At 44.6% G+C, this 72089-nt stretch overlaps 1 protein-coding gene across 1 annotated transcript; it reads left to right on the top strand.

The window, feature by feature from the left end:
* Window positions 1–25873: 25873 nt before the first annotated feature.
* Window positions 25874–70414, top strand: LOC136627092 (coiled-coil domain-containing protein 17-like). Its single transcript, XM_066602037.1, has 13 exons — window positions 25874–26219; window positions 29099–29206; window positions 29735–29867; window positions 32382–32535; window positions 34435–34554; window positions 35686–35825; window positions 44487–44627; window positions 52092–52273; window positions 52384–52469; window positions 64783–64992; window positions 67093–67315; window positions 68761–68871; window positions 70222–70414. Exons 1-13 carry the CDS (start codon window positions 26085–26087, stop codon window positions 70360–70362), a joined length of 1884 nt encoding a protein of 627 aa, XP_066458134.1. The 5' UTR covers window positions 25874–26084; the 3' UTR covers window positions 70363–70414.
* Window positions 70415–72089: the final 1675 nt, after the last annotated feature.

Raw genomic sequence — 72089 nt, 5'->3', positions numbered from 1 at the left:
GGCATAGCTGTCTTGGTAGAACCACTGCCGGCAGCCGAAGGAGGTGTTGATCCGCTAGTAGCCCGTTCCTTAGCAATAGTTCGCAATGGGAGAGTACCACTCCGATGTGTAAACACCCGGGACCAGAGTGTAGATCTGACACCAGGAAGGATGCTGGCTAACATCTATGTAACTTCGGAAGAAGTAAAGGGGGTAACGCCGATGCATCTGAAGCCAGCTGAAAGAGATGAGTGGACCATAACCATGTCTATGGGAGAAGATGAGGGTCCCTCCTCTGAATGGAATGGCTGTGCAATTCGAGAACAGATGAAGATGGAGACTTATTCGTGTTCTCCAAAACAGGTCCAGAAGATAGATGAGCTGTTGTGGGAAAACAGAGCCACTTTCACGTGTTACGCTTAAGATTTTGGATGTACAACTGGGGTCTGCCATGAGATTCCCACAGGAGACACCCCTCCAATTAGAGAGCGCTACCGACAAATTCCTCCACGGTTGTATCAGGAAGTGAAAGAACTGTTGACTAAGATGCTGCAAGGTGGGATCATCCGAGAAAGCCAAAGTCCCTGGGCAGCTCCAGTGGTGTTAGTAAAAAAAAAAGATGGGTCTCTTCGGTTTTGTGTAGACTATCGGAAGTTAAATGCCTGCACCGTAAGAGATTCCTACCCCTTACCCCGAATTGAGGAGTCCCTCTCAGCGCTAGGGAGAGCTCGGTACTTCTCCTCACTAGATCTGGCTAGTGGGTATTGACAGGTGCCGATGGCTGAGAAAGACAAGGAGAAGACAGCTTTCATCTTGCCCATCGGACTATATGAATTTAACCAGATGCCCTTCGGGCTGACAAATGCACCGGAACGTTCCAGAGATTGATGGAGAAATGTCTCGGTGACTTCAACTTTGAGTTCACTCTCATCTACTTGGATGACATTATAGTGTATTCTCCAACCTTTGAAGACCATCTCTACCAACTGGGTCAAGTATTTCGACGATTGCGGGAACATGGGCTCAAATTAAAACCCAGCAAATGTCGGTTGTTCCAATCTGAAATTGATTACTTGGGTCATCGCGTATCAGGAGAAGGGGTGAGACCGTCGAGGGACAAGATAGCGGCTATTCAGGATTGGCCGACACCAACTACCCTGCGAGAAGTAAGGGCGTTTCTTGGAGTAGCCGGTTACTATCGACGGTTTATTAAGGATTTTGCCAAGGTAGCAGCACCACTAAATGCCCTCCTACGGGGCACATCCGGTGGTCCGAAGAACCGGCCTGTGAAATGGGGAACTGAACAGGAAAAAGCCTTCCGGGAATTGAAGGATGCTCTGGCAACGACCCCAATCTTGGCGTACGCTGATTACCACTTACTGTTCCAGCTATATACGGATGCGAGCCTGTATGGTCTTGGAGCAGTGCTTTCCCAGGTTCAGGATGGCCAGGAGCGGGTTATAGCATACGCCAGCCGGTCTTTGCGGGATTCTGAAAGAAATCCTGAGAATTATAGTTCATTTAAGTTGGAGCTGTTGGCACTAGTATGGGCCATGACTGAGAAATTCTCTGAATACTTGACTGGGGCTGAAGTTTTAGTACTGACTGACAACAACCCATTAGCTCATCTGGAAAATGCCAAGCTTGGGGCTTTAGAGCAGAGGTGGATAGCCCGAATGTCTAAGTTCAATTATCACATTAAGTATCGGTCCAAGACAGAGAACCAGAATGCTGATGAACTTTCTAGGGTAACTACCCAGACCCCCACAGGAGATGTGGATCACGAGTTAGAGCATGTGGAGGTGCCTGACTTCAGCAGATTTTCACAGGCCTTGGCCACCACTAATCAGTGTGAAATAGAAGGGACTGAAGTGGCTCCTTTCTTTGGTCCCTCAAGAGAGGAATGGGCATAGATGCAGCAGGCCCATGAGGGGCTGGCACGGATGATCAAGTTTGTTGAGGAAGGCAAGAAGCCCTGTAGAGAGGAAAGAGAACGACTGACACGGGAGATATTATCGGTTCTGAGTCAGTGGGAGAAGTTGGAGATGAAAAATGGAGTTCTATGCCGAAAGGTTTATCTACCTTCTGAAATCGACGTTCGATACCAAATTGTGGTGCCTAGTGAACTGGCTCGCTCATTGGCGATGGAGGCTCATAACAAGAATGGTCACTTTGGTCACGAGAAGACCTTTAGTTGGTTACAGCGTCTGATTTACTGCCATGGTCTCCGTCAAATGGTTGAGGAAGTATGCCACAGCTGTCGAACTTGTGAGATCCATAAGGCAATAGAACAGAGGGCTCCCCTGCAAACCATAGTGACCCAGGAACCTTTGGAAATCGTCATGATAGACTATCTAATGGTGGGCCCATCCAACAGCGGGCATCAGTATTGCCTCGTAATGGTGGACAACTTCACCAAATTTGCAGTGGTAACCGCCACCAAGGACCAGACAGCTGAGTCAGCAGCTCGGGCTCTGTGTCAAGATTTCATTCGAGTGTATGGGTGTCCTCAATGCATCCACTCCGATCAGGGAGCCTGCTTTGAGGGCCATGTAATGAAGGAAGTTCAACGTATCTATGGAATAGAGAAGTCACACACAACTTCATACCATCCGCAAGGGAACGGGGCCTGTGAAAGATTCAACAGAACTCTGCTACAGATGCTGCAAACGCTGGTGGAAGACAAGAAGTTACAATGGCCTCAGTTCTTGTCTGAGATGGTCTGGGCCTATAATAATCAGGTCCATTCTACAACGGGGTACTCCCCTTATACTCTCTTCTTTGGGCGTTCTGGGCGAAGTATGGGAGAATTACAGCTGACTGATGTGGATGGGTTCCCTCCAAGGGATCCAAACTCCTGGGTACGAGCACATCGGCAGAGACTTGAGACGATCCATCGATTGGTACGGCAGCGTCTACGAGAACATTCTCATTGTGATAAGACCCCAGTGCAAGAAGCACCATTGCAGCCAGGCGACCTGGTCCTGGTGCGTGTCAAGAAGCCCCAAGGGAAGCTGGAAAGCAGATGGGAGGCTGTGCCATATCGTGTTGTTTGCCGCAAGTATGCCAATGGGCCAGTGTACCAAGTCCAGAAGGAAGGAGCTGATTATGTTCGAGTACTTCACAGAAATATGCTGCGCCTATGTCATTCTGAAGAAACAAATTGTACCAGAACTGCCAACGTCAACGAGCTCCCACAGTCAGAGACTGGTGGTGTGGAATGGGCCTATGACGATGAGGATGATTGCTGGCCGATCCTTGCTCCTGAGGATGTTCCACCGGTGACTACTGAGCCTCCAGCCTGTGCCCCCACTGGTGCGGAGTCTGCTAGTACTTCTCAGCCCATGGCTGAAGTGCCCCAGAGTATTTCACAGGTCCTCAGACGGACCACTAGGACAAATACTGGCACCCCACCTGTTCGTTATTTGCAGGATGAGTTTGTTTGGCCTGCCATACAACGGTACACTACCACTTTGCGCATAAAAGTACAACCCTCTGGATATTCAGTCGTTGGCAGGGACTGCCAATCTTAAAGTGGGGGGGGGGGGGGGAATATGTAATATACAGACTGTGTCCCAGCTGTATGGCAATAGGAGTGCTGCTTCTGTGCATATACTTGTCCTAATATACAGCCCAATGATGTGCCCAGTTTCATTTGTTTAAACTGTGTTAAAGTTGAGTGTATATGTGTTTCTGTGATTCTGGTCAGCAGCCCCTGCAATGGGAATGTGATGCTGGAGGGACACACCCCTATGAGGTCAGCCTGCCTGTCTGCAGACCCAGTATGAGAAGGAAGCAGGATGTGACAACACACAGAGAGCAGCAGCCATCTTTGCAGAGAGAGAACCAAGTGTCTGTGCTGCATGGAGAGTGTGTGGAGATCTTAGAGGACTGTCCTGTGCAGCTAACCTGTCTGTAATTCAGTCCAGAGGCAGACAGAGGGTAAAGAGACAGAATGTTCAGTGGAGCCATGCTGAAAGGACTGTGCCCAGTGGCTAACCAGTAATACTGACATTGTGGCTGTGGACATTGCCACCAAAGCTAAAGACTAGCAGTGCTGTTGAGTACCGGACGGTAACTGCACAACCCCTGGCTTATATCACACCGCGGTGTATGGATTCTGCAGGACTGTCAGTGTGCTGAGCTACTGGCTGTTGGATTTCATTGCCTCCATTTTGTTTTCCTACCTGCTGAGAAAAATCTTATTGCCTCGGATCTTGTGATAACCGTGAGGAGAGGACACTTCGCTATACAAGGAAAGAACGACATTGGGCCCCAACGCGCGCTTCTACACACTGTAAGCAGTCCACCCGGACCACTGGTAAGAGGGGTGCGCACCCAAATGTGAAGTTAGGGTCAGTTAGAGATAGTTTTGGGACTATTGTTCTTTCAGTGTCCGTGCTGTGGAGGTGGACATAGTAAACGTGGAATATATTGTGGAATCTAACTTGAATTGTTCCAACTATTCTGTGTATTGTGCTTGTCCTTATTCCTGTTCTTTTACCATTAACTTGCCTTTATTAACCTGTAGTAAATACATTTTTCTTAACTTGACCACCCCGTGTGCGTCCTTTCTGGTTGCGGAGACCAAACCACCTGCCTTGCTCTCAGTTCACATGTTAACACTTTAAATACCTCTCTGACAGCAGTATTTAAAGTGTTAACGCTGGACGTTCAGGGGGCCCGTGCAGTGTCCTGCCATAGATCACGGGATGCTGTGCGGTTGCTAGGCAGCCGGGAGCCTTCTGAAAGGCCCCAGGGCTGCCTATATAGCGTGCCTATCAAGCGCACGGCTTGACAGGCCCTTTGCTTAGGCAGCCCTAGGACCTTTCAGAAGGCCCCCGGCTGCCTAGCAACCGCACTCTGACTGGACAGGCTGGATAGAAGCCTATCCGGTCCCTGACTGGACAGATTGTTCGCTTCTTGCGAAGTTCGTAACTCGAACGTTCACAAGTTGGGGGCTATCTGTATATAGACACTGAGGTCTTAAGGCTCAGTGGGAGATCTGGCTTTGTTTCCCTCTGCTCTCTCCTTTCCTGCACCTTCTTATCAGCTAATTTATGACCATAAAACATTAGTTTCTGGGCTGGGCAGAATTGCTGCGGACTTTCCCTGCGGACTTTCCACATACATTCTTAACCCCTTAGTGATGGAGCTTTTTTGCTTTTCTCCATTTTTGTTTTTTCCTACTTCCTTTTAAAAAATCGTAGCTCCTTAATTTATCCATCGACGTCGCTGTAGGAGGGCTTGTTTTTTGCTGGACGAGTTGTATTTTTCAATGGCACTATTTATTGTACCATATAATGTACTAAAAAACTTTTAAAAAATTCTTAGCAGAGAGAAATGGGAAAAAAACGACATTCCACCATCTTTCGGTGCGTCATGTTTCTACAGCGCACAAACTGCAACAAAAACGACCTGATATTTTTATTCTATGAGTCAGTACGATTAATACGATACCAAACTTATATAGTTGTTTTTTTTTTTGCTATAGTACTTGTATTTTTTTTAATAGATATTTAATTTTTTTCAATTATTTTCTGCTGTCATTTTGTGCGCGCAATAACTTTTTTATTTTTCTGTCGACGTAGTTGTGCAAGGGCTCAATTTTTGCGGGATGTCCTGTAGTTTTTTATAGTAATTTGGAATACATACAACTTTTTGATCGCTTTTTATTGCATTTTTTCTAGAAGACAGGGTAACTAAAAAAGTGTATTTCTGGCATTCTTTTTTTTTTTTTCGGACAACGTTCACCGTGCAGGAAAAATAATGCGCTACTTTGATAGATCGGACTTTTATGGACGCGGCGATACCAAATACATATTTTTATTTTATGATTTAGATTTTTTAGTAATTGATATGGCAAAAGGGGGGTGATTTAAACTTTTATAACTTTTTTTTTTTTACAATTTAAAAAACTTTATTGATCTTTTTTCTTACTTTACTTTGAAGTCCCCCTGGGGGACTTTAACATGCGATGCTTTGATCGCTCCTGCAGTGTGACGTAATGCTATAGCATTACGTCATACTGCTTTTTTACAGGCAGTCTATCAAGCCACCCTGTGTGGATGGCTTGATAGGCAGTTTGCTAAGGCAGCCCTGGGGCCATTCATTAGGCCCCCGGCTGCCATGACACCTGCATCTCATCACGGGGGGGCCGTGTGGGACCCCCAAACAGCGTTCGGGGGATTTAAATGCCGCTGTCAGAATTGACAGCGGCATTTAAAGGGTTAATAGCCGCGTTCGGCCGAACGGCCGAGCGCGGCTATTGCCCGCGGGTGTCAGCTGTAATAAACAGCTGACGCCCGCGCTGTATGGAGGGAGATAGCGGCGCTACCTCCCTCCATACACGTCCTGCAACAGCAGGACGTAGTTTTACGATAGCGCCGTCACTAAGGGGTTAAACCTAAGACTGAACAGCAAAATGGACGAGATTTGCAAAAATCTCATTCACACGAAGCCACAGGGAAACTGACTTTTGGAGCGGAATTCAAATCCGCGTCATGTTAGTTTTGGCGCAGTTTCCACTGCGGGCTCTTTTCTCTTTATGGGGAGAGATTTCTGCAGCAGCATGCAGGCTGAAAGATCACTTTATATCTGCGCCAAATGACGCAGGGTTTGAAGCAGCCTTTATGCTGCGGAAATCTTGCAGAATGTCCATGTGGTTCCACTGCAGACGTTCCACGAGACTTCCATCCCGGTGGAACCCAGCCATGAGGTGTAATAGAGAGCAGAGGGAATCTAAGGGTTCTTTTACACGGGACGATATGTTGGGCAACAGATGCCCAGCAGGGTGTCCCAGCGCTGATGCCAGGGCATTGTTGGCTAAATGGAGGTGGAGCTGGTGATTGTTCATGCCCACCCACTTCCATTCACATGGAACGATATGTCGTTCAGTCCCTGCATACATTTACACTGAATGATAATTGTTCAGATTCTCGCTGGATTGCAGGAATCTCAATGATAATCATTTCCGTGTAAAGACATCTTAAGCTGTCAGTCCAGCCTAACGGACAGATCTCCTACTGAGACTTAAGGCCCATTTACATGGGATAATTGTAGGGCAAACGATGCCCAACACTCGTTCCCGCAAGTACCCACTTTGCACGGGAGCTAGTATTGTTGCTTCACAGCGGGGCGGCTGGAGGAGATTTCTCGCCTCCCGCTCCCCCCCACCCCTCTCCATTCACTTAACATAGCAGCGGTTCAGTACTGAACATTCACTATTTACACTGAACGATGAGCAAACAGGATTTTAAGCTTCATAAATGATGGACGTTGAGCGATGAATGTAAATAGCAGCCGTTCAGTACTGAACGGCAGCTGTGTTAAGTGAATGGAGAGGGGCAGGGGATAGCAAGGAGAGAAATCTCATGCAGCCGCTCTGCTGTGAAGCAACACTACTCCCTTCTGTGTAAAAGCATGCGGGGACGAGTGTTGGGCATCGTTTGCCCGACATTCGTCCTGTCTAAATGGGCCTTAAGTCTTAGTAGGAGGCACACACTGGCATACAGTGATAAGTAGAGGCTACAGAAGACAAACTGCAGCTTTTTTAATGAAACTTGGTTGCAAAAAATGGCTGTCAGCCCAAAATACATGCAGTTAAGTGAAAAAAAAGCCTTTAACCCCTTAATGATGTAACCTATTTTGGGTGTTGCCGTATGAGGGCTTGTTTTATGCGTGGCAAACTGTAGTTTTTTGATAGAAGGGAGAGCAAAACATCAATTCTGTGGGCTATGGTCATGACAGCTCCATGCTGTCGATGCCCGCAGGTAGCCGACAGCCTGGACCAGTCATCCTGGGCTGCAGGGAGTCCTCCCCGGCAATGCAATCGGCGCTATCCAGTGGACCAAAATGACGGACACATGCGCAGGAGACAGGGAGCCCAGGAAACTTAAAACCTCCTTGCTCCCGTCAACCAACGGTCGCCAAGAGCCTGGAGCAGTGACCTCGTTGAGTGGTCCCCGGTCCGGTCACGTGATAAAAAGGTAGCGATCTACCTTAGGCCGGTCTCACATGACCGGATAGGAATTACGGATCCCGTATGCGTCTGATCCGCGGTAATAGGCAGATCAATCGCATTGGATTACACAATTCCGCTCACATTAGCGGGTCAGAATTACGTAATCCACTCGCAGAAAAGAGAACGCAGAAGGTTCTATTTTACCGTGGATATCTGTAACATAGATCCCATTGTGCTCCATGGTCGCGGATATACCCGCAGCTTATATGTAACTTCATTGTATACGGGCTGCAGGTACCTGCGTCATCGCTAAGAGACGGTGTGGGAAATACAAATAAAAAAAAAGGTGTACTGCGCATGACCGCCTGTGTGAGTACACAGTTATGCGCAGCACATTACTCGGCCGTACGAAGCGCCATGGCCGGCTCACAGCTGGGCTCCGCTGCGGGCCTCCGCAAGTGGATTCCACATCCAGCCTTGTGACCCCCGCGTTATTCAGACCACTACCTGTAATACGTAATTTACAAGAAGCCCCGTGAATGCCTGCTTCCTGCAGTTTAAGTAGCAGCTTGTTAAGCACCTTCTCTGTGAGACCGCCACACCTCAGCAAGATTACGAAGCCTCACAGTGCGCCACTTTACACCCCATTACTGGCACTGAGGTCAAAAAATACCCCCCAAAAAGTATAAGAGGAGGGGGGAGACCCGACTTTATTGCCCTATGTACCCATCCCAACCAGCCCCCGTAATTATCCCTGTCTTCAGAAATACCACACAGTTCACATTATTACTTTTATCTAAGATTTGGGAAACGCCAAAAAGGGCGCGCGGGGGCAAAGGAGGGGGGGGGGGTATTTTTAGGGAGTCAATTTTTATTCTGTACAAGTGAGCAATGGGACCTGGAATTTATTCAGTTGTGCCCTGCAATCCAACGGATGCTCCCTCCATTATAGACCTTGCCATGTGTCCTGTAAGTAGATTAGTGCCACAACAGGAGTGTTTATGAACACAGGACAAACAGGGGGATCCATTTTGGGGTGACCGTCTTCATTCCTATGTACAAAAAAACAGTTTTTAAATTGACACAATTACCAAAAAAATAAAAATTGTAATTTTTTTCCTACTGCTTTGCTTAGATTTATTCAAAAATTGTAGGGTTAAAATACACGGTACATGCCTAGATGAATTTGTTAAGGGGTCTAGTTTTCAAAATGGGGTCATTTGTGGGGGTTCTCAATGGTTTTGGGCGCTCAAGAGCTCTACAAGTGGGCAATGGGGCCTGGAATTTATTCAGTTGTGCCCTGTAATCCAACGGGTGTTCCCTCCATTAGAGGCCTAGCCATGTGTCCTGTAAGTAGATTAGGGCCACAATGGGTATATTTCTGAACACGGGACAAACGGGGGGATCCATTTTGGGTGAAAGTCTTCATTTATATGTGTGCTGTACATAAAAAACTGTTTTTAAATTTAAACAATTGCCAAATAAATGAAAATCATAATTTTTCCTACTGCTTTGCTTAAATTTATTCAAAAATTGTAGGGTTAAAATACACCGTACACCCCTAGACAAATTCGTTAAGGGGTCTAGTTTTCAAAATGTGATCATTTGTTGGGGCTCTGTATGGTTTTGGGCGCTCAAGAACTCTACAAGTGGGCAATGGGGCCTAAAATGCCTTCAAGCAAAATTTCTGTTCTGAAAGCCACCAGCTGCTCCTTTCATTTTGGGCCCCATTGTGCATACAGACATAAGATTAGGGCCACAACGGGTATGATTCTGAACACGGGACAAACAGGGGGATCCATTTTGGGGTGTCAATACTCATTTTCATTTGCACTATAGGAAAAAAATTATGGCTTTAAAATGACATATTTGCCAAAAATGTTAAATTTTACTTTCTCTCCTCTAAATTGAATTAATTCCTGTAAAAAACTGTGGGGGATCATTTGGGGGGGGGGGGGTATCTATCATCCTGACACCCACAACCCTTTGCAATCTTGGCAAAGATGCTGAAAAGTAATGTTAAATTTGTACGTCTCCTAAATGGTTAAAAAACACAAATGTTTTTCAAATGTGCATTCAGAATGAAGCAAACAGATGGATATATATATATTAGCAAAAATGTGTACAGTATGTTTGCACATATTTGATATATTACAATTGAAAATTTGAAAAAAAATGACAATCTTTTCAAAATTTTCCCAATATTGGCACTTTTAATAAATATACACAAATTCTAACGGACTATTTCCCCACCTAAATGAAGTACAATATGTGGCGAAAAACCTGTGTCAGAATCACTTGGATATACAAAACCTTTACGGAGCTATTCTATGTTAAAGTGACATGTCAGATTTCCAAAATTTGCCTCAGTCACTAAGGCGCAAACGGGCTTGGTCACATGCAACAAAACATGCCTGGAACACTCTCCCATAGTAGTCATGAGTCATCTGTTGTCTATAGGTTCCCATGTCCATGAGAATGCTGTGAAGCATCTCTAGATGCTGTTAACTGCTGCTCCAGCGAGATAGCAGCCCCCATAGTTATGTCCAGGCAATGGAATAAAAATACTACAGTCAGAAAATAAAAGCAGCTTAGAGAAATGGAAACTGTTTCACTGGCTAGTAAAACAAATGTAGGTGATACGTTCCTTGTAAGAACTGAGAGCAGCGGGTTTAAGGAATATCAATAGATCTGATTAATAGAGGATCTGCAGGAAGCTCAGGGAGACACATATGTTCTACTCCTTTCAGGGTTAAAATTCTAAGTACAGCACCAATCGGGCCCACCCCACTTGCCCCGTTGCCGGCGGTAAGAAGAGACACCACACAGGGATCTGGTATCATTCCTCACACGGGACATGGCTCTCGGCTGTGCCAACGTGCTTTATTACAGATTACATGAGATCTTATACCCTTTGTCCCCTCACCAACAAGGGATGATGGGCTCATAACCATATATGGGAAGTCCGGATTTCCGCCTTAGACAGTGAGGCGCCTCTGGCTTGTACAGAAAATCACGTATTCAATTAACTCCAGTACAAAGAATCACCCACTCATTTCTAAGAAAACGGCCAAACATGCATTCTCCATATATGGGAAGTCCGGATTTCTGGCCTAAGACAGTGAAAGTTATGTACATTTGAACATCTTGATATCTTGTTCCAGTGCTTCTGGGAAAACAGCCAAGTACATGCGTCCTTGTGTCTGGTTCCGTATCTTCTCTGAATTTCTAGAACATCTCTCTCAGCCTTCTAAAGCCTTGGAATATCTGATGTAAGGCGACATATAAGTTTTTTTCATTTGGAATTGAATAAAACTTGCATATAGGTATAAAAGTATAAAGAACATATGGCAATATATATATATATACCCTCACAAACCCCCCTAAAAAACTTAATATGGAGATCAAGCATCAGACTTTGCACTCTTCCTCGGTCGTCTCTCCCTTGCGTCAGGGTTTCTCCACTGCCCGTAAGTCCCTACTCCTAAAAGGGAGGGATCCCTACCTCACCTCAGAAGGAGGCCATGGATTCCCTGGGCTTATTTCCGGGCATCCATACCCTCTATCTGTACGAGTTAACACCCCACAGGGTGTGCCCTCGCCGGAACCTAAGGTCTTCTGCACTTTCCCTAGGCAAATGGGAATTCCACTGACAGTCCATCTTATGAGACTGAGGCAGACACAGTACTAGTCCATCTCTCCATTCTTCTGGTAACATACGTGGTTGCCATTATCGGAACTGGCTCTTCATCTTTTTTCAAACAAGGGAAATTTTGGTGTCATTAAAGGGATAATACACAAACAGGAAATTACATACCCCACCTCTTTCTGCTAAAATCATATCCAGGGCCACTCTATTTTGGACCGCCATGGATGCAGTGGGCCCTAACTGGTCAGCTAACCCTTGCAAAGCATCCCTGGTGTAGTTTACAAACCTCTGCTGATTGTAAAAGATATAATTCATCCAATCTACATTATTATTAACAGTGATAATAGCAAATAAGGACTCAAAACCTGCTTTACCCTGATCTCTAGAATTAAATTAATCTGGCACCCCCCTTGGCACTCCTATTGCATCTACGTGTACATGTGGATTAAAGTTACCACCTGGAGCGTCAACTTCTCTCTTAGCACGATGCGGTGTTGGATTCTCACCCTCAGTGTACTCTTGTTGATTGTATTAATTTGTTCTGAAACAGGGGCTAGTGTACAATAGTCAAAGGTGTGTGTTAGAGGAATTGTACCACATTATAGCATTTAAAGGATATGCAGGATCATTAGTTTTTTCAGTGCGAAGTGTGGATCCAAGTGGGCTTTCCTTCGAGCTTGACTGCAGTTGGGGTGGTGAACAACATCTGGTAAGGACATTCAAACCGGGTTTCTCTCTCAAACTTTTTCACATAGACCCTGTCACCTGATTTCATATTGTGACACTCATCTGTAGGACCTGGGAGAAAAGCAGAGACTGCAGAATGCATTACTAACAATTCCTTGGAGGGACCTATGACAAAATTAACAAGAAAATCATTCCCCAAATTCAGCTACTGTGGCCTGTATCCTCCTAAGAAAAAGAAAAACTAATGGGAGACACTCAATTCAAAATTTTCCCATTTCCTCCATTGTCTTTTGTATCTACTTTCCCCCTACTCCGCGGGCGGTAGGGTGTGTGAAAAGCCTGGAATATACCCAAAGCAGACATGATGTGTTGCATTATTTCACCTGTGAAGTGTGTACCTTTGTTTGACTCAATCACTTCCGGTACCCCGTATCCGCAGATTACCTCATTCATGAATTTCTGTGCGGTTACCTGCTTATTTACTTTGGTAACAGAGTAGGTCTCCAACCTGAAAAACATCAACAACAACAAGCACATATTCATACTTCCCAACAAGTGGGAGCTGAGTGTAGCCAATTTGCAATCCCTGAAATGGGTAGAGTGGCCTAGGCAAGTGTGATGTGGCAAATTTACTTCTGCCCTGTTGCTTACGGCAAAGATCATGCAAAATTGGACAAATGATGATGCAGCAGCTACAGAAAACCCAGGAGCCACCCGTCCTCGTTCAAGAAAGACTTCATGGAATTTTTCTATTGACTCCCAACTAGTGCACTTTAAAATACTACTTCTTCTGCAAAAAACAAAGCCTCATAGGACGGTCGACTGCAAAAACAATAATGGACGGCAAAATTGAGAAAGCAATTGCTGTGATATAAACGCTAAAACTGGCAGTGATGGTAAGAGGTTAGGTTTAGAATTAGATAGCTTATGTTTTAATCAGCTTGATAGTGAGCAAATATAACAAGTGCCCTCTAAGGGCTCGGTCAGATGAGCATGGTTTACACACTGCTACAGCAGCATGTAAACCACGCTGCTATAGGAAACAATAGGTTGCCATGGAAGCGCTCACATGGACCCTTTTTAGAAGTGCAGGATCTGCGCTTCTAAAAAAGGACAGACCGTGAGTGCCGATTCACCTGTCAGCTCCATGGTGTGCGCTGTCCAGGGTGCTTACCATAGGCTCCTAAGAGAGCCGTGGAAGCAGGCTGCTTGCACCATGGATGTGTGACCAGGCTGCTTCACGAAACTAGAAGCCGCCCGGTCACACTATCTTTTCTAGGATGACAGCGGCGCAGTTTACATGTTGCTTAGTAGCGTGTAAACCACACTCGTCTGACCTCGGCCTTAGGAGCAGGTAATCTGCGGTAACAACTGCTGATTGATAACATAGCATGCCATGCTGGATTTTATATGAGCTAAATATGTAGTCACTCTTAAAGGAATCGTCTTCATGGATAGGACATTGCCTGTGAAAATGATCTATTTAGGACATTTTGACCTTATTTTGGGAAGTTACCCACTCTAGATGATCCTATATATACCCTTTGTAAAAGAAAAAGTGTGTGTGAGGGCACACAAGGTGAGAGGATCGTCTGATCATCTGACAAGCATAAAGTTTCATTGCCCACCATCAAGGGACAGGTGGCGCCACCGTTGTAGTCTCCTGTATCTGTCAGAACCATTTCCAGGCACTTTGCTGAAGGATATTTGGTCTCACAGTGTCCATTACTTCTATTGCCTTTGACAGTCACTCACCATCACCTCTGCTTGCAGTGGTTTTGTTAATGACAATACTGGACGCTACAGAGTGGAACCGGGTTGTCTTCATTCACAAATCCAGGTTTAGTTTGGGCACTAATGACATCCGTGTTTCTGTGTGTAAACCTAGGGGTGAGCGCCGCAGTCCTGCCTTTGCTGTGGAGCGTCAGAATTAGCACTAATAGAACATGTATGGGATCATCTGGGACACGAACTTCAATAGTCTGTGACTTGGCACAATCCAGAGGTTCAGTTACAGCAAATCTGGAGCGATATGCTGCAGGATACCATACAGAAGTGTTTGCCTCCTAGAAGACATTTATCCCCTGTTGTGTACATTCTATAAGCTGAATGCACATAACCACCGGAACTAAAAAACGACAGGAACAAATACAACCTTAGTGTTCATATCAACTCCTGCACTGCCTAAGAACAAGACGTGAAAGAAGGACAACGGTATTCCCTTTGACTCTTTGTATCCTAAATCTAGCAATTGAGCATGTGGCCAAAAAGGGCAAGAGACGGAGTGACAGCTCTATATGTGCACGTTTTATGCCAATAGTGGTATAGCTCAACCATCAGCTCTAAGTTGTCATATCATAGTTGTCATAGTTTTTATGATACATAGGAGTGTGAGGGTATATATATATATTGCCATATGTTCTTTATACTTTTATACCTATATGCAAGTATTATTCAATTCCAAATGAAAAAAACTTATATGTCGCCTTACATCAGATATTCCAAGGCTTTAGAAGGCTGAGAGAGATGTTCTAGAAATTCAGAGAAGATACGGAACCAGACACAAGGACGCATGTACTTGGCTGTTTTCCCAGAAGCACTGGAACAAGATATCAAGATGTTCAAATGTACATAACGTTCACTGTCTTAGGGCTCATGTCCACGGGGAAAATAAGAATTAAAATCCGCAGCGGATTTTAACTCTTCTCCCGCGCGCGGATCCGCACCCCATAGGGATGCATTGACCACCCGCGGGTAGATAAATACCCGCGGATCGTCAATAAAAGTGATTTAAAAAAAAATGGAGCATGAAAAAATCCGGACCATGCTCCATTTTCATGCGAGTCTCCCGCGGGGACGGCTCCCGCGGGCTTCTATTGAAGCCTATGGAAGCCGTCCGGATCCGCGGGAGACCTAAAATAGGAATTTAAAGCATTTACTCACCCGCAGCGGGCCGGGAAGCTCTTCTCTTCCTCACGGCCGCATCTCCCTTGCTTCGGCTCGGCGGATGTGCCCGGCGCATGCGCGCGGCACGTCGACGACGTGCCGGCGACGTGCCGCCGGCGTCAGGAATTCATCCGCCGGCCGAAAAAGAAGATCCGGCCGTGAGGAAGAGCAGAGCTTCGCCGCCCGCTACGGATAGGTAAATTCTTATTTATTCGTATTTTCAGCGCTCATGTCCGCGGGGCAGGAGGGACCCGCTGCAGATTCTACATGTAGAATCCGTAGCGGGCCCGATTTTCCCCGTGGACATGAGGCCTTAGGCCAGAAATCCGGACTTCCCATATATGGAGAATGCATGTTTGGCCGTTTTCTTAGAAATGAGTGGGTGATTCTTTGTACTGGAGTTAATTGAATACGTGATTTTCTGTACAAGCCAGAGGCGCCTCACTGTCTAAGGCGGAAATCCGGACTTCCCATATATGGTTATGAGCCCATCACCCCTTGTTTGTGAGGGGACAAAGGGTATAAGATCTCATGTAATCTGTAATAAAGCACGTTGGCACAGCCGAGAGCCATGTCTTGTGTGAGGAATGATACCAGATCCCTGTGTGGTGTCTCTTCTTACCGCCGGCAACGGGGCAAGTGGGGTGGGCCCGATTGGTGCTGTACTTAGAATTTTAACCCTGAAAAATGGCGCTCAACTGTGGGGCGGTAAAACCAGGAGCTTACAGCGCAATTCACCCGGATCCACGCTACTGAGAAGCCGTCCTGCTGCAAACCGAGCCTGATCAACTCACTTAGAACTCCAGGTAAGGCCAGCATATATTTATGTTGTGTTTTACTGCGAGTCTTGCAGCAGGAGGGACTATCTGTGGTTTGTGACCGGACGGGTTGGGTTAAGAGTTCTACACGGTAACTCGTGTGGGCTCCGGGTTTGCCGTCATGGACCACTGACCGTGATATGCGCACCAATCGGTCACCCAGAAACTAGTCTGTAGTCTATTTGTTGTTGAAGTCCGTAGTGTTTTAATAATAGTGGAGATTGTTGTATCTGCAGAAGTGTTTTTTTCTCTTACTTTTTATTTTGTCTCATAGAAGAAGGGACCCTCGGGTTTAGTTTAGTTAAGAGTTAATAGTTTAGCTGAGGAGGAGACGCACTCTATGAGATTGGTTCCATGGAAGCACCATAGTGAGGCTTAGACATATACAGTATATACACCAAGGAAGCTCATAAAGGTGATATTAGGGCTACAGCCCACGTCTAGCACCATAGTGAGGCATAGACATATACAGTATATATACCAAGGAAGCTCATAAAGGTGATATTAGGGCTACAGCCCATGTCTAGCACCATAGTGGGGCTTAGACATCTCCCATTAGTACTGCTATGACGTTATAACATACCAAGCTGAACCAGTACAATTTCTGCTTATACTTACTGGTACAGGGATGTGTGGTGGTCGCATCTGCAGGCCTTGCACCATGTCCCAATTGATATGCTGGAAAAACCTCTGGGCTCTGATGTCACCGTGTACCCCTAAGCGCGTCGTAGGATCTTCCCGGAGGAGCTAAAATTGAAAAAAATGTAATCTAGTGCTTTGAACTATTATTAATGTCCTGGTCTAGTATAACATGTATTACATAGAGAATATATTCACCTTCTTGATGATGTTCTTCGCCTCGATGTTGGAGGCATTAAATCGTCCTCGATGGTACTTGGACCTGCTGGTAACCATGATATTTAGAATGATACCTAAGGCATACCAGTCGATGGCAGCATTGTACTCCTCCCCGCTCAGCATCTCAGGAGCCATGAAGCCCGGTGTTCCAGCATATCCAGAGGCTGTGCGGTCTCCATAGATGTCCTCGAGGGCCAACCCAAAGTCGGCGATCTTTAGATGGCCCGCTGAAGTCACCAGGATGTTATCCGGCTTGAGATCTCTGTGAAGTAGAGGAAACAATGGTTTATTCCCATTCATACTGCTAAGAGAGAATCTGTCCCATTAGCTGATTTACTTTATAAATATATGAAGATGTTACCTAATGTGCGCACAAACATTCAGAATTAATATACCTAAGTATGTTTTATATCAGATTCCAAACCATCTACTATAATATAATCTGGGATTACAGACCCGGCCTGAGTCCATTACACCTAAAAAAGACAAGAATATATTTACCGGTGGACGATGCCCTTCGCATGCAGGTGTTGGATACCGCATACAAGTTCTGCTGTGTAGAAACTGGCACGAAGGGAAGAGAAGAGAATTAGTATCCGGAGGCTGACAGAAAGCTCTGAAGAACACATAGTACAGAAGAGCAGAAGATCCACCATGTGAGGTTATTACTATAGACTGCAGGGATCACACATCTCATTCTTCATGCTACATGTTCCCTAATCCTATCTTATTCTGCATACTAGAAACATGGGGATAAGGACTCCTGCACAGGGCAGCGCCATATGTGTTTGTGTTATAGATCAGTGGGCTCTCTGTGCGACACCCTATAGAGCCTCGAGAAGATATATCATCCACTGGAGCAATGCAATATAATGTTACATGCGGTGGAGCATGGAACTATTTTTTTTCTTTTTGCAGATTTATGGCCGCCAAACAGTGCCGCTATACAAGAACAGCCATTTCCCTGCTTTAGGTGCAGTCCTATGCAAGCACTGTGTGACTTAGAGTTATGTATAAGAGATGCTGCTATTACTATGTGAGATCCATGATCTACAGGTTCAGACCATATAGAGAGTAATAAGCCTAGAATTGGATAAAAGTCTTTTAACAAAGTGTTTCAGTACTAACATCCACTGGCGTAACTATAGGGAATGCGGTTGCACCCCAGCCTAGGAGCCTTAGGGGCCTATAAGGCTTCTCTTATATACTCTATAGGGAGTCCAGTACTATGAATAAAGCATTATATTTGTGGGCCCTGTTACAGGTTTTACATTGGGGCCCAGAAGCTTTAAGTTACACCTCTGCGTTAAGGAGTTAAGAGAAGTTGGGTGGCCCAAGATAAACCTTTTGTACCCGGGCCCACGAGCCTTTAGCTACGCCCCTGCTAACATCCTATAAATGGAGAGTATAGTTGCAGCTTCTGAGTATAACACTCTATTCTATGTACAGTCCCTTAATGAATGGAGTCCATCATTGGAGCTTGTATGTGGGCAGTAAGGCTAACAATCTAAAGGTTCCTTTACACAGGACTACTATAGGTTACATAAGCGCCCAACAGCCATTCCATGAAGAGCCGCCCAACTATCGCCCCTGTGCTTTACAAGGAGTGATAGTCGTTCTGTGAATGGAGGCTGAGTGGTTGAAGATCATGCTGACCCGCCGCCTCCATTCATAGTAAACAGGCAGTCATGCATTGTTGAATGATTGCCGGTTTACACGGCCGATAGTCGCTGGGTTTTTAGTTCTGACTTCACGAATGCACTGTGAAAACAAAACGAATATATTAGTGAGTTAAAATCCATAAAAGATGGCGCATTTGTGAAGTCCTCATTATTTCCATGTAAATTACCAAATTGATTCGACTAGATAAGTCAATCGGTACTAGTTAATTGTAATAATCTTGTGGTACTCTTTTCTACATATGATTAATTATATTGATGTATTGTGAAATATGGATTGGAGTAGTGACAAATATTTACAAACACATGATAATCATGGACAAAAACGCTGGGATATATATAGTATAAGTAGATTATAATATACAATATTCACCAGAATAATAATATACACAATGTGCCAGAGGTAAATCCTCTATTGGGTGGTAGACGCTATGACATCATGCCCGTATTTAGTGGTCAGCAAGAGGGCAGGTCCGCTCCGGACGATGGCAACTCCCCTTGTGGAGGAGCCAACATGAGTTTTAATGTTTTACCAGTTAGTCCTTCATGCCCTGGATGACACGGTACGTCATCCCGTCATGCGTTCTTACGCAGTGTTGCCCTGGACGATATGGCACGCCCATTACAAATGACCACATCCAGCCGGGACGCCGTTGATGACGGTCGGGACGCTTGGCTATGATGCTCTTGATGACGCGGCGCGTCCAGCACATGTGACCATGTCCTACCAGCGCAACGTCATGATGTCACTATGGATTACAGAGGCGCGTTTACCCTGTGACCTTCAAGGACCAATAGGAGGTCTTTAAACCACAATACCACGACAACGCAGTCAGCATAGGAGGAAGTGGAAGGCTGGTAACACAGTATCCGGCTATGTTTGTAATTGAACACCCTTAGGGTGTGTGCCATGATGACATCAACGAATGCAGGTGAATTTTATGTGTTATGTTGGGATTGGTTAATGTGATATTAGACACACTATATATTAGTATGTTTTTCACTTGTTGTCCATACTTGACAAAGACTCATGAAGTCGAAACGTCGTGTTTACATGTCTTGGGAGGATTAAAGAAATCTTTATTGCTTTGCACCACAACTGTTGCCTTCACAGTTTTTTCAAGTCTATGTAGTAACAGTATAGGCAGACCCCCGTAACATTTCTGTAGCAGCAGTATAAGCATACCCCTGTAACATTTATGTAGCAGAAGCATAGGCAGACCCCAGTACCATGTCTGTAGAAGAAGTATAGGCAGACCCCAGTAACATTTCTGTATCAGCAGTATAAGCAGACCCCTGAAACATTTATGTAGCAGAAGCATAGGCAGACCCCTGTACCCTTTTTGTAGCAGCAGTATAGGCAGACCCCAGTACCATTTCTGTAGAAGTAAAGGCAGACCCCAGTAACATGTCTGTTGCCGCAGTATAAGCAGACTCCTGTAACATTTATGTAGCAGAAGCAAAGGCAGACCCCAGTACCATTTTTGTGGCAGAAGTATACGCAGACCCCTGTAACATTTACGTGGCAGAAGTATAGGCAGACCTGAGTAACATTCTTGTAGCAGAAGTATAGGCAGACTCCTGTAACATTTAAGTGGCAGCAGTATAGGCAGACCCCAGTAACAGTTATGTAACAGCAGTATAGGCAGACCCCTGTAACATGTAAGTGGCAGCAGTATAGGCAGACCCCTGTAACGTTCTTGTAGCAGAAGTATAGGCAGGCAAACCCCAGTAAAATTTCTGTAGTAATAGTATAGGCCAACCTCTGAAACATTGGGATACCATGAGCATTGGCGATGGCCGGAAAAATTAGTTGGATAAGAGTGTAGGCGTGGGCCCCAAAAATTAGTGTACCAAGAGTACAAGTGTACCTATGAAAAATTTATCAACCGAGAGGGCAGGTGAAACCCATAAACATTTTTTTTTTTTAAAGATACAGCTCACTGTTGCTTAATTTGTAACAGAGCCTGTAGGCAGCCCTGTTGAAAAAATTGGTTCATGTTACAGTCTTAATACTTTTGAAACTTTGAAAAATTGTGAAAACATTGGTAGATGTAGATGAGCCTTTTGGGCCGCAGAAAAATTGGCCATTCAACACGATGACATGTTGTTTCTGGAGGAGGAGTAGCAGGAGGAGGACTAATGTCAGAGACAGATTGACAAAGATAAATGGCCCGTTTTCCCGGTGATAGAGAAGAGTGCTTTTATCTGCGGTTGCAGATAAAAGAATCTTTAGGTTCCGCTGCTCTCTGGCGGTGGAGAAGAGAAGTCTGGGGAAATCCAGGCTTTGTTCATCTTTATGAGTGTAAGCATGTCAGCACTAGGAGTTGACAGGCGGGTACGCTTGTCCATGATGATTCCCCCAGCTGCACTAAACACCCTCTCTGACAAGACGCTAGCGGCAGGGCAAGCCAGGACCTCCAGGGCATACAGCGCAAGTTCGTGCCACATGTCCAGCTTTGATACCCAATAGTTGTATGGCGCTGAGGCATCACGGAGGATGGTGGTACGATCAGCTATGTACTCCCTCACCATCTTTTTACAGTGCTCCCTCCGACTCAGCCTCGACTGGGGAGTGGTGACGCAGTCTTGCTGGGGAGCTATAAAGCTGGCAAAGGCCTTGGAGAGTGTTCCCCTGCCTGCACTGAACATGCTGCCTGATCTCCACGCCTCCCCTGCTACTTGGCCCTCAGAACTGCGCCTTCTGCCGCTAGCGCTGTCAGATGGGAAGTTTACCATCAGTTTGTCCACCAGGGCCCTGTCGTATTGCATCACTCTCGAACCCCTTTCCTTTTCGGGAATGAGAGTGGAAAGTTTCTCCTTATACCGTGGGTCGAGAAGGGTGTACACCCAGTAATCCGTAGTGCCCAAAATGCGTCTGACGCGAGGGTCACGAGAAAGGCAGCCTAACATGAAGTCAGCCATGTGTGCCAGGGTACCAGTATGCAACACATCGCTGTCCTCACTAGGAAGATCCCTTTCAGGATCCTCCTCCTCCTCCTCATCCACAGGCCATACACGCTGAACAGATGGTAGGCAAACAGCATGGGTACCCTCTGCAGTGCGCCCAGCTGTCTCTTCCCCCTCCTCCTCCTGCTCCTCCCCCTCCTCCTCCAAAACGAGCTGAGATATAGACATGAGGGTGTTCTGACTATCAAGCAACATACTCTCTTCCCCCGTCTCCTGTTCCGACCGCAAAGCGTCAGCCTTTATGCTTTGCAGCAAACTTCTCAGCAGGCATAGCAGAGGAATGGTGACGCTAGTGATTGCAGCATCACCGCTCACCATCAGACTCCTCAAAGTTTCCGAGGACCTGGCAGATGTCTGCCATCCAGGCCCACTCCTCGGTAAAGAATTGGGGAGGCTGACTACCACTACGCCGCCCATGTTGGAGTTGGTATTCCACTATAGCTCTACGCTGCTCATACAGCCTGGCCAACATGTGGAGCATAGAGTTCCACCGTGTGAGCACATCGCACAGCAGCCGGTGCTCTGGCAGATGAAACCGATGTTGCAGGGTCCGCAGGGTGGCAGCGTCCATGGTGGACTTGCTGAAATGTGCGCAGACGCTGCGCACCTTGCCGAGCAGGTCTGACAAGTGCGGGTAGTTTTTCAGAAACCACTGAACCACCAGATTGAAGACGTGGGCCAGGCATGGCACGTGTGTGAGGCTGCCGAGCTGCAGAGCTGCCACCAGGTTACGGCCGTTGTCACACACGACCATGCCCGGTTGGAGGCTCAGCGGCAAAAGCCAGAGGTCGGTCTGCTCAGTCAGACCCTGCAACAGCTCGGGGGCCGTGTGCCTCTTGTCACCTAGGCTGAGTAGTTTCAGCACGGCCTGCTGACGCTTGCCCACCGCTGTGCTGCCGCGCCGCGCCACACCGACTGCTGGCGACGTGCTGCTCACATTTTTTAATTTAGAGGTAGAGATTGCGTAGGAGGTGGAGGGGGGAGAGGGTTTAGAGGAGGTGGCATAGACCGCCACAGATACCAGAAATGAGGAAGGACTCACTATTCTGGGTGTGGGTAGGACAATATACTGGTTAATATACGCTGGCAGGTCCTATATACTCCTATGGGTGCAGGGAGGGGGAGGCATTTTTGTTGGAAAAGCTTACAGGTGCCTCTATATAGGCATTGGAAGACATCCCGAGGATTTTGGCAAAAGGGAGGGTTTTCCGGGGTGCCGCGTATTTTTTTGCTAGAAACGACGCTCTGGGCCGTGTGAATGGATGGGAAAATGCTGGCTGTGATCGTGGAAAAACGCCTATTCAGGTGCTTATATGAAGCGTGAAAGCGTAAAACACCATCGCCGTTTAAGCGCTTGTGTGAAAGAGCCCTAAGGGTCCTTTTATCCGAGCCAGTTTATCATTTGAATGAGCGAATGACGTCACAGTTAGCCTGTTCACTTATACATACCTGTCTAGACAGGTAGATACATCATTTACTCATTCAAATGAGAAATCCTTCAGAATCGCTCAGTCTTTCACCTTCGCTGTATAAATGGATAAGAAGGACTGAATGAGCGCTGGTTAAACGAATGATAAGAGAACGAGCCAACAATGATTTTTATGCTGTGAAACAGTGACCGGCAAAGTGCTGGAGGGCCGTTACATTTAGCCTAGGATGCTCTCCTATGAGGCGTTGGGGAGCGCTTGGGCAGATATGTGCCACCGAGCAGCCTGGGCTCGGTGGAGGAAGCCGGCAGTTTAGTGTTAGTAGCATTAAGCCACTAACACGTTGTAGTGAGTAAGTGGCTCCAAGCCGCATAATCCGGGCTGGTTTTTCCTGGAGTGACCAAAGTGAAGGGTGGGATGGTCACTCCCACGTACCAGGTGGGGCTGGTACCAGGCATTATAAAGCCTGGGCCTACAGGGCCAGGAGGAGAGCTGAGACCTTTGCAGGTCTGAGAATCCTGGCTGGCTGTGTGCAGGAGCTATTTGGTTACCAGTGTGTAGACAGGGACGCTACATGTATAGTAAGTGCTCAGACGAGCAGGATTTACGTTATGTTTGCCTGATGTTAAGGCCTGTATTTTGCTTTTGTTTGCTTGGAAATAAACCCAGGCAAAGCCTGGACTAAAGACTTTATCCTATGTGTCACTGTCTCTGACTGCTTATGCCCAGGTTGCTACCGATCCTAAACGCTAGTCCCTCACAATGCCTACATAAAATGAACGATGTATGAAAAGTGAACAATTATCATTCATCCTTCGGCCGTTGGCTCGCATTTAGACTGAACGATTAACGCTCACTTTCGCTTGTTTAAAATAATGTTATATACTGTTATATACGGTGTGCACTATAGCAAGTATTTGAGAAAACAGAAGGACTGTTTTCACTGCCACTTTGCCTTAAACGACTGAGTGAGCTTATAGGTGGGGTTACTCTTGAGCCACTGTGACTTTTGAAAAAGCAATAAAAAAGGGCGGAACTGACTGGAACAAATTGTTACTCTATTGCATCTGCACATCGCCAGCAGACTGGTGTGAAATGGCACAAAACTAAACCAAAGGCACCACACCTTCTCCAATATAAAATGCTACAAATATCATTCAGTCCTCGGAATGAAACACATTTGCTGCAAAATAAGCTAAAAAAAATGCTACAAAAAATTATACAAATGACACAGAATAAGCAAATATTGATACATGTGGGCCACTGTCTCTTCACCTGTTAAAGGGGTTTTCCCGCTAATGACATTCATTCCCTATCTACTGGATAGGGAATACATGTTTGATTGTTGGGACCCCCAGCGATCCAGTACTAGTGCATTATGTCTCCACCAGATGTATGGGTGGAGACTGTCGGTGAGAGGGAACTCCTAGGGCAGCGGGTTGGTCAATGTTACTGAAAGGGAACATGCAGGGCACGCTCCCCTCAGCTCCAGCATCCCCCGTGACATGGCCCTGGACAGTTTACACATGTCCCCGGCGGACTGCCATATGAGCTTGCGTCCCCCCACCGCCCCGGCGACGTGCTCAGAACTTTCCTCTGTTTCCGTTCCCATAGCCCGCCCCACTGTCACTCTTCTGATTCCCCCTGTGGCCGGATATCCAGCAATCAGACATTTATTCCCTATCTAGTGGGTAGGCAATAAATACTACAGTGGGCAAACCCCTTGGAGGTCATAGAAGTTCAGGGTTTGTATGGAGGAGGATCCGCAGCCAATCCCATTCCATTCAATGTGGATGCTGTCTGTTTTTTACAGTTGACACCTGCCGGCAACAGCTGTGATCAGCATTCCCGCTAATCGTGGGTGTAAATCTTTAAATGCCATCATCAATTCTAACAGCAGCATTTAAATGGCCTGATCGGAGTTTGGGGATCTCAAACAGCCCCCCACGATGAGCTCTATCGGGGTACTGTTCAGTTGCCATGGCAGCCAGGGATCTTCTGAAAGCCTCCAGGGCTGCCATTGCAGATTGCCTATCAAGTCACGCCTCTGCCGATCAGTCGCGGTATAGTTGTATTACATCATGCTGCAGGAGCGAGTTCATGTCCCCTATGGGAACTAAAAAAAAAATGTAAAAATCAGTTTTAAAAAAGTTTTATTTAATTCTTATGAAAAATAAGTCATAATACAAGTAAAAAAAAAAACTTTTTGCCGTATTTCTAATAAAAAAAAGCTAAATTAAAAAAAAAAAACACAAAACATATTTGGTATTGCTATGTCCATAAAAGTCCGATCTATCAAAGTTTTGCATTATTTATCCCTCACAGTGAACATCCTCAGAAAAAAAAACACGTCAGAATTGCAATTTTTTTGGTCACCCTGTCTCCCAGAACAAATGTAATAAAAGTGATCAAAATAGAAACTATAGGAACCATGTCCTGCAAAAAATGAGCTCTCACACAACCATGTTGACAGACAAATAAAAAAAAGTTATGTCCGTCAGGAGATGGCGGCAGAAAATAATAGAATTTTTTTTCCAAAGATACTTGATTTTTTTTTTTAAGTAGTACAGCAAAAAAAAATTTGTATGGTTGCAATCGTACTGACCCACAGAATAAAGTTATCATGGTATTTTTTCTGCAGCGCATATGTGTATAAACAAGACCATAGCCACAAAAAGGAAAAAAAGATTGTGGAATTGCGCTTTTAAAAAAAAAAAAAAAAGCCGCGTCCTTAAGGGGTTACATTTCTGCTCCTCACAAGGTGATACACTTGTGCAGTTTTCAATCTTGCCTGTAGATGCCGCTGTGGAGCCTTACAAATGTGTAGATGTGAGAAGCTGTACACAAACATAGGTTGCCATCCAGCTGTCATTGTTACAACGGCAGGGAGGGGTCAGCTAAGCTCAGGAGCCGGGCAACTGCAGCAAGCAAAGGAGATGATCTAATTGACTACTAAGAAAAAAATTCTTTATGGATCCATTTCAAATGGACATTATTATTTAACGGAAACATGCAATAATTCAACATCTGAGACCCGAAGGAGAAGACAGATCAATGAAATATTTCACTTTTAAAACTTTAGCATCAATCCCTCATTGAAGTGCCAAGATGACAGACCGGCTGCGGTGCCCGAGCTGCAAAATGACTTTCAAGTCTTCATTATTACTGCAAAAGCACAGAGAGAAGTTCTGTATCGGTGGAGACATTGGAAGAGCGAGGGAGGCGCAGACGCCACAGGACATGGTACGTTGTCATCTGCTAGCTTGCTTTCTTCGTTTTCCCCTTGGTGACATGGCTGGGAGCTGTTAATAATCTCTAGAATATGTACCACAGCAAATCTCCTAAAAGTGGGGCCGTTTTATGTCGGGTTTGACGTACATGTTCACCAGAGAAATCAAGACTACTTTTTAGGGACCTTCCACGCGGGACGCCATTACGCCGCAGGACGCAGCCAAATCCGCAGCTGTTAAATTCCATACCACAATCTGTAGGTCTAACTGCGAAATCGCAGGCAGGTTTTGGAATACGTTCACATGGGGCAGAAATGCTGCGGAGCATTTCCGCCTTGTGTGTACGCGACAGAAGTAGTCCGCACAGCCATCTCTGCGTCTTATCCCTATGGGGCTTGAATTCTGCACCTGGAATTAAGGACGATTAGCGGAATTGTTGTTGCAGATTTCTAACTCACAGGAGATGTCATTCCACAAAGTCTGCCGGAAAAGAAGCGCAATTGATTCCATCAGATGTTCCGCAGAACCCATTACACAGGCAAACAAAAACACTTCCAATATTGTGACTTTTTGCGCTTTAGTGCATTTTACTGAACTTTGTGCGCTACCGGGGACCGTTCACATCAATGCGTAATTTAAAAGGCTGTGCAGCCTAATTATTCCACAATGTTTTCGATTTTCCAGTAAAATTGCGCAATTCATTATGGATCGGGTACACATGTGCACCCCCCCATAGACTCCAATGGTGCCGCAGGTGTGCAAATGCACACAAAAATAGAGCATGTCCCTTTTTTGTGTTTGTGTTTTTTTTTAAGTTTGAATGACCCCACTGAAAACAGTAGGTTCTGTTCTCTGTGCGTTTTTCACTTTGAACTGAGAAAACATTTATCTACGTGTATATATTACGGTAATCGCACTTACCTGCCCCTTACAGGGGTTGTACCAAGATTATAAGTTACCCCCCTGGTTGTGTCGGAAGTCTCATTAAAAGTGAATGCAAGCACATCAGCACTCCATTCAATCCCCTCCTCATTGCAGAGGGCACAGTAACCCTGCAGTGAGGAGGACAGGTGACACAGACACATTGGTAAGACCCCCACCAATCAGCTCGTTATCCCCTATCCTGTGGATATCCTATCGATAGGGGATAACTTGCTTTTGTGGTACAACCCCTTTAAGAATGAGGGAATCCCACTGTTGGTGGAGAGATGACCACTTCACCCCAGTGATCTGCTCTGTCGCACATGACAGACTGACATGATATACAGGTTAAAGCGAACCTGTCAGCATTATCTACCCTACTACACTAACTACAGGAGTAAACCAGGGAATTACCGCATTTTCCAGAAAGAAATTTGTTATGTTTCCTTTTGGAAGTATACCTTTACAAAACATCTTTTAAAATCTCCAGCGCTGTATTCTAATGCCGGCGGTCGGGTGGGCAGGCCCGGACCGTCCACTCTGACCAGGGGTTTTTGAATAAATCCTCCTACCTTGGCAGCTGAGTACCCGCGTCATCCTCAGAGGACTTTGATTTCTCACACATGTGCCAAAAGTTTGCAGACTTTGAATCTGCCCACAAAAGGGAACTGCGAAGCGCCAGTCCACAAACGTCTAGCGCCTGGATGAGAGTAAAGCGCTCTAAGGTGGGAGGGCTTATTCAAAGAACTCTGGCCAGAAGAAACGGTCCAGGTTCTCCCACCAGACCGGACCGCGGGTATGAGCATACAGCCCTGGAGATTTTAAAAGATGTTTTACAAAAGGTAATTGCTGTAATTACTTGGTCTGCTCCTGTCTTTAGTTTAGTAGGGTTCCAAATCTTGGCAGATTCCCTTTAATACGGGAAGAAGCCATTTAAGCCTTAACCCTTTCCAATTCACTGTCTGACTTCTGAAGACATTATGATTTAAGGCTGTAAAGCTCTGATGTTGGAAGATGCCCATTGGGGTTCTCTTACTGTATATTGCCAGCCTCTCTGCTGTCAGAGCCTATCCAGTGTCACCTCATGCAGTACTGGCTTTAGCCAGCAGATAGCGCCGTTGTGTAACGGCAGAAAAAGAGTAAGCCCACTAGGAAAACCAGGATACAAATTGGATTGGAAAGGGTTAACCCTGGAATACAACTCAATCAAATGTTTAACCTGGCACCACCGGAGCGCTATTCATTTAATTTCTTTTATTACATTAAATCTGTATTGATCTCTTATACATATGATGGTAGACTTGGCAATTGGGCAATTAGTTTTGAAGAAGAAAATTATTTTCATATATTTGTTATTGTTTTTATGTCAAAAAACAGACTGGGTGAAAATTAACGATGATCTATCCTCAGGATAGGTCTTCAGTATCTAATCGGTGGGGGTCTACTGCTCAGGATTAGTTGTTTGAAGTGGCCACAGCACTCAGCTGAGCGCTGTTCTCACTGCAAACCCGGGACAGCACTTGAATGGAACTGAGCTGCTCTTCAATCAGCTGACATGATGGGCCTCTTCAATCAGCTGATCTGTGGGGGTCCTGAGTGGCAGACCCACGCCAACCTGATATTGATGACCTATCCTAAAAATAGGTCATTAGTCCTGGAAAACCACTTTAATGGTTGACTCAATGTAAGTAATGGTTATCTACAAAGTAAACTACCTGCTTAGATCTCCTGCTTGGCACTGCTGATTCCTGACATTGGATCTATCTCTTGTTCATACCAGTTTGTGAAGCAGTGAGAATTTATTGTGGAGGTTTATTAGCAGTAGCCGGGCATACGCTGCCATACTCTACTGAAATCTCTGAATAGGATTTACTTGAACTTTGAGTCCTGAGCTGATCACATTTTTAATAATATGTCTAAATGCTGGTAAAACGTTAGGTATATTTTAACTTCTTTATGTTTCTCTATCAGGTTAACCGGCTGAAAAACTCCAGGAGAAATAAAGATGACCAATTGCCGCATCACCAAGCTAAGAACATAGATAACCATAATCACATGTTGGACTCCAGCGAGGAGAAGGTACAGATTAGATCATTACTAAACCCCAAAATGATTTCAAACTAATTTACACTCTCATGTATCATGTACCAAAATCAGTTTACAGAATCAGATGCTGTATTTTGCTATATGGTCCTGCCCTAATTGAGAAAAACTGGATGTCCTGGAAATGTCCACATATTACCGTAGTTCATAAAGTAATGCTATAATGTAGTCTGAGGCTGATATTAGCTGATACTAGTACAAAGAGTAATCATCTGTTACTTCAAGGGTCCACTTAAGTGTGATAGACTCTGCAGACCTACTTCGACCCCTGTAGTGTGGCTGGCGTTGGTACTCACAGACACAGCTCCCATTAAAATCAATGAGAGCTGTGCCTGCAGTTACCAGCGGCAGCCACTACACAGGGGTCGGAGCTATCTGCTTCAGCTCCACACCCTGTGTTGTTGAATTGGCAGTGGTCACCTGAACAGCCGATCATCCTAAGCGGCACTTTAAATTTTCAAACTGTCAAATAATGATATAAAATAATAACTTTTGTATTTTTAGATGAATGGCGTTGGCACACCAGTACTGAGGACCACAGATAATGATACACAACTTCGCTATCTGGCTGAGGCTCACAGCAAACAAATCAATGAAATAATGTCTCAGAACAGACTGTTGGAAAAACAGAGAGATGGTACGTCAGCATGGTACAGGCTGCTGGTCAAGTGGGGTTCACTGGAAGTTTGGTTTCAGATTACGTATTTTAGGGCACATTTATAATGTGTACCTTGGGGCATAAAATCTCGGCGCTCTATATTTATGTGGCATATTCTGTATGTCGTACGTTATCATTTTTTATAAATGTGCCCCTTTGCTTGAATTGTTTTAAGTTTTCATGAAGTAGCAGCCGGACAATAGTCCTTGATCTGTCAGAAAATAAACTTCATGATTACTGGTAATTATACAATTAAATTTGTACACATATTCATTAACTTAGAGAGAAGCTGTCGTGTCTCCCGATCAGTGGGGCCAGCAGTCCTGCAGGCTCTATCGCACCTCTTCTTTTCTTTGCACACGCCCTCCATTCTTCTCTGTTAAAGTTGGTCAGTTGGGTGGTCTTCTCTGCTCACTGTCAGTGGGTAATGTCACATTTCCTCTGCCCATTGATGTCACTGAGGAGACCACCCACTTGACAGATGCCAGGAGCCACCTCTAACAGAGGTCGGTGCGATGGAACGGCAGGGTGTGTTCAACAAAAAAAGAGGTGCAGTAATGTCAATAAGGCGAAAGCTGCAAAGCTATGCAGCTAGCCCCACCGATCAGAGGGCATGATGGGTTCCCTTTAGAAGGACTACAAGCAGCTCTTTCTTGCTTTAGATGACCTGGCTCATACATGCATTATATGGAGCGCCCACTGATTTCAGCAGGAGCTGTGTAATGCTTCATGTTATCTGTTTTGGCACTGCAGGGATATTTGTGAAGTTCCCTCAGAGGTTGGAGATGATCAGGGCCAGATTACATAAGAATAGTTTGTACGCGCTTTATTCGTGCAAAAAAATTCCCAACATGCACTATTTTCCTGCACATTGTGCAAATATGCAGCATAATTCTGTAAATGCGCTTACACCGGCTAAAAGGCCCATTTACATGCAACGATTATTATCGCTTAAAATTCATTCAAACGACCAAAAGTAAGCGATAATCGCTACATGTAAGCGCGCGGCCGTCGTGCACTATTCGTTCACTTGTCTTTAATCTCTGAATTTCAGCCTGCATAAAAATAGTCGTTTGTTTGTTCTCCTGTCGTTAGGTTTAGGCTTCATTCCCACTAGCGTATATAGGCCGCCGTTTTCACGGCCAGCCGATATACGCTACCATCTGGGGTGTAAAAGCTCATAAACGGGCGCACAAATCTAACGTTTGTGCGCCCATTCACACGGCATGGACCCCGGCGCATATACGCCAAGGCTGCCATGCCATTGAGCCTTCCCCTTCCCTCCCCCTCGCTGGATCAACGGTTCTCTCCTCCCCTCCGGCTGATTCCAATAGGAGGGTGCGGGGTCGAAGCTAAGCCCTGCCCCATCTCCTACCATTGCTGGCTGCGGACAAGGGAGGGGGCGGGAACTTAGCACTGCCCCCCTACCACCCTTTGTCCGTAGCCAGCAATGGGAGAAAGTGGGACGGGGTGGCGCTTAGCTCCACCCCATCCCGCCCCCTCTCATTGGAATCAGCCAGAGGGAAGGAGAGAAGAGGGAGGGAGTTTAGCAGTCACGCTGCTAAACTCCCTCCCACTCCCGTCTCTGGCCGCTGTCATTGGCTCCCATAGGAGCTCAAGCAGTGGCTGGACGTATTCCGGCCCAAAAGGAGTATCTTTTGGGCCCGACATAAAAACGCCCAATGCTATATGGGCCGGCCAGCATTTTTACGTCACTGGAACGCGGCCATGTGATCTGATGCATTGGATTCCAATGTATCAGATCACAGCATATATCGGCCGGCCGTGAAAACGGCGGGCCGATATACGCTCATGGGAAAGAGACCTTAAACTGCAGTCAATCAGTCTTTCAAATGACTTGAGGGAAGGGGTGATTATTCGTTCAGCTAAACACAATGACTACTTGTTTACTCATGCCTGTAGTAGACAATGGCTTTTCTTCACACTAATTAAAAACCTCCAGCCTAGAGATTCTCTGTATAAACACCCCCCACCTGAGCAAACAATATATACAGTGTTTACATAGTTAATGGGAAAATAGTGAGGAATTTACACAATTATCTTTACGTGTAAACGCTCAACATTGGAAAGCAAAAGTGTCGTTAAGTTGTTGTTCATTCAAGCGACAATCGTTGCGTGTAAGTGGGGCTTCAGTCTTTGTGCAATTAGAGCCATGTGTTTACTTTCCTTAGATAATGCCCAGCTCCATTCGGAGGGGATCTTCAAAGTTTGTTTGTTCTGTAACACCGCAGTGTCTAGGATAAGACATATACGCCTACAATCTACATCCCTGTCCTGGGTTCCTGCCCTTGTTCTGGCAGCATGAATCTGGTGACAAGTTCTCCCTAAATATTATATTGTAATTAATATTATAAATTTTTTAATGCAATAGAAATTACATTTGTGTGTTCTCCTTCTGTTTATTCATTTGGAATTGCTGGAGTATAAACCCTGAATGCTGATCATGCATGTAACCTCATCTCACAATTACAGATATCGTGCAAAGACTGAACGAAATAAGCGCTCAAAACAGGAATACAGACTATTTGGAGAAAATGATAAGGCATCTGAATGCTCAAGAGCAAAAGAACGAACAGCTTCTAATTGCTATGAAGCAACAAATCGACTTGCTGCAGACAAAAGCAATGTAAGACTAATGTGTGACTTAGTATTGCCTCTTCTTTATACTTACTATTTAACAACTCAGTCCAAAGTACATAACTACATTGTAACTTCATTACTTCATCATTTCTTTACATATCTAATTGTTTAAAAGCACTATAAACACAAAAGGAAAATGAGTATGAGGCCAAACAATTAGGGTGGGTTCACATCTGCAGTGGGGATTCTGCTTTCTTGCTCTGTCCAGGAAGCAGAAAAGGGGAATCCTCGTGGCTAAACAGCATTAGGGTGCGTTCACACGAACGTATATCGGCTCGGTTTTCACACCGAGCCAATATACGTCGTCCTCATGTGCAGGGGGGGGGGGATGGAAGGGCCAGGAGCAGGTACCGAGCTCCCGCCCCCTCTCTGCCTCCTCTCCACCCCTCTGCACTATTTGCAATGAAAGGAGGTGGGACGGGGGCGGGGCTAAGTTCCGCAAATTAGCCCCACCCCCGTTCTGCCTCTCCCCATTGCAAATAGTGCTGAGGGGCGGAGAGGAGGCAGAGAGGGGGCGGGAGCTCAGTTCCTGCTCCTGTCTCTTCTATCCTCCCCCCCCCCCCCCTGCAGATGAGGACGACGTATATCGGCTCGGCATGAAAACCCAGCCGATATACGTTCATGGGAATGCAGCCTAACACCAAGCTCTGAGTGGGAGTAACGCAGAATGAGGAAATGACCAGCATCCTCTAGCTATGGGAGCTGGTATTTATGTGCAACAGACCGGGGGGATTGGCTGGCTGGAGAAACTCCACACCCAGCCAGCTGAATTATCCCACACCTGAGAAGCTGTGCTGCTAAAAAAAAACCCATAGAACAACAGGTCCCAGCAGCACAACCTAACAAAATGATTGCATAACACTGTAATTTATTTCTAATAACTGCCCTATTTGTCATGAAAAATAGTATAAAGACTTTTCCATAGTGTAGTTTTACTTTGGGATATCACCTTCTATAATTGATAATATACTGTATATTAAAGAAACAAAACAGGATTTTTATTTACAGATAATATTTTGTAAGATTGGAGAAACTTTCTTCTCCAACTTAAAGAAGTTGTTTCATGAAAATAAGTTATTTCCTACCTACAGGATAGGGGATAATTATCTGATTGTTGGGGATCTAAATGCTGTGACCCCCATGAGAACTGGGGTCCAAATGATCCTCGCACATGCTTGCTGTCATTCTGTTTATTCCAATGCAAGCGCCAGAGATAGTTGAGTTCAAGTGCTCAGCGTGCATGTGTGACTACTCTCAATTCATGTCAGGACTTTTGGTACCCTGTTCTCAAGATTGGTAGTGGTCTCAGCAATCGGACCCCCACCAATCAGATAGTTATTTCCTTTCCACTGCTTATTATGGCCTCCAGCCACAGTCTCCTGGTTACTTTCAACTGCAACGCTGGTATTGTACCCTTTATGCTGCTGGTGAGCAGGGCAATAATAGACCTCGGCACTGTTTCCTCTAGACCAGGCAATACAGAAGCACAAGCACATCAAATAAATGTTCACATACATTACCCTAATTAGCTATAAAGCAGCCAGATATACAGGTCCACAAAGCATCCAGACAAATAAAATCAAAGAGCATCTAGGTCTAGTGCAGTGAAGGTTGTTGACTATATCCCTGGTGATCTAGTAGTAGTGAAGGGGTTAATGTTGGAATCCCTGGAGGTCTAGGGCAGTGATAAGGTCTATCCTGTTATTTTTATATCTATGGTGGTCTTGGGCAGTGATGATGTTAATATAGGGATCCCTGGTGGCCTATGGCAATAAAGAGGTTAATATCGATACACTTGGTGGCCTAGACAAGTAAGGGAGTTACTCACTCTTATCATGAACGACTAAACTGATTTGAATTTCTTTAATTGGTCTTTATATTCTAGAAAAAGAGATGTTTCAATGAGGCATGGTGAATCACCAGGAAAAATAGAAAGATCTCCAATTCCTTTTCAACAGCCATTCATTCCATTTTATGGGAGCGGAAGCTTGACTTCTGAAATCAGGTAAAAACTATTATCCTTGACCCTATGTAAAGTTTACAAAAAATAAACATCACCTGTATCACTTATAGATATCATGATGTTTAATTGTAGGTATTGTTCAACTTATGGCTTAGGGCCATTTAACATGGGACAACCCATAGGTTGCTTTTACACAGGATTGATGATCGCTCAATGATTAGAGGTGGAGTGGACCGGGGCTCCATTCACAATAAACAGGCAGTCATTCATTAATGTAGACTAATTGTCAGAAATTAGTCCAATGTGACCTAGAATATAGTCCAGTGGGCAATGTAAGTAAGCTGGAAGCACATATCATAGGTTTGGCCTCATAAAGCACAGCTAATAATCATCAAGCCAACTAAACACTCTCATAAAGTAGTGATAATTATACAATTTTAAAGAGGTTTTCTGATATGTTTGTTAAATAAAATCCAGCCCCCCCCTGCTATAAAATAACAAATGGACTTATACTTGCCTTTCCCTGCTCCCGCTATGTCCCGTGCCACCACTCCGGATCTTCCCGCTGATGTCACGTTTACAGGATTCTCCAGTCTGTTTACGAGAAGTCACAGGCGCTATAGCCAATGACAGAGCTCAGTGATCACGGACTGAGTTCTGTCATTGGCTGCAGTGCCTGTGACTTTGCGTAAAGTGGGCCGGACTGCAGCCTGTACACAAACACCAAGAGCAGGACCAAGCAACAGCGTGGAACACAGCAGGAGTGGGAAGAGGTGAGTACAAGCCCTTGTATTATCTTATGTCAAGATATGCTATAAAGCTGTGATTCATGGCAGTTTGACCAATGAGGGCTGTCACTCTTCATAGAAATGACTGAAACTTTAGAAACAGCATAACTTTCTTACATGTCTGCTGCCTCATTGTGCATGTAGTTCCCCTCTCACAACAATGACTCTCAAACCCTCTTTCGTAGGATCAATGGGGATCCCAGCAATAGAACTTCCAACAGTTTTATGGCATTTCTAATTCATATACTTAAAATGTGAACCCCCGTCAGGATAGCAACAGGAAGTGAGAGTCTAAGGTCCATTGCAACTCTTAAGGGGCAACTTTCTTGTTCTAGAAAATTCTGATTAGGAGATGTGAAATACTTCATGCTTACTCTTTACACAGTGCATTACGCATGACTTATCTGCAGAATGGCGGAAATGATCAAATGATCTTGGCGAATTTACAGGATCTCCTTACTGAGGCACAGCTCATAGAACAAAGAGAGAAACGTGCGCGCTCCGTTCGGAAGAAGAAAAACAAAAGTAGGTTACATACTTCATCTTTTATTCATGCCAGCTTTTACAATATCTTTGAAATAAGGTATTATGTATGAACTTAAGGCTTATTCTGTGGGTAACAAGCTTTTGATAAACTATTCATGCCTCCAGTCAGGTCAGCACCAATCACTGTAGTTTCCATAACCTGCTGGACAGCTTTGCGGAAAAACCTTTTTTTTTCGTTCCGCTTTAATTATCTAATGCACAATTCACACTTTAGCCAATTTCTAGGCACGTGATACTTCTCATTTTATTAGACCTCAAGTAGACTCTTTTGTGAATGTGTGCGGTTTACTCCTCTGCCCAAAAGACGTAATCATATTTCATAATAGTGTTTGCCTTCTTCTGTTATTTCTTTTGTGCCGCTGGCAAACTTACAGATTCATGTGATCGGATACAACTGGCGGCAAAACCATTTTTATGCACTGTCAAGAAATATAGTTTTTAGCATCTAAAGGGGTTTTAGACATGTCTAGCATATTCAAAGGATACAATATAAATATTTAATAGCTGGTGAGAACAGGGGTCCCATGACGCCCAATCACTGATTTAGGCCAGCCATCAGCCAGTCCTTTACCATTGAAATCAGTTAACCCCTTAACGACCAGCCCATAGTGTTTTTACGTCCTCCCGAAGTGGGCCTTATTCTCTGAGGACGTAAAAACATGCTTCCTGCAGAGAATAATGCCCCTCGGGCTGTGGACGTGACAGCTCCATGCTGTTGGTGTCCGCAGGTAGCTGACAGCATGGAGCTGTCATCCCGGGCTGTTCGGAGCCCCCCCCCCCGGCATTGCGATCGGCGCTATGCAATGGATAGCGCCGATCGCAAAAAAGTAAATAAAAGTGCAATAAAAGTTAAAGATTCAGCTGCTCTGATGGATCGGATCCATCGGAGCAGCTGAAATTACTCACCGATGTCCGTCGCACGACTCCCAGCTGTCCCGATGCTCCGGGCGCCGTAGCCGTCCTTCTGCGCATGCGCGCCTGGCGGCATTACGTCAGCCGCATGCGCAGAAGGCCCGGCGGCGCGGGAGACTTAAAATCTCCTGGCTCCCGGCTCCTGTAGGTAGCCAGGAGGCAGGAGATGTCAGCGGGGACTGCGGTGAGCGGTGCCCGGTACCGCGATCGCCGTTATCCAATGGATAGCGGCGATCGCAAAAAAGTTAAAAAAAAGTGTAAAAAAAGAAAAGTTTCACCTCAGGTCCGCCGATGTCCTCCGGCCGGTGTCGGGACCCCCCGCTGGCTTCTGCGATGTGCCGATGCGGCGCGCATGCGCAGAAGCCGGCGAGCCCGGCAAATTCAAAATCTCCCTGCACCCGGCTGTCACAGATAGCCGAGTGCAGGGAGATATGACTGGGGACCGCTGTATGCGGTTTCCAGTCATATGATCACCGTTATCCATCAGATAACGGTGATCATATAAAGTTAAAAAGTAAAAAAAAAAAAAAAGTTAAAAGTAAAAAAAAGTTTAAAAAGTTAAAGTTTCATCTCCCCTTATGGATCGTATCCGTAAGGGGGGATGAAATTACGTACCCAAGGTCCCGGATTTGTTCCCTGGTGGGATGTTGATCCGCGGATGTTACCCCAGCTTCGGCGCATGCGCCCGTCAGCATGATGGCGGACGCATGCGCAAAAGTGAAAGATTGCCCAAGAAATATAAAATCTCCCTGCTGCTGGCTACAAAAGGTAGCCAAGAGCCTGGAGATGTCACGGGGAGCCGCGGTATGCGGTTACTGGTCACGTGATCGCCGTTATCCAATGCATAATGGCGATTACGTAAAAGTTCTTTAAAAAGTGGCAGTTTCATCTCCCCTCACCGATGCGATCGGTGGGGGGAGATGAAACATCTTCTCGGAGGCTTCCGCATTTGAATCCAGATGCGATTATCCTCCATGGACCCTTCCGGCTGCTGCGCATGCGCCCGCCGGCAAAATGCCGGACACATTCGCAGGAGCCGGGAAGCCCAGGAAATGTTAAATCTCCTTGCTCCCAGCGACCAACGCTGACTGCTTGGAGCAGTGACCGGAGGCCTCGCTGAGCGGTCCCCGGTCACATGATAAAGTAGCGAACTAACATTAGGCCGGTCACGCGTGACCGGAGAGGAATTACAGGTTCTGCATGCGCTTGATCAGCGGTAATCCACGGATCAATCGCATGCATTGGATTACACAATTCCCCCCAATTAGCGGGTCGGAATTACGTAATCCACTCGCAGAAACAGAACACAGCATGCTATATTTTACCATGAATATCTGCGACCTAGAGCCCTTTGTGCTCTATGACCGCGGATATACTCGCACCCCATATGCAAACACATTGTGTACGGGCTGCGGGTACCCGGGTCATCTCTAAGCGACGGCGCGGGAAATGCAAACAAAAAACCGCCTGTGTGAGTAGGCAGTTATGTGCAGTACATTACGCAACCGTACGCAGGGTCACAGCCGGGCTCACAGCTGGAATCCGCTGCGGGCCTCCGCAAGCAGATTCCGCCTACGGCTACGTGAGCCCGGCGTTATTCAGACCGCTACCTGTAATCCGTAATTTACAAGAAGCCCCGGGAACGCTCGCCTTCCTGCAGTTCCAGGAGCAGCTTGTTGAGCGCCTTCTCTGTGAGACCGCTGCACCGCAGCAAGATTACAAAGCCTCACAGCGCCACTTTCTACACCCCATCCCCGCTGCTGAGGTTACGAAATACCCCCCAAAATACATGAGAGAGGGGGGGGGGGGATACCCGGTTTTCTTGCCCCATGTGCCCAGCCCAACCAGCCTCCGTAATTACCCCTGTCTTCGGACATAAAACGCATTTATATTATTACCTTTATCTAATATTTAGGGAATGCCAAAAAATGGGGATGGCGGGGGATTATTTTTAGGAAGTCAATTTTTTTTCCGTATAAGTGGGCAATGGGGCCTTGAATTTATTCAGTTCTGCCCTGAAATCCAGCGGGCATTCCCTCCATTATGGGCCTAGCCATGTGTCCTGTAAGTAGATTAGGGCCACAATGGGTATGTTTCTGAACAGGGGACAAACAGGGGTATCCATTTTGGGGTGAAAGTCTTCATTCCTATGTACACTGTACAAAAAAACCAGTTTTTAAATTGACAAAATTGACAAACAAATGAAAATCGTAATTTTTTCCTTTTGCTTTGCTTAGATTCATTCAAATACTTTGGGGTCAAAATATGCAGTACACCCCTAGATGAATTTGTTAAGGGGTCTAGTTTTTAAAATGGGTCATTTGTGGGGGTTCTCTATCGTTTTGGACGTTCAATGGCTCTACATGTGGGCAATGGGGACTGGAATTTATTCTGTTGTACCCTGAGATCCAACGGGTGCTCCTTCCATTATAGGCCTAGCTATGTTTCCTTTAAGTAGATTAGGGCCACAATGGGTATGTTTCTGAACACGGGACAAATGGGGGTATCCATTTTGGGGCGAAAGTCTTCATTCCTATGTACACTTTCCCAAAAAAACAGTTTTTAAATTGACACAATTGCCAAAAAAATGAAAATCGTAATTTTTTCCTTCTGCTTGGCTTAGATTCATTCAAAAACTGTGAAGTCAAAAAAGTCATTATACCCCTAGATAAATTCGTTAGGGGGTCTACTTTTCAAAATGGGGTCACTTGTGGGGGTTCCCCATCGTTTTGGTCACTCAATGGCTCTACAAGTGGGCAATAGGGCCTAAATCTCCTTCAAGCAAAATTTCTGTTCCGAAAGCCACCGATTGCTCCTTTCATTTTGGGCCCCATTGTGCATATAGACGTAATACTAGGGCCACAATGGGTATGTTTCTGTGCACAGGACAAACAGGGGTATCCATTTTGGGGTGCAAGTCTTCATTCATATATGTGTGGTACAAAAAAAACTGCTTTTGAAATGACAGAATTACCAAAAAATGAAAATCGTATTTTTTTTCCTTCGGCTTGGCTTAGATTCATTCAAAAACTGTGAAGTCAAAAAAGTCATCCTACCCCTAGATAAATTCGTTAAGGGGTCTACTTTTCAAAATGGGGTCACTTGTGGGGGTTCTCCATAGTTTTGGTCACTCAATGGCTCTACAAGTGGGCAATGGGGCCTAAATCTCCTTCAAGCAAAATTTCTGTTCCGAAAGCCACCGATTGCTCCTTTCATTTTGGGCCCCATTGTGCATCCAAACGTAAGATTAGGGCCACAATGGGTATGTTTCTGAGCACGGGACAAACAGGGGTATCCATTCTGGGGTGCAAATCCTAATTTTCATGTGTACTATAGAAAAAAGTCCTGTCTTTAAAATGACATATTTGCAAAAATATGAAATTTTTGTTTTTCTCTTCTAAATTGCATTGACTCCTGAAAAAAAACTGTGGGGTTAAAATACTCATGACACCCCTCAGTGAATACGTTAAAGGGTGTAGTTTTTAAAATGGGGTCACTTGTGGGGGTATCTATCATTTTGACTCCTATGAGCCTTTCCAATCTTGGATTGGTGTAGGAAAACAAAGTGTTCCTCAAAATGCTGAAAAGTAAGGTTACATTTGTACGTCTCCTAAATGGTTAAAAAAAAAACGAAAGTTTTTCCAATGTGCGCCCAAAATAAAGTAAACAGATGGAAATATAAATCTTAGCAAAAATTTCTATATTATGTTTGCACATATTTGAGATATTGCAGTTGGAAATGTGAAAAAATGACGATTTTTTCAAATTTTTCCCAATTTTGGCGCTTTTAATAAATAAACACAAATTCTATCGGTCTTTTTTTTCCACCTAAATGAAGTACAACATGTGGCGATAAAACAATGTCAGAATCGCTTGGATATGCAAAACCTTTCTGGTCTTTTTCCATGCTAAAGTGACACGTGTCAGATTTGCAAAATTTGGCCTGGTCATTAAGGCGTAAACAGGCTTGGTCACTAAGGGGTTAAGAGATGGCTGCTTTTGCAAAATGCCTTCAGTGTGTGATTTGCAATGCAGTAATGGGGCTGTGGGTCTCCAGCCCTTTACATTGCTGCCTTGTTCTCCTAATTGGTCTTGGTCCTCTCCACTTCACACATGATGGCTTTTCTCTAAAGTAAATAAATGAAGATGTATATGTCTGTGTGTATACCCTAATAGGTCATATAGATGTCCACTTTGCACCTGGATACGGGTGGGCATGGACACTCTTGTACCCTGTTGTACCACCTCTAGCTTGGATACAAGATGTGATATGGGGGGCATGGAGGCTGTAGTACCTTGTTGTACTGCCCCTAGCTTGGATACAAGATGTGATACCGGTGGGCATGGAGGCTCTAGTACCCTGTTGCACCACCTCTAGCTTAGATACAAGATGTGATATGGCGGCATGGAGGCTCTAGTACCCTGTTGGGCCACCTCTAGCTTGGATACAGGATGTGATACTGGGGGCATGAAGGCTCTAGTACCCTGGTGTACCACCTCTAGCTTGGATACAAGATGTGATATGGGGGCATGGAGGCTCTAGTACCCTGTTGCGCCACCTCTAGCTTGGATACAAGATGTGATATGGCGGCATGGAAGGTCTAGTACCCTGTTGGGCCACCTCTAGTTTGGATACAAGATGTGATACGGGGGGCATGGAGGCTCTAGTACCCTGTTGCGCCACCTCTAGCTTGGATACAAGATGTGATATGGCGGCATGGAAGGTCTTGTACCCTGTTGGGCCACCTCTAGTTTGGATATAAGATGTGATACAGGGGCAGGGAGGCTCTAGTGTCCTGTTGTACCGCATCTAGCTTAGATACAAGATGTGATATAGGAGGGCATGGGTGTATACAGGTTTTGTATTGTATCCTGATGCATACCGCTTCACATTTGCTGTAACTGAGCCTCTGGATTGTGCAAACTTGTAGGCTGTCAAAATTGGCATCACAGATAGTCTATTGGCGATAAATCTGGTGACCAAGCAGCCATAGAAGTGTGACAATGTTGTGGAGACATTCCTGTGTCGCCCTTGTGTGCGGCCGATTATTATCCTGCTGGAAAATGCCTCTTGGAAGCCGCCATGATAGGAACACACGTGGCTGCAGGATGTCCTGAACATATTGCTGAGCTTTCATTGTCCCTCGTACCACTAAAAGGTGTGAGTGACTGCCATATAGACAGAAGGATGCACCCCAGACCATCACACCAGCAGGGGGCAGTGTGTTGCTCCACAGCAAAGGCAGAATTGAGCCACTCACCCCTAGGTTCCCATTCACGAACACAGCCATCACCAGTACCCAAACTTAACCTGGATTCCATGTTGAAGGCAACTCGGTTCCACTCCATAGCAGTGCAGTTTCGTCATTCATGATACCATTGCAAACATAGGCGACGGTGGGTGGCTGTCAAAGGCAGTACATGTAATGGGTGCCATGAGACCTAATGTCCTTTATCCAAGTATCTGGAAATGGTTCAGACAGACACAAGGGCCTGTAACGATGGCACCACCTGTCTCTGGATGGCAGGCAATGAAACAGCTGGAGCTGCTCATGCTCTACTCTACTGGTGGTCTGTGACGAATATCCTGAGCCTGGTCACCTTGTGTATGTGTCCTCATGCATCCACTGGTCCCAGTACCTCGTAACAGTCTGGTCAGAAAGTCCCAGGTGGCGGCAATATGTTGATACGACCATCCAGCTTCTCACACCCCAATAATGTGCCCCTCTCAGACTCTGGTATCGGGGTGAAATCTCTTCTCTGCGTCGTAGAGCCGTCTAGTGGTCAACAAGCTCTACACAAGCGAAAGAAGAGGCCACTACACACAAGGAGCCTGCGAGAGCCTTTTATAGGCCAAGAGGGGAACCACTTTTAGGGCCTCCGGTGACAAGACCGTTCATCTAGTCACCACAAATCTAATTACTTGCACATCTGCCTGAGATGAAACTGTGTGCCAAGTTGTGCAGCAAAATGACAACTCCTAGGTGCTTGATTTTTTTTTAACTATGCCAACCAAATATGCAAAAAAGCTATGACTTCCAGAATGCAGAGACAACAGCAAAAAATGTTCATGTACCAATATTAGTCTGGTCATCAAAAAGATTCTGCTAATTATATTGCCAGACTTTGTCAGTAGTTTTTTTTCCCTATTAATTTGGTTAGTCGGCTTTTGGGTCCTTTCTTTTTTGCTGAGTTTGTCCTTTCCATATTTGTGCTTTATAAAGGATATTACTATTATGTTCATACTTTAATAGTCACAGTAGTGCCAGCCATCTTAGGCGAATATGATATGTAATGAATACTAATATTTAGGGCCACTTTCACAAGGCAGTATTTTGGCCCATGTTTTGCTTCAGTATTTGTGATCCAAAGCCAAGGAGTCACTATTATGGAAGCATTTGCATCACTTATCTTTATTGGACCGACTGGGATTGACCTACAAATACTGATCAAAATACTGTCCTGTGAAAGCAGATTAAGGGCTCCTTCACACGAGCATTTCATCGCAACTATTTTCCCGCGATAAAATGCCGGCCAAAAATCCCAACCGTATGAAGCATTGGATTCCACTGCATTTGTTCAGATGGGCGTTTTTTTGTTGCGTAAAATTGGCCAGCCGAAAAAGATAGCACACGCGGTGCACATTCCGGACGGCTGTTTTTACGCTGACCGGAAAAGATAGGTCTAGACCTAACTTTTTCCGGAATACACCGATTGGTCCTATAGACTCCTATGGGAGCCTACGAGAGCTGCTGGAAAATGGAGGTGGGAGGAAGTTTAGCAGTGGCTTTGCTAAGCTCCCTCCCCTTCCGTCCTCCTCTCCGTCCCTTGCCAGCTGCCGGCAAAGGGAGAGGGCAGGACAGGGAGGGAGATTAGCACACTAGCTCTGCTAAGCTTCCGTCCCCTTCCCTTGCTGGCAGCTGGCAAGGGGTGGGAGTTTAAAAAACTAGCTCCTGCCCCATCCCACCCCCTCCCAGAAGGGACGGAGAAGGGGAGGGAGTTTAGCAGACTTAAACTCTCTCCCCTCACCCGACGGTATCCCGGGCTGCGGAGTATGTACACCATAGGCCGTCCATTGGAATGGGCATTAAAATGGGAGAAGCAGCCGTGACTTGGACATGGCTGCCTCTCGTTCATGTGATTTTCGGCTGCGATGTGGGTGTCCGCAAATCGCAGCACCCATGTGAAGGAGCCATAACGCAGATATTTGACTTAGATCACCCCTATAATAGCTTTTTTTGCAATATGTTTTTCTATAACCAGCGGTTCATGATGGATCAGACAACAGATCTGATTCATTTCTTTGGAAAAAAACTATAGCCAAAGTGCATTAATGCTTCAATTTGCTCTAATCAAAAGACGAACTACAAGAAACTCATAGTTAAAAGCACTTTTAATTGTATGAATTTAGTTTAATTTCTTTGTTTTCTTTATTGTTAAGATTGAAAAAGTTTATTATGGTAAATATCGAAATCTCTAGACCAAATAAACAATTCTAGAAATTAATAAAGAAGGAGATTACAAGAGAAAAGATATATCTGGAATATTCGTACAAATATTGTATTGTCATATGGAATGTAACCTTAACAGTTAAACCCCCTGCGAGGGGATCTACGCTGTAAAATAATATACTTTTCACTATGTGCTTCTTGAATAAAAGTTATTTGAAACTAAAAACACTTTTAATACATTTTCTTTGGTTTTTCTGTCTCCTTCTGCCATGTTTAGAAGGATGCACAAATACAAAATGGGACTTAAATGAGAAATTAATTACTCTTGAAATTGAAAATCAGCAATTAGAAGATGAACTCTTCAAGCTTCAGCTTCAAAGGCAAAGAAACACCAGAATTCCCAAAACAACAAATGGAGGTATGATATGCATTGTCTCCATAGTTACAGTAAGGTATGTTCCTAAATGGGGAATTATGTCATTTATAATGCACAACTATTCTGCGCCCTGCATACAGACAAAGAGAAGCCTTGTGTTGGGTTTGCACCATCTCATTATGGCAGTAATGTCACTTGCTAATTATTTATGGAATTCTTTGGCTGAATGCTCCTTATAACATTTATGACCCAACTAAACCATATAAATGTAATCTCTTTATATAATTGCTTATAGTCAGTCAGCATAGGTGTATTGTCATGGCTTGAGACTGCGTCAGGGCTGTACCATACCAGCTGCAAGTCAGAAATGGACTAGTGGTACTAGGTCAGTCCAAGCCACGTTTGTGGGTGTACATTTGCTGCCCGCTTGGGTGTTCCCTGTCGCTGTTCAAAGGTCATTGGGAGTCGTATCTGGAAGTTTCGTAGTTGGAAAAGTCAGTTTCAAAGTTTAGGCCCTAAGTTTTAGCCCCTTACAACAGGAGATAAGGTTTTAAAAAAAAAACCTCTGAGCAAAATGACCCTTAGGCCTCATTCACACGAGTGCTGTTTTAGCGCATTCTAGTCGCGTGAAAAGATCGCGTCTAATAAAACCAATGGTTTCCTATAGAAGCGTTCATGGGAAGGAATTTTAGACACGCAAAAAGCATGCACCAATCAAAGATAGGACTTGCGAATGCAAATCTTGCATCTGAGGTCTGCGGTGAGTGAAAAGATAGGACCTGACTTATCTTTTGTGCGTGCTTTTCATAGATTGCTATGACAACTGGATTACATGGAAAGCATGCACAAAAGATAAGAAACCCTGCAATTGTTCACGTAAACAAATTGCAAATGCTCGTGTATGCATGCAGTTTTCAGCACAGATGAACTCGTATGGACAGCGTATTGTCTGCGCAAAAGAAAACTCGCAGGCAGTGAACAACATAGCAGCATTACACGGCCTAGACGAAATATTCATGCAGAATCCCCCAGCCAGAATTCCGGCTTTTCTACCTGGTCTCCTAGCAGGTCGTGAGCAATTCCGCCGCCCATTCGCAATGTTAATTACGTATGAGCTACAGGTTGCACGCATCCAAAGACATCAATAGAGCCCATCTGTGCGGAATCTGTTCTAAAATAGAGTATGCTGTGAAGTGTGAAGAAAACTTTCAAACTACATGCTTTTCAATCCCTGCATATTACTGCAGATCTCCCGCGCGGACGGCCATTGCAGAATCTGCAATTCAAATCTGGTCGTGTGAGACCGGCCTTAGCCAGTTTTAATAAATAAGGCCCAATTTGTGGAAAAAGTTGCATTCAGGCTGGTGACAGCGTCACCGCTAAAAGAATATATATCATCCCTTTTACTAATTCATTCATTTTAGCTTATTGCCTGCATTGATGGGGATCCTCTTTTTTATGCTTTGTGAGCCCTTAGAAGCTGAAGCAGCGGCATCTAATGTAGCAATCATATTTGATCAGTCTGATTCCTTTGGAGTAGTGGATTCAATCATCTCTCCTGTGGTATCTGGGAGCAAAACATTAGCAGTAGATCTTTGAGGTCCTGTAAATTTCAAGATGGAACCTCCTTGGATTAGACTTGGTTCCCCCACAGATACTTGATTTGATTGAGATTTGGGGAATATGGAGACCAAGTCAACATCTTGAACTCTTTGTCTTGTTCCTCAAACCATTCCTGGATAACTTTTGCAGCGTGGCATGGTGCATTATCCTGCTGAACGTGGCCACTACCTTTAGGGAATACTGTTGCCATGACGGGGTATATTTGATTTGTAACCATTTTTAGGTAAGTAGTACGTGTCAAAGTAACATCCACATGAGTGCCAGGTTTCCTAAAAAAACATTGCCCAGAGCATCACGAGGCCTACACTAGCTTGCCATAACCCATTAAACACTCTCATCTCTTCCCCATGTAAGTAACACACATCTGGCCATCCTCAGTATGTAAAAGAACACGTGATTCATCAGACCAGTCTATCTTCTTTCATTGCTCCATGATCCAGTTCTAATGCTCATGTGCCCATTGTAGACACTTTTGTGGTGTAGGGATTTAGCGTGGGCACTCCGTAGCTATGCACTAAGTTATCAGGAATTGTAGGATTCACTTTATGTAGATGGGTAAGGGTATGATATCATCCCATAAAGATTATATCCTGGTTTTCTTTACATAATGTAGAAATTGAGTTCTTGGTTGCTCCAGACCAGATCCTGGACCAAAGTGACAAAGGCTTTGTTAAGGATCTTTATTAAGCCATCTCTCCCATCTAAACACATACGAGTGCTTGTGGGAAGGGAGATGTTTGCTGCATTAAGAATCCTATAAAATGAGGAACCTCATACAAAAAGAGACCCTCCATACAAAAATGTTTAAAGCTGGTTAGATAGGGGAGCGGTCTAGTGTCGTAAAGAGAAAGATAAAAGTGTCAAATTTGATAATAACTAAGGACGGCTGTGTATAGAGTCAATTATACTTCTGGCAGAGGTCAGTAAATGTCAGGAAGGTTCTATGCCGATTGTCCGTGGGGTCATCAAATCTAAAAAGCCTGGAGGAATGCCAGGGCAAGGTCATAGAGGATATAAGGCTGCTTGGGAGGAGAAAGGTGTAAAGAAAGGGAGTTAATGGGGAATGGAGGGGTGCAAGCTGATACAGGCTCCTCAGCAATGCCACACCTCTCTGGTGAATCGAAACTTGGAACGTATCCTTGAGGACCTTCACAGACAAAGTCTCAAAGAAATAAAGATGTTTTGGAAGGTTTTAACATCTTAAGCATCTCAATCCAACCTTGCAAATAAAGGGGAGAATTTTTCCATTTAGTCAAAAGGCGGTTCATTTCCCAGATCAGAGGACTAAAGTCAGTGGAATAGGCGGCAGCATAAAATGTAGGGATGCGAATACCTAGGTATTTAAGGGATACAGTCTTCCATGAATAAGAAAATAAAGCTTGGAGAGTAAATAATAGGTCCTGTGAAATATTAATAGGGAGTGCTTCAGATTTAGAGGTGTTCAGCTTGTACCCGGCCATGTGACCGTACACAGTTAGAGTGCTGTAGAGGCGTGGGAGATAGACCAAGGAGTCTGTCAGAGTGAGCAAGACATCATCCATGTAGAGTGAGAGTTTAAATGATGTGTCTCAGGCCAAAATACTGTGAATATCGGGATGGGCTCTAATGAGGGCTGTGAGGGGCTCAATGCTCTAGTCTAAGCGTATAAGAGCAGGGATGAAGGGCAATCCTGTCAGGTTCCATTATGAATATGGAAAAATGAGGGTGAGGTAGTTTTACAGATGCCATGGGAGTGGAGTACAGGCCCACCAAGGGCCACATGAAAGGGCCAGAGAAGACAAAGTGCCAAAGTACCCGGGACATGAATGGCCAGCTAAGGCAGTCAAACGCCTTCTCCACAACAAGACTCAGAGGGAGAGCCCCCATTCCGACCCACGACCTCGATCAGGTAAATAAATCTTCTAGTATTAGCCACCGGCTGTTGAAATGGAAGGAAACCCACGTGATCTTTGTGGACAAGATGGAGGAGCCACATATTCAGTCAGTTTGCCAGGATTTTAGAGAATATTTTCAAACAATGAATCGATGGCTAAAGATTTCCTGCTTTAAGAATGATGATAATGGGGGATTGCAACATAGTGGGTAAAATGTCACTACCCTGAAGAAATAAATTACAGAATGATAGCATATGCAGCAGAAGAAGAACAGAGAACGTTTTATAGTAGAGATATGTAAGACCATCTGGGCCTGGGGATTTTCCCACCAGGAGTTCTTTGAGAACTTTCCCCAACTCGATTGATTACACACGAACTTTATATGGGAGAAATCTGAATCCCTGTAAATAATGGCAGCGGAGTGCTGACTGCTAGTTATCAGGAGGTTAAATGTGATTGCTGATTCTGAACACAACCACCTCCCCAAATATAAGAGGGTGTGAGCACTTATGCAACCACATTATTATAGTTTTGCTATTTTTATTTTTCCACCCTAAGGGCTTACTCACACGGGCGTATCCAGGCGCCGATACGCCCGTCTTCCTACGCGAAGAAGACGGCCATACCTGCAGTGCGGACGTCTCACCACAGCAACGGAAGAAAGATCAATGGAGCTGGTCACATGTTCGTTCTTCCGGCGGCGTCCGCACCTGGAGTGCGGACGTCTTTTAGTGCAGGTACACGGGTGCCGATGCGCCCGTGTGACTGAGCCCTAAAAGATTTGTTTGTTTTTTTAATGGAATTGTACAGATAACGGGTCACAGTGAAGGGGGGAAATAAATCTGAAAATTATTCATCTTTGTTGGATTTTTTTAATATGACAAAAACCTGACATTGTAACAGGGGTGTGTAGACTTTTTATGTTTACTATACACGGTATATATGTTTTTGTATTACTCTAGTTCCATCGTCTAATGTACAGTTGACAGGATTAAAAGTGCAATTCTCAAATTAATATGCAAAGGAATTTTAGGCCACATGCATACGGCAGGGTCGGATTCTGGCTGCAAGATCACAGTAAAATCCGACCCTGTGCCGACTAGTGACCCCTGCATACCTGTCTCGGATGCACTGCGGATGTGCCGGCTGGCGCGCCGCCACATATGCCCACTGCAGACAATGATGCGCCGGTGATGACGCGGATCCGCGGTGACTTCGAAACTGACATTTCAGAATTGCCGTGGAACAGACGGCTTCCATGGACTGCAGTGGAAGCCGTCCGTGCGAGTCTCACACAAAAATAGAGCATGCTGCGATTCTTCCTCCGCAAGCGGAAGAATCGTTTTACATCTCATGCTACGGACAGACATTGCTGCGGATTTCACGGTAGGCGTCTGGCAACGAATTCTGCAGCAAAAATCTGTCCGTGTGCATTGGCCTAAATATGTTTTCCTTGTAGTTGACTATCGGCTATTGACAAATATATTTGTAGTGTGAATGAAAAGGTCTAGTGTTTCTACCACATTGTATTTGCACTCAGTGATTAACGCAGGTTAGTAAGAATGGTGTAACAAGTGAAGAGGTTGTTGTAGAGCATACAAACATAGGCGAGGCATCTCCTGGTTACAACAGATAAGCTGTATGTTTAGCTCAAGCTTTGAGTTGTCCTAAGTGACTATAAAAGAACAAAAGCCAAAAGGTACAACAGATACATTGCAGACCAAGTAACATCTTTATGGTGTCAGGGGCTTGCATGTGGGGCATGCAGTTGACAATGAAAATGAGTCAGTCAAAAAATAAAGTCCAACTTCACTTTATGAAGTCCAAAATAAACAGTGACATCAGAATAGTGTGGGCACTTAGCATATAACATGTGTAGCAATAACAACAAAGTAAACACTTGCCTGTCTGGGCTCTAACATCAACAGCAGGTTACTTATTGTAACTGTCAGGACAATATTCTTCAGGCTCCACACTTGTGTAGCTCCCCAGTTTCTGAAACTAGACTGCAGTCTTTTTTATACCCCATTTTATACCTTTAAGTGAATTGTTTGGAATGTCAGTGTAGGGACTCTGGAGAAATGAGGACACTTGATGTTGGGTTGTGAGCTTTGAGTATTTTGGCCAAAATGTAAACTAATACTATACTTATTCGCAGAAGCACTTGGGCCCTGAGATTCTGGGGGGGCCCAGGGGGTCATTGTGGGTTATACTTTGATATGTGGGTGTTTTGCCGGTTTTTTTGTGTTTGAGGTTCTGTTACGCCTTTAAAGAAGGATAATGAGTTAAATCTAATGCAATTTTATTAATGGAATGAGCTGTAATACAGTTGCATGTAGTAAATGATACAGTGTACACTTTTGCAATCATTTCTAGCAAAGGTTAAGTATTTTGTTCCTTACTTACGCTTCACCAGAGGCTGCTACAAGCATTATCTGTCTGGAACATCAGCTGGGGAAGCACCAGCAGAGACAGAGAAACCCTGGGAAATTCACAACACAGGGTCCTAGGAAATCTACTACAGCTTCCTACAAAGCATAGTTTTTAGAAAGTATATACATGGCCGAAGCTATACAAAATGGAGGCTACAAATAGCCATCCCAACCACTATTATCACAGTAGAGCAGCCCGCCTTATCTAATAGTATGGGTGTAACTAATGGGGCAATAAGCCTGCAGGGTCCACTACATGTACTTGTGGTCATGGCATACGGTATTGGTGCACTATATCTCCACCGGAAATATTTGGGTTGGCTGGGCTCAGCTAGAGGTAATACCCAGGTCACGCCCAAAGCTCTTGATTGGCTCCCACGCACACACCTTCACAGAGGCTACAGCCACTCCCACCTTGGAGCTTCAGACCCAAGCAGCGAACGGAGCTGCTGGTGGAGACAATACTACATTAATACCAGAGGACTGAGCCTTATGGGAGGGCTACAAGTACCAGCAGTTTGTCTTGTGCCGGCGGAAGCAGACTGTAGAGCAGCACAACACCGCACTCCGCCACCCAAGCAAGCATTTCCCTGCAGAGACTGGAGGAGTCTGGGGGCTCCACTGACAAGCACTTCGTGTGGAGCTGCACACTCCAACACCAATGTGTGAGCTGCAGCCACAACCGTTGCTGTACTGTTGCTGGCCATCACCTCCGCCGTTGTGCAAGGTACAGGCTGAGCCCAATAGCTGGTGATCCACACACTGACACATTGTAATGGGCAGGAGTAGATGTGTGTACAGTGTAATGTGGACTGAGCCCAAGAGCTGGTGATCCACACACTGACACATTGTAACGGGCAGGAGGAGCTGTGTATACAATTGTTATGTGTACCCCACTGGGTATTAGTGTACTATGTCTCCACCGGCTACGAGAGCCAATGGGGAACTATAGGTGTTACTTCTAGCTGAGCCCGACCAACCCATACTTCCGGTGGAGATACTTTGCACTAATACCATGGCACGCTATACAAGCTTTATCAGTGTGCAAGTATAATATTAATCAGCCACCCCTTCAATATATTATGGGTGTGTGAGGGGTTGTTCATCAGTATTTTGCACCTGTTACCTCCCCCATATGGCATTTTCTTTCTGCATACTGTTGGGAACTGGTCCTTGTACCTGCCCTTGTACACTTGTATTGGTAAGTATGGCCATTTTTCAGTGGGTTTTTTTGTGAATTGTATCCCTTCGTGATGGAACCATACTGTTTAATACATGAGATTGAGAGTTCTTTAGTTTCTGTTTCACATGGTTTCCATCCTTGTCAGAATTTTTAGCTGGATAGAAAATCGCCAAAGACACCAAATACATTATGGTTCTGCAAAGTATTTGCATAGAAGATGAAAACCCGAGACAGAAGCAGTATTGAGTATAAAAACCTCATGTTTAAGAAGTCCTAATTGTATTAGTTAAAATTCTTTAGAAAAAAATTCAAAATATATTTATTTCAGTGCCAATATAAGTTTATATAACTTTTTGCGTGTACTTTTTGATATACCGTGTCTTTTCCTAAACAGAGGGTGAGAAGACCCTTCAATTCCCCAGGTTTATGAAAGGACAAACCCAACAAAATATAAAAACCTTAAATGCAGAATTGGAAGTGATGAAGCAAGAACTGGAAATTCAGAAGCTAAAGCGTCGTATCAAAACGTCTGTTACTCAGCGAGGCAAACCCCAGCTGGATATGCTGCATCCAATGGTAACTTTCAATGAGTCCTTCAACATGTGTTCAGACATAACTTTGCTTAATTAGAGAACAGTAAAAAGACACAGAACAGTAATCAATGATTTGTTATAACTGCCCTACAGGAAATGAACAGACCCGACACTCCAAATATTAACAGACATCTTCTTAATCTCACTCATGGACTGGAGCCTGCGCCATATGATCCAATGTAAGTATTCCAAGTAATTGCCAGCACTTCGCCTTCGAGGACCCTTTAGGATCCTGTCAGGTGTCTTAGCACTGATGGCAAAGGGCCTATCATCTAGTCACAATCAGCCTTTTGAAGGTCACACATTCTCCACCTGCTCTACACATACCACGTACATATTAGACACATGTGGCAAACACGACTCACACATTAGGCCCCCTTCACATAGGTATATTTGCGCATGCAATCCGCATAGAACCATTGATTTCATTGGGTTTGTTCACACACATGTATTTTTCCTGCATATTTCCATCACACAAAAAAGAGCAGCACATTCTATTTTTCCGCCATTTGCACATGCAAAAACCCCATAGAAGTCAGTTCGGATGCGCAAATGCATGTGCAATATGCTATGAGATGCGTGAAACATTGTATAATTGCACAGGGAAATAACACATCTGGAACTCATTATACTTATTAGCCATTAAAATCGGTGCGTTTTTGTTTGCTGCGCAAAAAAAACACATCTTGATGGTGCAAAAACAACAGAAAAATACGCCGATGCTTCCACAAAAAAGCATCGCTCCTTGCACAAAAAAGTTGTGCTGAGGCGCGTGCAAATGCACGTATGCTTGTGTGAAGGGAGCCTAAAGGCCATCGTGCACTATTCGTTCATCTCTGACTTTAAGCAAGCTTAAAGGGGTTGTCCCGCGCCGAAACGGGTTTTTTTTTTTTTCAACCCCCCCCCCGTTCGGCGCGAGACAACCCCGATGCAGGGAGGTAAAGAAAGCTCACCGGAGCGCTTACCTGAATCCCCGCGCTCCGGTGACTTCTCTACTCACCGCTGAAGATGGCCTCTTCCTCCGTGGACCGCAGCTCTTCTGTGCGGTCCATTGCCGATTCCAGCCTCCTGATTGGCTGGAATCGGCACGTGACGGGGCGGAGCTACACGGAGCTACACGGAGCCCCATAGAAGACTGCAGAAGACCCGGACTGCGCAAGCGCGGCTAATTTGGCCATCGGAGGGCGAAAATTAGTCGGCACCATGGAGACGAGGACGCCAGCAACGGAACAGGTAAGTATAAAACTTTTTATAACTTCTGCATGGCTCATAATTAATGCACAATGTACATTACAAAGTGCATTATTATGGCCATGCAGAAGTGTACAGACCCACTTGCTGCCTCGGGACAACCCCTTTAAAGTCAGCGATGAGCCTTATCAGCGCCGCACACTTAGTTCTCAGTCGGATACCGCTGATAGTATTCTTTCAGCTAGTATCCCGCATGGAGTTCTCAGCCGGATACCACTGACAGCTCTGAGAACAAAGCTTCTGTTTGCAGATAACAGCGCTCCTGCTTTATTTACACGCTAATAAACTCTCAAGTAGCTAATTAGCTATTTATGAGTTTATGCAAAGGGATCGCTCAAACTGCTGTTTGAGCGAATTTTGTGCGATCATCATTTCAGTGTAAATGGGCCTTTAGGCATATACAACATACATGCCACACACCAGTCACAGAGTTAATGTCCTCCTTTACCAATCACACATTAGGCAAGTGCCACAAATGTTGCTTAAACACACAGCCATATTGGTGGAGCTTTTTGAGCATGTGCAAATCACGCCCGCAAAAAGTGACGAAGCGAAACCATTGATTTCAATCGTTTTGTTCACTAGCATGATTCTTGCACAATATTATTACATGCTAGAAAACATAGGTCATAATAACCGATTAGCTTGTACAGTTCATGTGCAAATGCGTTGCATTGCGCATGCGCTCAGTGCTTACGCCCTCAGCCATTAAATACTTGCCACAAGTTCTCAGCAAGAGAAACCAAGTAATCTTGTAGATATGACACCTTTTAATGGCTTTTTTCGTTGTACTTGCCACACACGTCCCTCACACACTTTATATATGATACATACACTTCAATCACACATTAGACGCATGCAGCACACGTCCCTCACACACTTTATATATGATACATACACTTCAATCACACATTAGACGCATGCAGCACACGTCCCTCACACACTGGATATATGATACATACACTTCAATCACACGTTAGACGCATGCACCACATGTCCCTCACACACCGGATATATGATACATACACTTTAATTACACATTAGACGCATGCGGCACACATCCCTCACACACTGGATATATGATATATACACTTCAATCACACGTTAGACGCATGCAGCACACGTCCCTCACACACAGGATATATGATACATACACTTCAATCACACGTTAGACGCATGCAGCACACGTCCCTCACACACTGGATATATGATACATACACTTCAATCACACATTAGACGCATGCAGCACACGCCCCTCACACACTGGATATATGATACATACACTTCAATCACACATTAGACGCATGCAGCACATGTCCCTCACACACCGGATATATGATACATACACTTTAATTACACATTAGACGCATGCAGCACACGTCCCTCACACACTGGATATATGATACATACACTTCAATCACACATTAGACGCATGCAGCACATGTCCCTCACACACCGGATATATGATACATACACTTCAATCACATGTTAGACGCATGCAGCACATGTCCCTCACACACCGGATATATGATACATACACTTTAATTACACATTAGACGCATGCAGCACACATCCCTCACACACTGGATATATGATACATACACTTCAATCACACGTTAGACGCATGCAGCACACGTCCCTCACACACTGGATATATGATACATACACTTCAATCACACGTTAGACGCATGCAGCACACGTCCCTCACCCACTGGATATATGATACATATACTTCAATCACACGTTAGACGCATGCAGCACACGTCCCTCACACACTGGATATATGATACATACACTTCAATCACACGTTAGACGCATGCAGCACACGTCCCTCACACACTGGATATATGATACATACACTTCAATCACACGTTAGACGCATGCAGCACACGTCCCTCACACACTGGATATATGATACATACACTTCAATCACACATTAGACGCATGCAGCACACGTCCCTCACACACTATATATGATACATACACTTCAATCACACGTTAGACGCATGCAGCACACGTCCCTCACACACTGGATATATGATACATACACTTCAATCACAGGTTAGACGCATGCAGCACACGTCCCTCACACACTGGATATATGATACATACACTTCAATCACACATTAGACGCATGCAGCACACGTCCCTCACACACTGGATATATGATACATACACTTCAATCACACGTTAGATGCATGCAGCACACGTCCCTCACACACTGGATATATGATACATACACTTCAATCACACGTTAGACGCATGCAGCACACGTCCCTCACACACTGGATATATGATACATACACTTTAATCACACGTTAGACGCATGCAGCACACGTCCCTCACACACTGGATATATGATACATACACTTCAATCACACGTTAGACGCATGCAGCACACGTCCCTCACACACTTTATATATGATACATACACTTCAATCACACGTTAGACGCATGCAGCACACGTCCCTCACACACTGGATATATGATACATACACTTCAATCACACATTAGACGCATGCAGCACACGTCCCTCGCACACTGGATATATGATATATACACTTCAATCACACGTTAGACGCATGCAGCACACGTCCCTCACACACTGGATATATGATACATACACTTCAATCACACATTAGACGCATGCAGCACACGTCCCTCAGACACTGGATATATGATACATACACTTCAATCACACGTTAGATGCATGCAGCACACGTCCCTCACACACTGGATATATGATACATACACTTCAATCACACGTTAGACGCATGCAGCACACGTCCCTCACACACTGGGTATATGATACATACACTTCAATCACACATTAGACGCATGCAGCACACGTCCCTCACACACTTTATATATGATACATACACTTCAATCACACGTTAGACGCATGCAGCACACGTCCCTCAGACACTGGATATATGATACATACACTTCAATCACAGGTTAGACGCATGCAGCACACGTCCCTCACACACTGGATATATGATACATACACTTCAATCACACATTAGACGCATGCAGCACACGTCCCTCACACACTGGATATATGATACATACACTTCAATCACACGTTAGATGCATGCAGCACACGTCCCTCACACACTTTATATATGATACATACACTTCAATCACACGTTAGACGCATGCAGCACACGTCCCTCACACACTGGATATATGATACATACACTTCAATCACACATTAGACGCATGCAGCACACGTCCCTCACACACCGGATATATGATACATACACTTTAATCACACGTTAGACGCATGCAGCACACGTCCCTCACACACTGGATATATGATACATACACTTCAATCACACGTTAGACGCATGCAGCACACGTCCCTCACACAATTTATATATGATACATACACTTCAATCACACGTTAGATGCATGCAGCACACGTCCCTCACACACTGGATATATGATACATACACTTCAATCACACGTTAGACGCATGCAGCACACGTCCCTCACACACTGGATATATGATATATACACTTCAATCACAGGTTAGACGCATGCAGCACACGTCCCTCACACACTGGATATATGATACATACACTTCAATCACACATTAGACGCATGCAGCACACGTCCCTCAGACACTGGATATATGATACATACACTTCAATCACACGTTAGATGCATGCAGCACACGTCCCTCACACACTGGATATATGATACATACACTTCAATCACACGTTAGACGCATGCAGCACACGTCCCTCACACACTGCATATATGATACATACACTTTAATCACACGTTAGACGCATGCAGCACACATCCATCACACACTGGATATATGATACATATACTTCAATCACACGTTAGACGCATGCAGCACACGTCCCTCACACACTGGATATATGATACATACACTTCAATCACACATTAGACGCATGCAGCACACGTCCCTCACCCACTGGATATATGATACATACACTTTAATCACACGTTAGACGCATGCAGCACACGTCCCTCACACACTGGATATATGATACATACACTTCAATCACACGTTAGACGCATGCAGCACACGTCCCTCACACAATTTATATATGATACATACACTTTAATCACACATTAGACGCATGCAGCACACCTCCCTCACACACTGGATATATGATACATACACTTCAATCACACATTAGACACATGCAGCACACGTCCCTCACACACTGCATATATGATACATACACTTCAATCACACATTAGACGCATGCAGCACACGTCCCTCAGACACTGGATATATGATACATACACTTCAATCACACGTTAGATGCATGCAGCACACGTCCCTCACACACTGGATATATGATACATACACTTCAATCACACGTTAGACGCATGCAGCACACGTCCCTCACACACTGCATATATGATACATACACTTTAATCACACGTTAGACGCATGCAGCACACATCCATCACACACTGGATATATGATACATATACTTCAATCACACGTTAGACGCATGCAGCACACGTCCCTCACACACTGGATATATGATACATACACTTTAATCACACGTTAGACACATGCAGCACACGTCCCTCACACACTGGATATATGATACATACACTTCAATCACAGGTTAGACGCATGCAGCACACGTCCCTCACACAATTTATATATGATACATACACTTTAATCACACGTTAGACGCATGCAGCACACGTCCCTCACACACTGGATATATGAGACATACACTTCAATCCCACATTAGACGCATGCAGCACATGTCCCTCACACACTGGATATATGATACATACACTTCAATCACACGTTAGACGCATGCAGCACACGTCCCTCAGACACTGGATATATGATACATACACTTCAATCACACATTAGACGCATGCAGCACACCTCCCTCACACACTGGATATATGATACATACACTTCAATCACACATTAGACACATGCAGCACACGTCCCTCACACACTGCATATATGATACATACACTTTAATCACACGTTAGACGCATGCAGCACACATCCATCACACACTGGATATATGATACATATACTTCAATCACACGTTAGACGCATGCAGCACACGTCCCTCACACACTGGGTATATGATACATACACTTCAATCACACATTAGACGCATGCAGCACACGTCCCTCACCCACTGGATATATGATACATACACTTTAATCACACGTTAGACGCATGCAGCACACGTCCCTCACACACTGGATATATGATACATACACTTCAATCACACGTTAGACGCATGCAGCACACGTCCCTCACACACTGGATATATGAGACATACACTTCAATCACACGTTAGATGCATGCAGCACACGTCCCTCACACACTGGATATATGATACATACACTTCAATCACACGTTAGGCGCATGCAGCACACGTCCCTCACACACTTTATATATGATACATACACTTCAATCACACGTTAGACGCATGCAGCACATGTCCCTCACACACTGGATATATGATACATACACTTCAATCACACATTAGACGCATGCAGCACACGTCCCTCAGACACTGGATATATGATACATACACTTCAATCACACGTTAGACGTATGCAGCACACGTCCCTCACACACTGGATATATGATACATACACTTCAATCACACGTTAGACGCATGCAGCACACGTCCCTCACACACTGGATATATGAGACATACACTTCAATCACACGTTAGACGCATGCAGCACACGTCCCTCACACACTGGATATATGAGACATACACTTCAATCACACGTTAGACGCATGCAGCACACGTCCCTCACACACTGGATATATGATACATACACTTCAATCACACGTTAGGCGCATGCAGCACACGTCCCTCACACACTTTATATATGATACATACACTTCAATCACACGTTAGACGCATGCAGCACATGTCCCTCACACACTGGATATATGATACATACACTTCAATCACACATTAGACGCATGCAGCACACGTCCCTCAGACACTGGATATATGATACATACACTTCAATCACACGTTAGGCGCATGCAGCACACGTCCCTCACACACTTTATATATGATACATACACTTCAATCACACGTTAGGCGCATGCAGCACACGTCCCTCACACACTTTATATATGATACATACACTTCAATCACACGTTAGACGCATGCAGCACATGTCCCTCACACACTGGATATATGATACATATACTTCAATCACACGTTAGACGCATGCAGCACACGTCCCTCACACACTGGGTATATGATACATACACTTCAATCACACATTAGACGCATGCAGCACACGTCCCTCACCCACTGGATATATGATACATACACTTTAATCACACGTTAGACGCATGCAGCACACGTCCCTCACACACTGGATATATGATACATACACTTCAATCACACGTTAGACGCATGCAGCACACGTCCCTCACACACTGGATATATGAGACATACACTTCAATCACACGTTAGACGCATGCAGCACACGTCCCTCACACACTGGATATATGATACATACACTTCAATCACACGTTAGGCGCATGCAGCACACGTCCCTCACACACTTTATATATGATACATACACTTCAATCACACGTTAGACGCATGCAGCACATGTCCCTCACACACTGGATATATGATACATACACTTCAATCACACATTAGACGCATGCAGCACACGTCCCTCAGACACTGGATATATGATACATACACTTCAATCACACGTTAGACGTATGCAGCACACGTCCCTCACACACTGGATATATGATACATACACTTCAATCACACGTTAGACGCATGCAGCACACGTCCCTCACACACTGGATATATGATACATACACTTCAATCACACGTTAGACGCATGCAGCACACGTCCCTCACACACTGGATATATGAGACATACACTTCAATCACACGTTAGACGCATGCAGCACACGTCCCTCACACACTGGATATATGATACATACACTTCAATCACACGTTAGGCGCATGCAGCACACGTCCCTCACACACTGGATATATGATACATACACTTCAATCACACGTTAGACGCATGCAGCACACGTCCCTCACACACTTTATATATGATACATACACTTCAATCACACGTTAGACGCATGCAGCACACGTCCCTCACACACTGGATATATGATACATACACTTCAATCACACGTTAGGCGCATGCAGCACACGTCCCTCACACACTTTATATATGATACATACACTTCAATCACACGTTAGACGCATGCAGCACACCTCCCTCACACACTGGATATATGATACATACACTTCAATCACACGTTAGACGCATGCAGCACACGTCCCTCACACACTTTATATATGATACATACACTTCAATCACACGTTAGACGCATGCAGCACACGTCCCTCACACACTGGATATATGATACATACACTTCAATCACACGTTAGGCGCATGCAGCACACGTCCCTCACACACTTTATATATGATACATACACTTCAATCACACGTTAGACGCATGCAGCACATGTCCCTCACACACTGGATATATGATACATACACTTCAATCACACATTAGACGCATGCAGCACACGTCCCTCACACACTGGATATATGATACATACACTTCAATCACACGTTAGACGTATGCAGCACACGTCCCTCACACACTGGATATATGATACATACACTTCAATCACACGTTAGACGTATGCAGCACACGTCCCTCACACACTGGATATATGATACATACACTTCAATCACACGTTAGACGCATGCAGCACACGTCCCTCACACACTGGATATATGAGACATACACTTCAATCACACGTTAGACGCATGCAGCACACGTCCCTCACACACTGGATATATGAGACATACACTTCAATCACACGTTAGACGCATGCAGCACACGTCCCTCACACACTGGATATATGATACATACACTTCAATCACACGTTAGGCGCATGCAGCACACGTCCCTCACACACTTTATATATGATACATACACTTCAATCACACGTTAGACGCATGCAGCACATGTCCCTCACACACTGGATATATGATACATACACTTCAATCACACATTAGACGCATGCAGCACACGTCCCTCAGACACTGGATATATGATACATACACTTCAATCACACGTTAGGTGCATGCAGCACACGTCCCTCACACACTTTATATATGATACATACACTTCAATCACACGTTAGGCGCATGCAGCACACGTCCCTCACACACTTTATATATGATACATACACTTCAATCACACGTTAGACGCATGCAGCACATGTCCCTCACACACTGGATATATGATACATATACTTCAATCACACGTTAGACGCATGCAGCACACGTCCCTCACACACTGGGTATATGATACATACACTTCAATCACACATTAGACGCATGCAGCACACGTCCCTCACCCACTGGATATATGATACATACACTTTAATCACACGTTAGACGCATGCAGCACACGTCCCTCACACACTGGATATATGATACATACACTTCAATCACACGTTAGGCGCATGCAGCACACGTCCCTCACACACTTTATATATGATACATACACTTCAATCACACGTTAGACGCATGCAGCACATGTCCCTCACACACTGGATATATGATACATACACTTCAATCACACATTAGACGCATGCAGCACACGTCCCTCAGACACTGGATATATGATACATACACTTCAATCACACGTTAGACGTATGCAGCACACGTCCCTCACACACTGGATATATGATACATACACTTCAATCACACGTTAGACGCATGCAGCACACGTCCCTCACACACTGGATATATGATACATACACTTCAATCACACGTTAGACGCATGCAGCACACGTCCCTCACACACTGGATATATGAGACATACACTTCAATCACACGTTAGACGCATGCAGCACACGTCCCTCACACACTGGATATATGATACATACACTTCAATCACACGTTAGGCGCATGCAGCACACGTCCCTCACACACTTTATATATGATACATACACTTCAATCACACGTTAGACGCATGCAGCACATGTCCCTCACACACTGGATATATGATACATACACTTCAATCACACATTAGACGCATGCAGCACACGTCCCTCAGACACTGGATATATGATACATACACTTCAATCACACGTTAGACGTATGCAGCACACGTCCCTCACACACTGGATATATGATACATACACTTCAATCACACGTTAGACGCATGCAGCACACGTCCCTCACACACTGGATATATGATACATACACTTCAATCACACGTTAGACGCATGCAGCACACGTCCCTCACACACTGGATATATGATACATACACTTCAATCACACGTTAGACGCATGCAGCACACGTCCCTCACACACTTTATATATGATACATACACTTCAATCACACGTTAGACGCATGCAGCACACGTCCCTCACACACTGGATATATGATACATACACTTCAATCACACGTTAGGCGCATGCAGCACACGTCCCTCACACACTTTATATATGATACATACACTTCAATCACACGTTAGACGCATGCAGCACACCTCCCTCACACACTGGATATATGATACATACACTTCAATCACACGTTAGACGCATGCAGCACACGTCCCTCACACACTTTATATATGATACATACACTTCAATCACACGTTAGACGCATGCAGCACACGTCCCTCACACACTGGATATATGATACATACACTTCAATCACACGTTAGGCGCATGCAGCACACGTCCCTCACACACTTTATATATGATACATACACTTCAATCACACGTTAGACGCATGCAGCACATGTCCCTCACACACTGGATATATGATACATACACTTCAATCACACATTAGACGCATGCAGCACACGTCCCTCACACACTGGATATATGATACATACACTTCAATCACACGTTAGACGTATGCAGCACACGTCCCTCACACACTGGATATATGATACATACACTTCAATCACACGTTAGACGCATGCAGCACACGTCCCTCACACACTGGATATATGATACATACACTTCAATCACACGTTAGACGCATGCAGCACACGTCCCTCACACACTGGATATATGATACATACACTTCAATCACACGTTAGACGCATGCAGCACACGTCCCTCACACACTTTATATATGATACATACACTTCAATCACACGTTAGACGCATGCAGCACACGTCCCTCACACATGAGATTTGCGCTAGACACCTCTCTGGTAGATTGGATACATGCTGCACACATCCTCGTATATTACATACATGTTACACACGTCACTCACACATTATACACATGCCTCTTCTACAATAGATGCTTGCTACACAAACATCACCTAAAATGCAGATTTCGATAGCGGTACGAACGGAACTCGGTCACATTGAGAATATTTATTTCAGTGGGTTAATTCACATGAGCAGTTTTTTTCTTGTAGCGATGCTGCAAGATTGAAATATCGCTACATGTCCCATTTTTGGGCATTTCATATAGTATCTTTAAAAAAATCACAGCACACTTGCATACCATGAGGTTTGAATGCAAATGGGAGAACATCGCGATCCTCTGCCAGAGCTGTGACATGGGATTCCTTCCTCCCCACGGGGAGCCCCCTTGTCACTAAATACTGTGACAGTCCTTTCACAGTGATGAGGAGACTCCCCTGCGGGGATTCTGTACGTGCAGCACGGACCTTCCCGGTGCACGGATGTCCTATCTTTCGCATGTGCTAGTATTTTGCGGACATGTGAACACATCATAGGGAACCAATGTTTCTAGTAGAGGTGCTTTTTCTTTTTGCGCACATAGGTGATCACAAAAAAACGCTTGTGTGACTTCGCCCTTACATAGCATTTAGTGTATTTATGCACTGCATCCATATATTTAGGGCTATGTAGGCACACGTAAATAAATAAGCAATCTGTGTCCCTGCTCATTTGGGAAGTGCCTTTCAAGATATTGCAAATTTTTAGTAAGACTGATGCAGCGCCAAGGGGTATGTAACTTGACTGCAGCATGCTGGATCCCTCAGCACGGCACACACTGCCTTTGCTGCAATTGCATTCATACATTTTCCTCAATGTTTATTACAAACTCCAAAATTTGCTTGAAGAACAATATGCAAATCATATGCTGATTTATTCAGAGTATTGTTTTGTGTTTTTGACTTTTGGGTTCGCTTGTTCTCTGCACTGACCTTCTTTCATCTTGATTTCCAGTTCTGGCTTTGTAGTATTTTATGACTATCTTCTTGGACTTGACCCAACGTATCGAGTATGCAGACTAGCTATCAGCCTGTGCAGTGGCGGCCAGGAGATGGGGAATCCTTCTACTCTTCCTCCGGTGTATTGTGATGCTTCCCTGTCCAAGTTGTATGACAGCAAAAAACAGAATATGGCAATTCTGTCTACAAAGCAGGCTGTTCCCAGGTACTTACTCAGACAGTCACTGTCAGGAATTGTTCATACGAGCGTTTTTGTGGAGTTTATTATATTTGCAATGGGAGGGGGCGGAGCTAAGTTTCATAACTTAGCTTCGCCCCCGTCCCGCCCCTCCTATTGCAAATAGGGGCGAGGGGCGGAGAGGGGGCGGAAGCTCAGTGCACTGCTCCCCAATCTTCCAACCTTCTCCCCCTGCAGAGAGGGACAGCGTATATCGGACGGGTTTTCAGGCATGAAAACCCGGCTGATATACGGTCGTCTGAATAAGCCCTTAGCTATATATCATGTCAAAAAGTTCTTAAAAGGGATCTAATGCGTTCTATAGTTCACATAAGAAACAGAAATTGCTTTAAAAAGCCGCATCTCACTTCAGTTTAACCCCTTAACGCCCCAGGATGTACAGTTACATCCTGGACATGCAGGGTTTTTATGGAGGGGGATTGAGAGCCATTCCACTCCATACAATGCGGGTGCTGGCTGTTTCTTACAGCTGACACCCGCCAGCAACAGTTGTGATCAATGCTCACGCTGATCACGGTTGTTAACCCTTTTGATGCCCTGATCGAAATTTTGAGGGCTTTGACCGGTATCCACACTCGATGAGGCTGAGGGGTGACATGTGATTGTTATGGAGGCCAGGGCCTTCTAAAAGCCCCAGTACTGCTATTGATGATTGCCTATAGAGCAATGCCTGCGGTGTAGCTTGATAGACTGTCAAATTGTGATATAATGTGATACTATGGCATTACATCATACCGCAGAAGCGATCAAACCATCGCAAGTTCATGTAAAAGAAAAATGAAACTCAGTTTTAAAAAAGTTTTATTAATTATTTTAAATAAAAAGGTAATAAAAATGTAACACGCCCTTTACCCATACCTATAATAAAAAAAATCTAAATTAAAAAACAAACAAACATATTTGATATCGCTATGTCCATATAAGTCGGAGCTGCATTATTAATCCTGCACTATGAACGTTGTCAGAAAAAAAACGCCAGAATTGTGCATTTTAATCACCCGGTATCCAAGAAAAAATGTAATAAAAAGGGATCAAAAAGTTGTTTGTACTCCAAAATGGAATAGAAAGTACAGGACGTCCCGCAATAAAATGAGTCCTCACACAACTATATAGACGGGAAAATAAAAAAGTTATGGCGTCAGAAAATGTCGGCACAAAATAATTGTTTTTCAAAGATAATTTGTAAAAGTAGTACAGCAAAAGAAAAACTCAATAAATTTGGTATCGTAGTAATTGTACCGCACCATAGAATAAAGTTATTATGTCGTTTTTGCTGCAGTGTGGACGCCGTCTAAACAACCCCACCTCCCACCCAAAGATGGAATTACATTTTTTTTTTCACTTCACTCCACTTAGAAGTTTTTTTCAGTACATTATATGGTGTGGTACATAGTATAAGCGAAAAATACAACTTGGCCCAGGAAAAACAAACCCAACTACAGCTACATTGATGGATAAATAACAGAATTATGAGTTTTTTAAAGTGGCAAGGAAAAACTGAACATTGGGGGGGAGGGGAAAGGACCGTGCCCTTAAGGGTTAAAGAGGACATGCAAGCTCTTCTGAAGGCCTGTTTTAGTAAATACTTGCATTTCACATAATGTTACAATTTTGTGGCATCTCTTCTTATAACTGTATGTTGCCCAGTTCCTCGGTTGTTCCTGCTACACATAAATTCAATACATTGATTACCAGATTGGAGTCGGGAAGGAATTTTTCCCCTTACATGAGGAAAATTGGCTTCTACTTTATGGGTGTTTTTTTGCCTTCCTCTGTATCGATATTGGGGGGTAATAAGCCGAACTGGATGCACATATGTCTTTTTTCGGCCTCACATACTATGTTACTAGGTTAATACAAGTAGTTATTACTAAAAAAATTAATACATGTATTTTTTGCTAACCCAGGCCTGTCGGGAACAGTGACAGGTCCTCCCAACTGCCACATAAACGGCACACATTGACTAGCTCTTTTTCCCAATACCTACACTATGTTTTTATAAAAGTATGTAAAAGTTGCATTCCATAGAGCCAGAATAAATAGTAAGAAGTTATTATTTATTTTAAGGGTACGGCCTTCTCCAAACCTATCACTCATGATCGAATTGCAAGCATCCGGTGGATATGATCCTTATGGGCAAGAAGTCAGTCGCTTAATTCCTCGAGGATGGGTGAAGGTGGACATTTTTGACTATCAGAACCGAGTCATAAGTGGACAGTGGAAAGTTCCAGTTCGGATCCTTCCTGTTAAGCCATCACTGACGACAGGGGCTTTAAATGCCGTCCCTCAGGTGCAAACATGAGACTGATGTTGTATACAACTCTAAGGCCTCCAAGACAATTGCCTCGTGTCCACGTTGAGCCCGAAAGGCTCGGACACAACTCATATCATGGGACAATATACGGACACCTGTCCACATGCTGTCCAATATACATGAATGTCCTAATTGTTGTCCATGATACAGACAAGAATAGGACATGCCATGATTTTTTTCACATGAATCACCAGTCCATGTGAAAAAACAGCAGTATGTATGGCCCCATAGACTTTAATGGGTCTGTTTGCTGTCTGTGAATTAACATGGACAGCACACAGACACAAGTACGCAATTGTGCCGGAGGTCTAATGTACAGTCGTGGCCAAAAGTTTTTTGAGACTTGACACAAATTTTGGTTTTCATAAACTTTGCTGCTTGAGTGTTTTTAGATCTTTTAGTTAGATGTGTCTATGGTTTCTGCGGTACAAGTTTAGGCAAAGACTCAATATTTACAGCGTTGCCCTCACATACTAGATATCAGCTTCTGGGCCAGATCCTGACGATCCTGAAGATCCTTCTAGGTGCTTGAAGTCTATCTTAATTTTTGTGTTTTTGTTTGTCCATCTGCTTTTTGACGATTGACCACAGGTTCTCAATGGATTCATATCTGTGAAGTTTCCTGGCCATGGACCCAAAATTCTTTAATCATGGTAGTTTTCTTCAAAATTTTGAGTGAGCCCACTCCCTTTGATGGAAACCAAATCCACACATGAACAGTCTCAGGATCAGGGGTGTAACTATAGGGGATGCAGAGGATGCAGTTGCACCTGGGCCCAGGAGCCTTAGGGGGCTCTCCTCTCCATATAGTGAGCCCAGTACTTTGAATAACGCATTATATTTGGGGGCCCTGTTACAGGTTTTGCATTGGCCCCAAAAGAATCAAGTTACGCCTCTGCTCAGGACACTTTACTGTTGGCATAACATAGATCTCATGATAGCGCTCAGATTTTCTTATCTAGACAATCCTTCTTCCAGATGTCCCAAACAGCCTGAAGGGATGAAGGGAATTAAGCAAAGAAAATACTGTACATGGATTGGACTGCAGAGGACTGGGGTAGAGTTATTTTCTCTGATGAAGCCACCTTCAGACTGTTTGGGACATCTGGAAGAATGATTGTCCGGAGCATAAGAAGTCTTTTGTTTTAATAAAACTAGATCAGCCGAAAAAACGCTAGTGTGAACGTAGCCTAAAAGATCCAAAACCGCTGACGTGAAAACCAAAATTTGTGTCATGACCATATATGATTTCAATGTGTATAATTATAATCTGTAATGTATCTATAGACCAAGACTACAAATACTATATCGATAATATAGATGTCGCCTAGAAAGGAAAGATAGAGAATGTATGGGAACTGAACAATTAGAATTATGTCTGCTACGCAGCTAGTTACTTTTATTTTATTTTCACTTTTTAGTTAGAAAATACAGAACTGTTCATTCGACTTGTGAATACAAGGGATGCCGACATACAGAGCACTTACCCCATTGATATCAGTAGCTCAGTATACTATAAATATCCTCCTCTGGTAAGTCTGATACTTTTTAGATTCCTTTGCATTTCCCATTATGCTTTATTTTGTACATGATTGAGGAACTCTTATAATTACTGTCAATTGTTTTTAACTGGCCATACTGCATAGGTGAGGTTCAATATATTGGGCAAGGCAGTGCGCAGAATGGCCTGCAGAGGGCTGTAAATCAGGATTCTGTGTGCTAATCAGCAGGGACAGCTGTATGGGTGTGTCTGGGGAATTTTAAACCTCCAGCCACTCTGGGTTTTGCAGACCATGCGGCTGTGGCTGAATATCACGAGTCTGACAGGGAAGGACACCCCCTAGACTGATACCCTGGATGGGTACGATGTTATGGACATTGCTATGTCGTCTTGAGGCGATGGGCCAGTTCGGATTCCGCATGTGGGAGCCCACAGTGGAATCTGACCCTGCCTGTGACTGAGGACATTGCAGGACTTCTACTTACCCGTCGGGGTTTTCTGCGGGTCCTCACTTTTCTTCATTGTCAGTGTGTGCGAAAGCGCCACCACCGCACGTGGAGTTTTTTTTTCTAAACTCCTGCTTTCCCGTGGAATCAGCAGCCCGTCCGCAATTTAATGGCAGACAGGCCGCAGATCGAACAGCTTCCATTAACTTCAACGGAAGCCGCCCATGCGGGATCCACAGTGAAATGGAGCATGCTGCGATTTTTTTTTTTTCCGGACGAAGAGGTCCGCAAATCAAGTCTGCATGCTTTATTTCAATTGCGGACGCCCATGTTTCCCTATGGGGATCTGCGGATCCTCCGTGCGTGTGACTCTCGCGGATTTTGCAAATCAGATCCGCCCGTGGACATTGAGCGAAGAGATATTTATCGAAGCCGCAACTATCTGAATTACCTCATGATTTGTGTATCAGATTTTTGAAGCGTTTCATTTTTCTGATATTCAAAAGGTTTTCTTAAAACCAAAATAAAGAATTTAGGAAAAAAAGATGTCCAGATGTGCGCCATCAAATCCACTGAGAAGCGATAATTCTGGTGCGGTGCAGAGGGTTTCTGACTGATTACCTTGTTACAATCTGTAGGGTCTAACGATTAACTTGTCAGTGATGTTAAATCTCTAGCTAGCATAGAGCTGATTGCTACATCGTACAAGAATCAGCAGGTTTGGTTGGAATAGAACTTTTACAACTGAAGTTGATTCTTTCCAAGCCTCAGGTGAGGACAATGATGATTCCTGTCACCAATGTGTTAGAAATATCATTAATATGTTAATTACATAGAATATATAACATGCACTTAAAGTAAAATGAAGAAAATGTAATGAATGTAAAACATGTTTATTGTTTTAGTGTTGACTTTGTAATTGTTTCGCTCCGCAGACAGCGGCATATTTCCATCCAGAGGAACTCGTCCTTCCGTCTCCCTACTACTCGACCCCGTATCTCTTCCCAAGCGTGCAGCCTATGTATGGAGACAATGTGGATTCTCCCCCTTCCAGAGACAATGTAATGACGCAGTGAATGACACCCAAAGCTGACTTTTTGAAAAACATTTTGTTTACAATAAAATGCATTTTTTTATACTGTGTAACGGGTCACATGACCAACTGAGTTGACATTTTTGCTCTTCTAAGACATTGCTGTAACATATCTGCAATATGCAAATAACTGCTTCCTAAAAATCCTCTAGCGCTGACTGCAGGGCCATGTTCACATGTTGGGGTTCTGTCAGGACTTCATTTGGGCATACTTGCGCACACACAAAAAATCATAGTGCAAAAAGTTGTGCTACGGTGCGCATAAAAATGCATACGGCCATGTGAAGGAGCCCCTAAGGCTATGCGTAGATACGCTCGCAATAATATGCCGTAATAGCGCTGTGAAGGGGGCACTTTCCCCAGCTATTGCACACATATCCACGCCCTCTACTGTACTTTTCTGCGCTGACGGCACGTTCACATTGGTGCAGGACACACCTGCACGATTAACACTGCAAAATCGTACAGTTCAGTGCGCAATTTCAGTGCAGAAGGGGTGCGCATTTGCATAACCCCATAGACTCCTACGATGCCTTGGGTGTGCAAATGCGCACAAAAATACAGCGTGTTGTATATATTGTTGCGCGCGCAAAAATGCAAAATGTGATGGATCCTATTGAAAAAAAAAGGGTTCTATTGCCTGCAGTTTGCACACGCGATTTTGCGTGCGCAAAAACGCTTGTCTGCAGTTCACTGACATTCCATGGATAATGCAGATGAATGGGGTATTTTATACGCCATTCACATGCAGCAGAAAAATGCTGCACAGAATAATGAATATTCTGCGGATTTTAAACTGTATAGCATGCTTGTTATTTCCACAGATCCATCCAGAGAAGCTGTGAATGAGCCCCGAACAATAACATTCCATGTGCGGATATGCATCAGCAGAAATCTGGGCTTTGCTCTCTTACTTCTGCCACAGATTCTGTGAAAAATCCATGTCGGATCTGCGAAAAGGCAAATCCTGAACATATGAACATAGTCTCAGAGGGAGAGGAATAAATATAATCATAGCAGCGTTTATGCTTTGAGGAATTAGAACTCCTTAGGCCTCATGTACACGGGCTTTAAATCCGCAGCGTTTCTCCCGCACGCGGATCCACGCCCCATAGGAATGCATTGGACACCTGCAGGTAGTTAAATACCTGCGGATGTCATTTTTCCCATCAGGCGCAGATGCACATGCGGGAAAAAAAAATGGACATGCTCCATTTTCGTGCGGGAAAGCCTATGGAAGCCGTCCGGATCCGCGGGAGACCCGTACCAGAATTAAACTCACCTGCTCCGGACGATGCGGTTCTTCCCTTCTTCGTGGCCGGATCTTCTTTTTTTCGGCCCGGCGGATGCGCCGGGCACATCCGCCAGGCCGAAGAGAGAAGATCCGGCGCGAAGGAAGGAAGATCCGCATTGTCCGGAGCAGGTGAGTTTATTCTGATTTTTAGGCCTCATGTCCGCGGGGCAGGAGGGACCCGCTACGGATTCTACATGATTTTCCCCGTGGACATGAGGCCTAAATAAATTTTTCTTTTAATGTGCCAAAAAAAACTTATTGAAAATTGCAATACTGTTCATATGTGTAATAACAGCGCTTGTGAAAACTGCGGTCTATGACTAATAAATGTCCTAAATCAGCACACCTGGAACTCACCGTGTTCTGGAAATATTGCTACAGGATGCCCAAAAATTGTCACAAACAAAAACTCATGT

Source organism: Eleutherodactylus coqui, chromosome 5 (assembly GCF_035609145.1).
Source record: "Eleutherodactylus coqui strain aEleCoq1 chromosome 5, aEleCoq1.hap1, whole genome shotgun sequence".
In the NCBI taxonomy this organism is placed as follows: Eukaryota; Metazoa; Chordata; class Amphibia; order Anura; family Eleutherodactylidae; genus Eleutherodactylus; species Eleutherodactylus coqui.
Note: the sequence above shows the minus strand (reverse complement) of the source record. Positions and strands in the feature narration are given on the sequence as shown.

What these genes read in the sequence shown, in the direction of transcription:
- LOC136627092 (XM_066602037.1), top strand. Translation starts at nt 26,085, where the DNA reads ATGACAGACCGGCTGCGGTGCCCGAGCTGCAAAATGACTTTCAAGTCT. An exon ending in TGGACTCCAGCGAGGAGAAG is followed by an intron (nt 29,207 to 29,734) that starts GTACAGATTAGA and finishes TTGTATTTTTAG; the next exon opens with ATGAATGGCGTTGGCACACC. An exon ending in CCTGCGCCATATGATCCAAT is followed by an intron (nt 52,470 to 64,782) that starts GTAAGTATTCCA and finishes CTTGATTTCCAG; the next exon opens with TTCTGGCTTTGTAGTATTTT.